The 65,509-nt window shown below is 34.3% G+C and overlaps 5 protein-coding genes and 4 pseudogenes across 9 annotated transcripts; 3 read left to right on the top strand and 6 right to left on the bottom strand.

Annotated features, from left to right (window-relative positions):
- Window positions 1-14,821: 14,821 nt before the first annotated feature.
- On the bottom strand, window positions 14,822-17,559 carry LOC100795479 (disease resistance protein RGA2). The gene has a single exon (XM_003553366.4). The coding sequence runs from the start codon at window positions 17,465-17,467 to the stop codon at window positions 14,825-14,827; it is 2,643 nt and encodes an 880-aa protein (XP_003553414.3). The 5' UTR covers window positions 17,468-17,559; the 3' UTR covers window positions 14,822-14,824.
- A 1,233-nt stretch (window positions 17,560-18,792) lies between these two features.
- LOC113000430 (magnesium-chelatase subunit ChlH, chloroplastic-like) lies at window positions 18,793-20,043 on the bottom strand (annotated as a pseudogene).
- A 3,060-nt stretch (window positions 20,044-23,103) lies between these two features.
- LOC100792851 (putative disease resistance protein RGA3) lies at window positions 23,104-25,145 on the bottom strand (annotated as a pseudogene).
- Window positions 25,146-25,368: 223 nt separating this feature from the next.
- LOC121172709 (disease resistance protein RPP13-like) lies at window positions 25,369-25,708 on the bottom strand. Its single transcript, XM_041012534.1, has one exon. It carries the CDS (start codon window positions 25,685-25,687, stop codon window positions 25,409-25,411), a length of 279 nt encoding a protein of 92 aa, XP_040868468.1. The 5' UTR covers window positions 25,688-25,708; the 3' UTR covers window positions 25,369-25,408.
- A 1,144-nt stretch (window positions 25,709-26,852) lies between these two features.
- LOC100794422 (putative disease resistance protein RGA3) lies at window positions 26,853-31,517 on the bottom strand. Of its 3 annotated transcripts, XM_014771767.2 has the most exons (4): window positions 28,405-31,517; window positions 27,576-28,037; window positions 27,272-27,435; window positions 26,873-27,184 (listed from the first exon to the last, which is right to left on the bottom strand). In XM_014771767.2, the coding sequence occupies exon 1, from the start codon at window positions 31,372-31,374 to the stop codon at window positions 28,729-28,731; it is 2,646 nt and encodes an 881-aa protein (XP_014627253.2). In that variant the 5' UTR covers window positions 31,375-31,517; the 3' UTR covers window positions 26,873-27,184; window positions 27,272-27,435; window positions 27,576-28,037; window positions 28,405-28,728. The 3 variants fall into 3 exon arrangements, with proteins under 3 accessions (XP_040868467.1, XP_014627253.2, XP_014627252.2); XM_041012533.1 differs by having other exon boundaries at window positions 26,853-27,435; XM_014771766.3 differs by having other exon boundaries at window positions 26,873-27,435; window positions 27,576-28,051.
- Window positions 31,518-36,815: 5,298 nt separating this feature from the next.
- Window positions 36,816-43,425, bottom strand: LOC100787735 (magnesium-chelatase subunit ChlH, chloroplastic). Its single transcript, XM_003554125.5, has 5 exons — window positions 41,750-43,425; window positions 41,381-41,463; window positions 38,579-40,381; window positions 37,745-38,221; window positions 36,816-37,353 (listed from the first exon to the last, which is right to left on the bottom strand). The coding sequence occupies exons 1-5, from the start codon at window positions 43,158-43,160 to the stop codon at window positions 36,976-36,978; spliced, it is 4,152 nt and encodes a 1,383-aa protein (XP_003554173.1). The 5' UTR covers window positions 43,161-43,425; the 3' UTR covers window positions 36,816-36,975.
- Window positions 43,426-47,787: 4,362 nt separating this feature from the next.
- On the top strand, window positions 47,788-51,979 carry LOC100791268 (cytoplasmic tRNA 2-thiolation protein 2-like; annotated as a pseudogene).
- An 809-nt stretch (window positions 51,980-52,788) lies between these two features.
- LOC102663358 (protein FAR1-RELATED SEQUENCE 6) lies at window positions 52,789-56,480 on the top strand. 2 transcript variants are annotated; one of them, XM_041012532.1, is made up of 3 exons: window positions 52,789-53,150; window positions 54,211-54,323; window positions 54,415-56,480. In XM_041012532.1, the coding sequence occupies exon 3, from the start codon at window positions 54,418-54,420 to the stop codon at window positions 56,392-56,394; it is 1,977 nt and encodes a 658-aa protein (XP_040868466.1). In that variant the 5' UTR covers window positions 52,789-53,150; window positions 54,211-54,323; window positions 54,415-54,417; the 3' UTR covers window positions 56,395-56,480. The 2 variants fall into 2 exon arrangements, with proteins under 2 accessions (XP_040868466.1, XP_006604361.1); XM_006604298.4 differs by lacking the exon at window positions 52,789-53,150 and adding an exon at window positions 53,173-53,909.
- Window positions 56,481-57,713: 1,233 nt separating this feature from the next.
- Window positions 57,714-58,681, top strand: LOC102661249 (uncharacterized; annotated as a pseudogene). The gene has a single exon (XR_001386495.2). The product of XR_001386495.2 is annotated as an uncharacterized protein (transcript).
- Window positions 58,682-65,509: the final 6,828 nt, after the last annotated feature.

Below are 65,509 nucleotides of genomic sequence, written 5' to 3'. Positions count from 1 at the left end.
TACAATGGACAATGTGTCTTGGATCCCTTTAAGATCTTCATACACATCATAGCTAGGCTTGAGAAGCTTCTTCAGAAACATAAGAAGCAAGCTTCCCCAGCAGTGATTCAGCAATATCAAAGACAAAATATTCGGCCATTTTCTTTTGGAAAGTGGAGAAACGGAGGTTGGATAGAACTTCACGGGTGGTGTGGTGATGGTGCCTCCATCACTCCATGTCCATACTAGTTCATTTAATCTTATGGCAAGTGATAGGGGTGCTGGTATAAGAAGCTGGCTTCGAGGGCCAGGACCTCCAGAGAAAAGAAGAGAAGCTTAAAGAAGACAAGCAGAGATGGAGAAGGATAGTATTTCTTATTGATCTGCTGATTATTTATATATAGTGCTTACTGCTAACAGAATTGTCCTAATCCTTTAGGAATATTTTTATAACAGAATTTGGCTAGGAATTAATGTTCCCTAGCAGCAGACAACATTATCCGGCAAATCCTCACTGATTTTCAGACATAATCTTTGAGGTACGAAGGCCTGGTAATGCTTCTCTTAGTCTTTGTCATTTGCACCCCTGCTTTTGCTGTTGTGGTTCCTGCTTCCATTTCTGGTATTACTTCTGATATGCTATATCATCTTCCTTCGGCCCTTCCTAACAGCAAACCAAACAATTTGTCTGAAATCTCAGTCAATTTTTACTTATTTAATATTATTTTATCCTCTGGTCAGCCTATATAAGACTTGCATACGGCGGGAAATTCTTGAATGAACGAATGTTTCATGAAATACTGAATTACGTGATCTAGAAACATTTTACTATTCAAGACTTAGTACCCGCGTGACGGCCTTTCAAAAAAAAAAAAAGACTTGGTAAGTGACCCACCCATGCGTTTGTATGCAATCAGAGTCTTCTAATCCATGTGCACAGAGTGTCTCACATTGTTTACATGGATAAATTCTAGTGTGCACCAATTAAGATGACAATAGTGCACCTAAAACCAATCTTAATATGACACTGGGAACGGGCAGTAAATGGAAGATAATTTTTGGCATGGTTTTGTTGTATCTAAAATTTATGAATTCTGTAAAAAAAAAAAAAAAAAGTGAAGTTGAATGAATTAACAATATCTTAAAGTGAAGATAAGGATTTGAAAGGTGTAGAAAAATAGTTGCGTCACATTATTTTGTGGTTTAAGGTAGGGCCAATTGTAGGTCAGGTCAGCCTACAAGATTTCAAAGATCAATGCCAGTTCTATTACGGTTACGCCCAATTGCCACCGTCAATCACTCTGGACAACTCTTCCAGAGATATGAGACTTAGAGTTTAACCCCACACCGAACCCCAGGTATCTTCCTTCATTGGGATTTTTCTCAAAATTAGGGAATTTAACTCAATTATCCTAGGATGCACCAAAACGAGAACGGGATAGATAAGGGTATGGGTATGAGAATAAAAAATGATAAATATAAAAATCTCAAGATATGGGTACGACTAGAAAATGGTAATTTTTAAATTTTTATTATTATTTAAAGAAACTAAAAAATAAAAAAACATGAGAAATAAGTAAAAACGGTAGCATATTATAAAATTAAAGATAATAAATTTAATCAATTAAAAATACATAATCCTATGCAGGAAGCATTTGATCTATTCTAAAAGGTTAGTCAACCATGTCATATATATAATAAATTTACTGCAGCTGCAATGAGAGGAATGCTGAATTGAGGATATGCGTGTACAATTACTTAATTTAGTGCAGCTGCAATGATATATTTTTCTAAAAGTTCATCATGGTCGTACCTTTTTTATGTTTTTATTTTTCTAAAATGCTGAATTGGGGATACACATGTACCTTTTTTTTACTTACTTGCAATGAGATATTTACGTGTATACCTTTTTTCTAAAAGGTCGTACCTAAATTGGGGAAAGAAACCTAGAAAGCAATAAACAAGTGTTCCTTTTTTTTCTTTTCTATGTGTTTTATTAAGAGAATAACATATGATCACTCCAAGCGAAGGAAACTATGGGCAAAACGTTCCTTTTTTTCTATTCTATTGCTTGGAGTGATTAAGGTTTGGGGTTTGTTGATTTCGTGTAGTGATTAAGAGAATGGCAGAAGAAAGCGAGGGACCGATAGAGGAAAGGGAGATCATACCTGTTTGGCTCTCTGGTTCGTTGGTGGTGACTACCCAATGAGGACTCGAGGAGACAAAGTAAAAGAGAGGAGCAAGGAATCCATAAATTTTCTGTTGGTTCTTTTCTTTCCTCTTTTATATGTTTTCTTTTTTAATTTTGGATGTTGGGGACGTGCATGTAGTCGTCCCCAATACGTCCCCCCGACGGCCAGCTGTACCCAAGAAATTGACGTCATTCCCGGGACGTTCCCTTGCCACCCTGTTCCGTCCCCATCCTCATGCAGTACCGGAAACAGGGGACACCACCTAGCAGGTGTCCCCGTGCTTTATACCTTTCTAGATTTTTTCTTTTCATGACTCAATTTGAGAATTTAACTGAATTCAATTTTAGATATTCTGGACGTTTCTTTTCAATCAAAATTTGTTATTGAAGTTCAAATTTGCGATTGTATTCCATGTATTTTTTGTACTGAAGTCCGAATTTTCCTTTGAAAACAGTAATTGTTTTAGTATGGAACAATAACCAGAAGAGTGAACATTGAAAAATGCAGTTGTGGATTCACTCACAATGTGCTCTTGATGTTGTTTTTATCACACTTGCAATTACAACTCAAGTTTCTTTTTTTGGGCATAATTTAAATCTTTTCTTCGTAGTATGCAATTATGCCATTAATGGTCTACCTTCCTCTTCTTATTCCCATTTTTTTATTCTCTGAATAGAAAGCTTGTTTTGTTTAGTTGCTGGAATTGTTAAATTACTTCTAGTTAGGTTTGTGTTTGCTGAACTAGAGGCACATTCACCCAACGACTTTTTCTACACAAATGCGAATGATAAGGAACTTCGATTGGTTTCTGGTTGTATGCATAGAGGATTTGCACTTTAAGCACAGAGCTTATTGGTTAGAGAATGTGTTGGCTTGTGCTGTTCGAATTAGGTTCTGAGTTACTTAAGTTGAAGAGAGTCAAGAGTTAACTTGAAGAAGATCGACAAGCTTGCTGCTCTGACAATTCAGACACGTTCCTTTTTGCTTGCTTTTAAGTGTTTGATAACTGCAAAAGTTAGGTTTAATTAATAGTCAATTTTGATTAATAATGATTAAAATTCTTCTACTTTACTGTTATTTTTAATATCATTTTAATTTTTAACCAGCGGGATTTAGAAAAGAAAAAGTTGAAGATTAGACCAGCAGAAGGCCCATGAATATGCCCAAAGACACATTTAGTGCGAATCTTGCGCTAAGCGCGTGATCATCGTCGTACTCACTAAGCACAAAAGGTCCGCTTAGCACGAGGTCGCGTGAATTTAAGCTACCTTGACTATAAAAGGAGTAGAAAACAAAAGAGAAAGACACACGGGACTCAGAACTCTCTAATGAATACAATACATCTAAGGCCTGAGCATCTTTAATAGGGGAAATCCTCCTTCTATAGCCATTCTCCCCTTCTCCCATTGTTGGAAGCCTGTCAGGGCAACCTCTTGTAATGTAACTCTTTCTTATTATCTATTTAATGCAATTTTGATTTTTATTATTATTTGATGTGCTTTATTGTTACTGATTGTGGTCTGATCACCCATACTCATGCATTCTTTAGGAAGTAATGCATTGAAAATTGGTTATTTTCTATAGGACTAGGAAATAACATCTAAATGAAATCATTGCTAGGAATAGAGTGATATTTGTTTAGCCTATTTCATGCATCTTTATTCTTAATGCGATTTATTATATCTTATCTTTGCAAAGGAATTTGAGAGAGAAAATAGATAAATTAAGGTCTTTAGGTGAGGAATCAAGGATAGAGTATCATAGCAGATGTGTGTGGAGACTGGGAGATAACATTAGATAGACAAAAATTATTAAAGTTGCATCACAAATAGTTTTCACATGCTAGGCTTCAACATATTTTAAATTCTGAATTTATCTTTAAGCATTCCAAACATATTATCATTATCTTTATCTTTTACTTTTCTTATCTTTTATCTTAAAATATTTTAATTTTTATCTTATACTTTTTATCTTATTTCTTACCTCTCTTTATCTTTTATTTTAAATTTCTTATCCTTCTTATCCCTCTTATCCCTTACATCATCTACAATTCTTTATCTCTTTTACTCTTGTAACATCCCAATTTTTCGTAAATAAATTTAAAAAGCTTTTTAGTAATAAATAAATAAATAAATAAATATAGAGCAAATAATAGGCTGAGTACCCTAGGTATAAATAGTTATGTTAAGTCAGCTGCCTCCTTTTGGCCTCATTTTCGTTTTTCCCCTTCTCCTCTCAAAACCCTTTCTTTTTCCCGCAGCCCACCAAACCAGTCTCAGAAAAACAACGATCTCGAATCCGTTCACCGTTGGATCGTCGTGAAATTTGAGTATCATGTTCGCAACACAATTCCGAGCATTCTCACCGTTGGGAATTTCGATATCATGTCTGAAATGAGAGAAAAACCCTTCGCATTGTAGCCTTTTTCTTTCCCGCAGAAATCCAGAGCTGTCTTGGTAAAACTACGATCCCGGTTTCGTTAACCGTTGGATTATTGTGAAATTTGGATATATTGTTCGAAATTCAATTCCGCACGCTTCCACCGTTGGGATTTGCGAGATAATATTCGTGGAGGGAGAAAAAGGAATCGTATGAAGACAGTACAAGTGGAGGTTTCAATCTCTTCTCCGTCTCTCTGACGTTTGGGAATTCTATCGGAGCAGTCGGATGAATAATTGAAAGAATTTCCGGGAACCGCTAGAGATGTTGCTATCGCTGGCTGAAGACACGTGAGCCCGCTTAGAGGTAAGGGATGAGTTATTCACAGTTGGGGATTAGTGAGAACATGTGTAGGGATCCTTAGAGGATTAAATTGGGATTTTATTTTGGGATGTTTGTTAAATTGCAATTTTTCCTTTATGATTATCAATAAAATATTGATGTCCTGATGAAAATTGCTTGATAAATTGTGCTCTTGATATTTGTATATTTGGACCTATGATTTGGATATAATTGTGTAATATTATTTGAGGGGTTTTAGTCCTCATGTTGTGATAGTCTTTTATATAAATTGTTATATTGAGGATATGAAATGATAATTCAAATTGTGAGTATGTGATGAATTGTAGAATAACATGTTGCTTTGAGATTATAATATTGTTATTGAAATTGAGTATAAGTGTAAAGTTGAACATGTGTTAATTTGTGAGATACGTGTAAACATGTGATGGTGGATTGTGACACTATGAGATGTGAAATTGTGAATGAGTTCTAGTTGTGGATAAGTGTGTAGTTAACACTTGATGTGAAATTACTTGTGTTGTAAGCTATGAATTGTACAATACCCGACCAGCGTTATCTTGAGAAAAGCGTTGATGCGCAGTGTTAAAGAGAAAATGTAGGTTTCCTATTTAGGAACCAGTGTTAAATCGTAGCGCAATGGTGTTGAACGTGTTTAAAACACGAGTGTAAGGTCGTGGGTATTGTATAATTCATGAGCAGTGTCTGCATGTAAAAAAAAATTATTTTAGGGGTTGGACCTGAATCAGGAGGGAGAGGCCCTGACGGACTCTTCGGAGTGTAGGCCTTGGGGGTCACCGGGTTTGAGTGCTCCTTTAAGCCTATGCTGATCTCATATGGTTGGAGCATTCTCGCAAAACATCGTGACCCTGACTGGTCTCCCTATGATCTTACTTAGTGAGAGTGACCTGACAAACCCATTGTGTGGTGTGTCTTGTTATGTACTCCTAAGCGCCCCAGGGTGGTTTTTCACTGACATGGTACCACATTGCATATAAAATTGAGTCTTAGCATAACTATTGCATATGCTTGCTAATTGATGTGTTATTATATCTTGATCGAAGTGTGGGATTCTTGTGTAATGTGATCGATAATTAAAAAGTGAATTTTGAATGACGAAGTGGTGAAGTTACGTGAGCTATGTTTAAGCAAGTGGTATCTCATTTATATAATATGTATATTTAATTGTCTTGTTTCTCTATTAGCTAGGAATGTGATAACTCACTCCCTGTGTGTTGTTGTGTTTGGATCCTGTGATGATCTTGAACTTGTGTTCGGGGGAGCAGATGAATAGGTGGATGACTATGAAGAACCTCATGCTAGAGGACACGGGAACACCACGCTCTGATAGGATGTGACATTAGGATATATGTTCTATATTAATTGTATGAGACTTATATGACTTTCTTTGAGTCGAGATGACTTTATTATTTATTTGGACAAGTTTGAATATGATGTAGAAGAAAGTGAATGTGAGCCTTTTACCCATTTGAAAAGCTTGTATTTAAAAATGTTTTAAAAATACTTTTAATTAATATTTGAATTTTTATTCCTTTATTAATATATATGTGAGGGGTAGAGGGTGTCACATTTAGTGGTATCAGAGCAGGTCGAACCTTTCGGCCAGTGTGTTATGTGCTTACCATATTCTGGTGTGCACTCTGTGTGGTTACTTATGAGTACTTTTGTTAAGCATGCTTGAATTTTTATTTGTATTTTCTCCTACATGATTAAATAAGACTTAATAATAATGCTTGTATGTGCCTTGCATCCTTAATGTCTGTTATACCATAAATCCACTGTTGAGTCATGAGTTATGAGACTGGCCATCTCTATAATTTGTGAAGTGCGGTTCGACATTATGGTAAGCCGTTAGGTGATGCAAGAAGCCTTGATACTGATGGATAATGCTTTAATGAGCCCTTATCTTCTTGCTTGTATGTTGTTAATAAACTTATTTCTATCTTGATGTGTGGATTAGTGTTGTGAAAACCTTTTGAACCATATATATGTCTTGGATGAGTATGTCTTTCTTGATGTGTAAACGCATGACTACTTAACTCACTTTATTTTGTGTGTAGTCGTGAATGTAGTAGTTGAAGTTTGTGATCCTTATTAACTATTAAATTCTTACTTCTTATATGTACGTTGTATACTTATTATAAGAACCTTATAATTCTGGGTATGTTAGTAGTATGGTGTTTTGCCTTAATTGCATAAATAGTATGGTTGTTCGTGATTTCTTGTTCTTAGCAATGTTGATACTCTATAGTTCGAGGACTCGTATCGAGATATATTTTATATAGAATACTCTTTTGACCATACCTTTTTATTCTAGTGTAAACTATTCTTTGTGTTGCGTACTTAAGTCGAGTAATTCGATTTCACTTGCAAGCTTGAGTATAATTCATTGTTTGTGTTATGAGCCTACATCAAATAATTGGATTATTGATGTTTCTGTCACGATCAAGTGATAGTTGATATCTCCATATGTGCGTACACTGTGATTATGTTTTCGTTTCTAGAATTCATTTGGAGTATCTACTGTTGATTCTAGATGAGTGATCCTTCTTGATTTAAAATTATTGTCTCCTAATCAATCGAGTGTTCATCTTATTATTGGCTGCTCATCTTCCAATCATGTCTAGTTAAACTGCTTGATAATCTTTCTTGTTGTTACTTCTAATACGAATAAAGAGAGACTTCGCCTTTGACAATCATGTTAAGATGTTTTGAGAGGAAATACTTGAGTAGACATGATCATTGTTACCTATAGACGAAAGTCAAACTTAGTAAGACGTGTACCTATGTTCCTTGAGGATATGCTTAGTTACCACCTAAGTGCAAGATTGAGAATCTTATAAGTGTAGTACCCATAGAAACTTGTAACCGTAGTTCGTGGGAAATATCTAGTGTAGAGTAGTTGGAGAACATAGTCTAGTTGGAAAAGTTATGAAGTATAGTTAAGAGGTTTAATGTGGAACCTTAAGAAGAGAGTAAGGTAGTTAGTAAGACATTAATTGTTAAGCATAGAAGGATTCAAGAGTGAGTGTTCTTGCGTAAGGTAGGTGACCTAAAAGATTATTGATGATAGTTGTACGATTAGCAAGATAAATATTAGTTCTTTTTACCTTAATATGGAAAAAGTTTGTTGATGCTTTAAGAAATACCTTAGTACCTATTGTGACCTCTATGTGTACCTGGTCATGTCATAATATGATTGATGTCTATGTGTGTTTGTGGAATGCGTGATAGGATCTCTCACCCTGAGTTAGCTCTTGTTGTGGTTTTGATGATTAGTGTTTAGTATGTTTCCAGTTAAGTTGAATTATGATGTGCATTATAAGGTTGCTATAGACCCTTGGACATCATGTTCCGAGCTAAGAGTTTTGTTATGCATTTGAGTTAGATGAAGATGACCCTTAAAGTATGCTACGTCTAGGTGAAAGATAACTACAAATCCTTCTTGGGCAGAAGTTGTTTTGAGATGAGAGGAAACCTAAGATTAAGATGAAATGTTCTTAACTAGTAGTCGAACCAAAAGGTTATTTTAGGACTCATTGGATTAACCTTAATGCTTGTTGGAGATGACTTAAGTAAGTTTAAGTTTTTGAGTGAGATCCTTGTAAGGAGTAAGCCATAAGTTCATAGAGAAGTCGACCACTGTAAATTGTTGAGTGCTATCTTAGTCGCGTAGGTCCTTATTGGAGTAGTAAAATATTTGAAATAATTTTTAAGTTTAGAGGAGTGCTTGTAGGAGGACAAATAGTGATCAATGTTTCTTGACAACTTAAGACTTATGAAAAGATTTATCCTATATGTGAGTTAGAATAGGTAACCATGGGGTTCACCATAATATTTTGGGAGACATTACCGTTAGTTTGATACATTGTGAGGATCTTTGGAGCTGAATCCGAGATAAAAGAGATGTGCAAAATTCTCAAGAATCTTGTTGTGAGTTTAGTTTTAAACGTTAGAACTAGCTTAGTAGTTAGAGTTTGAATAGGAAACCGATGATATGACTAGTGTCCTAGTTATAGAGTTAAATATCGTAAACAACAGTTGAAATCTCAACTTCAAGTGCAAAGTTATAGGGTGACATGAGGAGCATAAATGTGTGAAGATTACCTCAAGGTGAACAAACTTACAGAAGTAGGGAGTAATCTGTATTGCTTATCTAATTAGCACCCAGTTAGTATCAAGTAGACAACCTTAGAGTTGAATCGTTACCATTCTTGAACCTAAGTGAGAGTTATGAGTCAAGTATACGAAAGTGAGAAAGATCATGTTGAAGGAAGAGGCTTAGACTCAAGGGTAGGCAAATCATGTATTCTCGATAGTCATCGTGAACTAGGATTGGTAGAGTGTGAGAGTCTCGAAACTCATTATCTTTCTTGAACCGTCCGATGTTCGAAAAAGAGTCGACCATGTGATCAGTCACGTCTCCTTGTGTTTGTTTGTTCTTTTCAATTTTTCATTAGTGTCTCCTATGATATTATTCTACTCCAAATAGTATGTCATTCACATTCTATTATAGTTGAGATGTCACTCTCGTGAGAAGACTTACTTATATAATACTATCATTGAGTAAACGAGGATCACCGAATTTAATAGTTAAGTGCAGAGGAGTCTTGTGATCAGAGTAACAGAAAAAGAGTTTCAACTAGACACACATCTTGATATTGAGAATCATATGCGTGATATCTTTTTCTCGATCTTTCGGCAAGTTTCGGGGACGAAACTTCTTTTAAGAGGGGTGGAATTGTAACATCCCAATTTTTCGTAAATAAATTTAAAAAGCTTTTTAGTAATAAATAAATAAATAAATAAATATAGAGCAAATAATAGGCTGAGTACCCTAGGTATAAATAGTTATGTTAAGTCAGCTGCCTCCTTTTGGCCTCATTTTCGTTTTTCCCCTTCTCCTCTCAAAACCCTTTCTTTTTCCCGCAGCCCACCAAACCAGTCTCAGAAAAACAACGATCTCGAATCCGTTCACCGTTGGATCGTCGTGAAATTTGAGTATCATGTTCGCAACACAATTCCGAGCATTCTCACCGTTGGGAATTTCGATATCATGTCTGAAATGAGAGAAAAACCCTTCGCATTGTAGCCTTTTTCTTTCCCGCAGAAATCCAGAGCTGTCTTGGTAAAACTACGATCCCGGTTTCGTTAACCGTTGGATTATTGTGAAATTTGGATATGTTGTTCGAAATTCAATTCCGCACGCTTCCACCGTTGGGATTTGCTAGATAATATTCGTGGAGGGAGAAAAAGGAATCGTATGAAGACAGTACAAGTGGAGGTTTCAATCTCTTCTCCGTCTCTCTGACGTTTGGGAATTCTATCGGAGCAGTCGGATGAATAATTGAAAGAATTTCCGGAAACCGCTAGAGATGTTGCTATCGCTGGCTGAAGACACGTGAGCCCGCTTAGAGGTAAGGGATGAGTTATTCACAGTTGGGGATTAGTGAGAACATGTGTAGGGATCCTTAGAGGATTAAATTGGGATTTTATTTTGGGATGTTTGTTAAATTGCAATTTTTCCTTTATGATTATCAATAAAATATTGATGTCCTGATGAAAATTGCTTGATAAATTGTGCTCTTGATATTTGTATATTTGGACCTATGATTTGGATATAATTGTGTAATATTATTTGAGGGGTTTTAGTCCTCATGTTGTGATAGTCTTTTATATAAATTGTTATATTGAGGATATGAAATGATAATTCAAATTGTGAGTATGTGATGAATTGTAGAATAACATGTTGCTTTGAGATTATAATATTGTTATTGAGATTGAGTATAAGTGTAAAGTTGAACATGTGTTAATTTGTGAGATACGTGTAAACATGTGATGGTGGATTGTGACACTATGAGATGTGAAATTGTGAATGAGTTCTAGTTGTGGATAAGTGTGTAGTTAACACTTGATGTGAAATTACTTGTGTTGTAAGCTATGAATTGTACAATACCCGACCAGCGTTATCTTGAGAAAAGCGTTGATGCGCAGTGTTAAAGAGAAAATGTAGGTTTCCTATTTAGGAACCAGTGTTAAATCGTAGCGCAATGGTGTTGAACGTGTTTAAAACACGAGTGTAAGGTCGTGGGTATTGTATAATTCATGAGCAGTGTCTGCATGTAAAAAAAAATTATTTTAGGGGTTGGACCTGAATCAGGAGGGAGAGGCCCTGACGGACTCTTCGGAGTGTAGGCCTTGGGGGTCACCGGGTTTGAGTGCTCCTTTAAGCCTGTGCTGATCTCATATGGTTGGAGCATTCTCGCAAAACATCGTGACCCTGACTGGTCTCCCTATGATCTTACTTAGTGAGAGTGACCTGACAAACCCATTGTGTGGTGTGTCTTGTTATGTACTCCTAAGCGCCCCAGGGTGGTTTTTCACTGACATGGTACCACATTGCATATAAAATTGAGTCTTAGCATAACTATTGCATATGCTTGCTAATTGATGTGTTATTATATCTTGATCGAAGTGTGGGATTCTTGTGTAATGTGATCGATAATTAAAAAGTGAATTTTGAATGACGAAGTGGTGAAGTTACGTGAGCTATGTTTAAGCAAGTGGTATCTCATTTATATAATATGTATATTTAATTGTCTTGTTTCTCTATTAGCTAGGAATGTGATAACTCACTCCCTGTGTGTTGTTGTGTTTGGATCCTGTGATGATCTTGAACTTGTGTTCGGGGGAGCAGATGAATAGGTGGATGACTATGAAGAACCTCATGCTAGAGGACACGGGAACACCACGCTCTGATAGGATGTGACATTAGGATATATGTTCTATATTAATTGTATGAGACTTATATGACTTTCTTTGAGTCGAGATGACTTTATTATTTATTTGGACAAGTTTGAATATGATGTAGAAGAAAGTGAATGTGAGCCTTTTACCCATTTGAAAAGCTTGTATTTAAAAATGTTTTAAAAATACTTTTAATTAATATTTGAATTTTTATTCCTTTATTAATATATATGTGAGGGGTAGAGGGTGTCACAACTCTTCTCTTGCTTAAAAATTGGGATATACACCAATTCAAGTACGATCAAAGTCCAAAGTCCAACAAAGTTCTTATGGATTCGACACTCGAACTTTCGAGTAATTTTATTAGTTGTGACAATTTGGTATATTTGCGAATGAGTTAACAATGTTAATTTTCCTACAAAATCCATGGTTTTATGCTTGCTTAGCCCAAATTCACACACAAAAAGAAACAATAATTTTGAGCAAAAATTGTGATTGGCTACTAGAGTGTTGCTAATTTCTGAGGAACAAACACGACTAAGCAAAGAAGTAACTAGAATAAAATGCACAAGGGGGGAAATGATTCGGGAGCTCAAACATGTGTGTTTTTAATTGCTTGAAGGAGCACAACATAATAGGGAAAGGAGGTGCCGACATTCTGTACAAAGGCGTAATTTTGAATAGAGATCAGGTTGCCATGAAAAGGTTACTTGCTTTGAGCAAAGGATCTTTCCTTATCATGGCTTTAATGCAGAGATTCAGACTTTGGGAAGGATTCAACATGGACACATTGTTAGAGCGTCGGGTTTCTGTTCAAACCGGGAGAGAAATCTCTTGGTACATGAATATGTGCCTTATGGAAGTTTAGGAAAGGTTCTTCATGGTAAGAAAATGTTGCATCTTGTTCGGTAATCAATGCTCTCACAAATAGAATTACTCACACCCACAAAGGATCGTGAGAACACAATAAAAATTATCGTAAAAAAAATAAAAATAAACATAAGAATTTAACGTGGTTCGCCATCTCTTGCCTACGTCCCCGAAACCGTCTCAAAAAAGTATTTCACTATCACAAAAATGATTACAAGATTGTAACTCACCCCAAATAGTGTATCACTTTACAAACTCAAGTACTCCATTCGATGGTTACAAGAAATGATAACATTATCATATAAAGACACTTTTCTCTAAACAAAGTAACTTTGTTTCACAATCTCTCTTCTCACACACTCTCTCTTCATGTGTTGTTTCTCCACTAAATCTCTTCTCTATTTATAGTTATGTTTTCCACTAACTACAATAAATAAGTTCTCTTGAAAGTTAAAATAAAAATAACTTCCAATGCATCTATTCAACTAAGGTTCATCTAGTAAAATGAAATCTTGCATTTTGCATTTAAGCCACTTAAACCTTAGTGATAAAAATTCAATTTCCAATATGCATGCATCTTATCTTTTGACTTAAAACTCTACAATTCATCCAACACATGGTGGGTATTCTAAAAAAGGATAATTACTTCACCGTCTTCATCGCCTTGGAAGCACACAATAACGTCCTTGTGTTCTCTCTATGACTTTCTGTTGGAGTCTAGTGCTCAAGACTTGTGAAACCTTGGTTTTATTACTGACAATTTGAACTTCCAGGTGCAACCAGATTAAAATACAAGAAAAGGGTTCGGTTTTCATGAATTTTTGACCATGTGGGTTGGACTACTTACAAATGCCAGAATAGTGATGAAATCATGCCGAATTTAAAAATTCCAAGAAAGACTGTGTGCAAGGGGTGCATGAATCATAGCATATATAAAAAAAAAAAGTGTGTGTGCTTTTACACAGGATTTTTTAGTTGCTATTTTGGTCTTTAGTGTCCATTAGAGTGTATTGGTAGAAAATCTGAAAATGATTTTAAACCAGACCGATTGAATGATGAATTAGAAAATAATGTGACTGGATCACGTGATTTTTCTATTCAAAACAAATCCAATCCAATTTGTGAACCCCCCTAATTACCACATAGCAAACTTGAATCCCTTGACTCTACCTGCTATAACACTCATAATCATGGGATCAATGGAATAGTGTTAACCAAGGTCTTTGGTCGATTAAGAAAACTAACGCTAATCAATCACAAAGTGATGGACAACAGGCATAAAAAGGATAAATTCTGAAGAAAAAAAATTAATGACAGCAGTTCTGAAGAGAATAAAAATCCAAAATATGTAGTTTAAAAATATAACTCGTTTTAAATTATGTAGTTCTGAATGATCATGATGTTAGCATAATAAAAGCAGCACAAAGGAGATTTCAAGTTACAACTACGTAGACACATAGCAGAAAGACCAATTAAGCAGAATAGAAGATGTCGTGGGGTGAGATTTCAAACTCAAAGGAACATGATTTAGCCCAAACTTAAAAAAATAAGGATGAAAAGGAAATAGACTTTGCTAAAAGTAGTAGATAGCTTACAGTAACGTCCAAAGCTAAAAATGGAGGGTTCTGTTAACTAGTGTTGTGCCCAACTATCAAGAGAAATTAAATTAAATAAAGGTTTAAATATTTTTTGGTCTCTAAAAAATTGTCGAATTTTATATTTGCTCATTAACAAATTTCTTGACTTTTGTGATTAAAAAAAAAATAGTTTGCATTTGATCGTTGTTGTTACATTGGCTCTGTTAACTTGGAATGTCAAAATCTGATGAAAAACATATTAGCCGTTGTGATAAAATAAAATTAGGAACCAAAAGGAATATTTCAGGGATCAAAAGAAAAATCCTGAAGTATTAAGTGACCACTTGATAGAACCAACATAACTACGTGAACAAAGTATAAAATAATATTATTTTTTTCAAGGACCCAAGAAAAAAATTTATTAAGAACAAAATGTAAAATCTAACAATTTTTCAGAGATTAAAAATATATTTATGTTTAAAATAAATATTTTTTCTCCAATTAACAGTTGCAGTATTCAAGACCAAGGATAGAAATGCATGTTCTAATAGAATGGCTTTACAAATAGTGAACCGTTAATTTCTTTGCTCCACACAAACTATTTTTTGAATGACTTGAAATTTTTAGCCACACAATAATATTTCATACATGATACAGTTTTAAATTGTGGTCTCCTTGACTGCACCACATTTTAGTTTCCTAATCACGCAACCTCAATCGCAGCCTAGACAGCATTTGAGAATGAAGTTTCCCTTTTGTTTCTCCAATGCAAACGCATTTGATGTGAGCGATGAAGGACCAACACACACCAGATTGTGGCTGACATTTTCGACACAGTTCAGGACAACCATCTATGATCAAGACTTCAAGGGCAGTGAGGTGATGCATGTCACTTGGAAGAGACAACAGTTGAGGACAGTTAACAATATGGAGCGTCTTAAGACGAGTCATTGTTGTCAGCCATTCAGGAAGCATCTTAAGACTATGACAATTTAAAATTGACAACGTTTGCAAAGTGTCAGCAGCACCTTGAATCCAATGAGGCAATGCCTGTTGCCTTGGAAAATGCTCCAGATACAGAAGTTTTAGCCTCAATCTTTGAATTGGGCTTTCATTGTTCAACGACAGATTTAGCATCTCGCATTGTATTACAAACAGGACCTCTAGTTTAGGGAGAAAATGAAGAGGTAAGGACTCTAGCCTCCCACACGATTGAATGAGCAAAACTTCAAGGGAAGGGATTTGTACCCCTCTGAATAAAAACTTTAAATTGTCACAATATTCAAAACTCAAATATTGAAGATTTCTCAAGCTTGCAAATTCATCCTCTGACAGAATAGATTGTTTTGTAGTTATATACAATTGTTCAAGGCTGATTAACATCCCTAATCCTTTAGGCAATGTTTCAAGCTCCATGCATCCTCTTAGTGATAAAAATTGCAAATTTTGGAGTTTGCATACAGAATGAGGGAGTCTTTTTATTTTGCAATTGTTTGTAACATGGAGAGCTCGCAGATGCTCCAACTTAGATATTGAATCAGGAAGAGTCTCAAAGGTGGAATCACTTAAATCTAAAACCCGTAGGCATTTGTATCTTGCTATCCATGTATCCAAAAGAGCTTCACTGTCAACACCCACTCCATCGACCGGAAACAATATAGTTCTCACTCTTCTGGACTTGGGAAACAATGCATGGCTAAATGAATCAATTTCAACAATTGATAAATGCCTTACTTGCTCAGGTATGTTGTGAGTATGGGAGTTTACCACTAGAAGCTCCCCTTTCGCAACATATAGCGCAAGATCATGTACCAAATCATGTATCTTGAAAAAGTAAAGGTTGCCAAAATCCATAAAATCCTCAAGAAATGATCTAGAATGTAGCTCATCTATATATTGTCTTGCAATGTTCTCTATCTTTTGACTTCCAACTCCGGATTGAAGTAATCCAAGTGCCAGCCAAAGATGAGCAATATGACCACTAATGTGGCCAAAATCCTTGGGAAAGAGGGAAAAATAAGCAAAACACTGCCTCAAATAAGATGGCATTTGATCATAGCTCAACTTAAGGGCAGGTAAAATGTCATCTTTCTTTTGGTTTAAGTTCCAGATCTCATGGTCTCTTACAAATTCCCATCTTTCTAAATCAAAATTCAAGAACAGAGAACTTCCTAAAGTTCGAACAGCTAGTGGAACCCCTTGGCATTTTTTCACCATTTCTTTTCCTATATCCACTAGATTTGGGTATTTTTTTTCTTCACCTTCCTTGAATGCCCATTTAACAAACAGAGACAAACAATTCTCCACAGACAGACCTTCTAAAACATAAGAGGGTACAGTGCCCACCATTGAAGCAATTGAGTCACTCCGTGTTGTCACTAAAATTTTGCTTCCCACTGCACCAACTTTTATTAAATCATTTAATTCTATCCATTTTGCACGATTATCATTCCATATGTCATCCAAGACTAGTAAATACGTCTGACCAGAAAGCTTGTGTCTAAGTTGACTTTGTAGCTGCTCAATATCTAAGTTGTTAATGCTTTCATGGTGAGCAAGAGCAATTGATGGAGCTGAGGTAGAAGCTGAAGCACAGTTGATGATTTTAATAATTATCTGCCTAATGTCAAAGTCATCAGAGACACACACCCACATCTTTAATTGGAAAAGTTCATCAATCCTCTTATCATTGAACACCAACTTTGCAAGTGTAGTCTTCCCCATGCCTCCAAGACCCACTATGGGAATAACACACACACTTTTATCTCCATCACCATCCCCATGAGGGTGAGGTTGCATCAAAAGCTTGATAATTTCTTCCCTATCATTATCCCTTCCAATCACTCCTGAAGCATCAATATGTGAATAAGTCATTTCTCTTCTTTGCACAAGTCTGTGGTCAACAGAAATCCTCTCTAGACCAAACTTGTTCCCATCAGCTGCTATCTTATCCAATCTACACCTAACATGTTTGATTTGACGAGCCATGCTAAGACGGAAAACAAGAGAATTGGACGAAGAAAAGAAGTGGCCTACCTTCATCCTTGTGCTGCCTGATGCTTTGACAACTTGCTTTCTCAAGTTTTGGCACTCAAATCCATCCAATACGTCTTCAGCATCAAAGCAGACGTTTTGAATCTGCATGAGCCATTCGCGCAACCCGTGCTTCTGCTCCTTCTTCTCTTCTGCATCCAACAGCACACCTTTCACAATTGACAAGGTGCCTTTAATCACTTGAAGATCCTCGTACACATCATAGGCTCGAGAAGCTTCTTCAGAAACATAAGAAGCAAGCTTCTGCAACAGTGATTCAGCAATATGGAACACAAATGATTCAGCCATTTTCTTCAGAAAAGAGCAGAATCGGAGTTAGAATAGTGTGTAAACTGACACCTCGCACCTACATTTTATGTGTACTTGAGGGAGAAAATCAAAGTAAGAGAACTGTTATATGGTACGAACTCTAAATGCGCGCAATAAGTATAAATAGCTGACCTGTAGTGTTATCCATTTTTTTAAAACAATTATTAATACAAAATTGGAAAAATATAAAGTGAAGTTTAGTTGAAATCAGTCTTTGCGTATGTTTTATACAACAGAAAAAAATTATGTACCGACAATATTATGATAATTTATTAATTTTACAATAATTGTCTTAGTAAAATTCATATTAACTATAATTTATGATTGGATAAAAGTTATTTTTTTTACATTTACTATAAAATAAAATTTAAAAAATAAAATATGAATAACATGTCAACAACAACAAGTTTATAAGGAAATGTAGGTAATGACATTTTGCAATGTAAATATTTTGTTCCCTTATAAAGAAATCCCAAAAAAATAATTTATAACTTTAAAATATATATATATATATATATATATATATATATATATATATATATATATATATATTCACTTTTTTCTTTTAGAAAAATGAAAGTTTAACCACTTATTATTTACATTTTTCATACAAGCCTAAAAAAAAATTGATAGATATTTTTAGATTTTTTATTTTTATATTTAAAATTTTTTTAATAATTAAAAATTATAACTTTGATATCCTTCAAATCTCCAATCGTATAAAGTATGACTCAATTTCTGAACTGACAGAAATAAATTTTATTGAATATCTAGTTAAAACACATTATGCAAACTTTTTAACCGTAACTCATAAATGTTTGATATAACAAAGTCAACAAATAGATGAGCGACTTCTAGGTGGATAAGCACACCATATGGTCCATGCTCCAATAAATTTATTGGCGTATAGAAGGTAAGTAGCAATTTTAATATGCCAGTTAAATTTCTCTTTTTTTCTCAAAATTGTAATTAAATCTCTAAAAAAAATATAAAAATAGTGTATGCATGCACTGTTTGTGTAAAATTCTTTTACACTTATTTCCATTGAAATTTAGTAGAGATATTGCCTCAGTTTGAATAAATTTCTCAAAATTTAAGCTCTTATAGGAGAAAAATGTAAAAGATAATATGAATTGCACTCTCACATAAGATAAAATCAATTTATACACTTTACTTTTATAGAACTTTTTTTTTCAGGTAGCTTATATAAAAGGTAAGATACATAAGTTGATTGTAGTTTATGGAGAATTTCAATATATTTTACCTTTTCATTTTTTTTTTCTCTTATGAGTACTCATGTAAGAAAATAATCTAAGCAATCCATGTTGAACTAAAACCTTTATTAGTTCTCAGGGGTTGAAATTCAAAACTGCTCAAAGGATATTTGATCTCAAAAAAAGAGAAAAGGAAAAAAAAAATCACATTAGAAGGATGCTCTTCTCTTCTCTATTGTATCTTCTTCTAAGTAATAGCTAATTAGCTATGAACATCAAAGAACAAAGCCTTCAATATTGTCTACCACTTCTTAGTACAACTTCCTGAGCCTCTCAATATTCTGAAGTTTCCCAGTAACCACATCCATTGGCTTCCAAGAATGTCTGCACCAGCTTTTAGAAGGAGTTTGGATTAGAGTTAATGAGCTTGTTCAGCATTTGTTTATCTTGAATGAAAGTTGTGTTAGCTTCTTACTCCCAATTGTGAACTTGGCCTAAAGTTGCACTCCACCCCACTATATTGGTGAGTCTCTTGTTGATCTCAAACACCCTCATAACCACTAGAAAACATCCCTTGATACCACTTTGGTGGGTTCAACAGCTTCATTCCTGCTTCAAGTCTAACTGTCTCAGCAAGTGTTTTTTATGTCACCAAGACATCGGTACAGAGTATTTACCAGTTCAGTTTCGTTGACGACTGATCATTGTCTCAATAAGTGTACCCACATGAAAGAAATATTTCAATATCTATAATACAAGGTCAATGTGATTGGAGGATCTTTTCTAGTTTGGAGAACTATCAAAACAAGGCTGAAAATAGTAGAGTCGCTGCAACAATTTATACCTGAGCATGAGTTGTGGTTGTATTGTATATTTATATAAACAATGTATGGATTACGCTTCTTCCCATCTTCCTTTAGATTTTGAACTAGATTAGTTGGGTCTGAGTCTATGTAATGACTAACATCAGTGAGGGAAATTTCACATGAATCAAGGTTTTGGAATGTGGCATGCTCTGTGCATAGAGCCATCTCAAAGACTTTTCTTTTCTCAGTTATGTATGCACCAGGGGCATCACAATCAAAAGCAAAAGTCTTTCGGCTAAGATACATGCACTGGAGCTGATTCTCAACATTCCATGAAAAATTATCCACAGCCAGGTTTATTTGGAGGAGTAGGATCTAGAGAAGTTGGAGAAGACCCTTTTTGCTGCCTCTTGAACTTCAATTCCATGGGCCGGAGCTTGTTCTAAAGCATGCTTTCTTACATAGTTTTGCTCTGCTGGAGTGCTGGTTCATCTAATTCAGAAACCATCTTCACTGCTCTATCCAGAAGATTCATCTGAGTATTGAATAAATAAACTAATAAGCAACCAAAGCAATTTGCAACCAACAACCTAATAAAATAAGTTGTAAGATAGCTCTTATGCAAAGCTGTTAACTCAATCATTATCAGGGTTTCTTATGTAGCAATCGTTATGGTTTCAATTAAGGATATTAATTATTGAGATGCGAAGAAAAAGGTCGGAACTCAGTATTTCCTATGCCATGACTCTTTTGGTAACAATATTAAAATAGAAAAACATAAAAATTCACAATTTAATTAAATCAATTTTATTCAAATCACTTAAACAAATTCACATAGGTAAAAGAGTCACATTCACTTTACTATTACCAACTAAAATATATTAAAAATATCTCCGACTTAAAACAAGGTTGTCCAAAACTCCAAAGAATAAACTAAAGACTCAACATGTGAAACAAAATAATAAAAATTACATGTCTAGAACTTCATGCAATTAATACAGAACCTCATGTTCCAACGTCACATCCTATCAGAGCATTGTATTCCAACATCTTCTAGCATGAGATTTTCCATAGTCATCCACCTAATCATCTGCTCTCACGAACACAAAGTTCAGATCATCACAGGATCCAAACACAAATAACATAGATAAAGTGAGTTATCACATTTCTAACTAATAGAGAGAAACAAGACAACATAGATATACATATCATATAAATAAAATACAACTTACTTTAACACAATCCGTGTCATTCCATCACTTATCACGTAACATCAAATCTCAACACTACATGTGTCACACATTTTCACATCATTCACGTACTCAAGGATCAGGACACAATATCACTCAACCAATCAATATCAATCAATACACAAGTGTTATACAACAAATATACTAACACTCAATCCTATATGCAATGTGATACCCTAGCAGGGAAAAACCTCATTAGGTGCCCAGGAATACATGACAAGACAGACCACACACTCGTAAGTCAAGTCACTCTCACTAGGTAAAATCATAAGAAGACCAGTCAGAATGACTTTGTTTTGTGAGAACGTTCCAATCATATGGGATCAACATAGACTTCAAGGAGCATTCAAACCAAGTGTATTTACCCCCAAGGTCTACACTCGAAGAATTCGTTAGGGGCTCTCCCTCCTGATTCAAGTCCAACTCAAAAAATTATTTTAGCACACAGACTTTATCTATGAATTGTATAAAACACACGACTCATCAACCGTTCTCAAAATAATTTTAACTCGTCGAGCCTCAAAGTAGTTAAACTCGTCGGGTTCCCATAGTGGATTTCATCACAATACTTGTCTCACATTAACCCGTCGTCCTTAAAGGATCTTACAGTTGTGTGATTGTACGATTCATAACCCACAACTCAATGTTCACAACATCTCAATACACATGTGTGATCTCACAATTTAACACATACTCAACTTGTCACTTACACATAGTTCATCACACTTCCACAATCCCAAGACAACACGTTATCACGCCTCATGCATTATATACATGTCACACAATAATAATATTAATATGTTGTGTTCATATGATTAAACCCCTCAAACAATTTCACATAATCATATCAAAATCATATGTCAAAAACATGAAAACACCAAGAGCACTCAATTTTATCAACCAATTTGCATTAGGGCATCAATTGGTTCGTCAAAGACAACAATTTCATAATTGTAGTCGTACAGGAAGAATTATAATACAATAAACATCCCAAAATAAATCCCAATTTGATCCTCTAAGGATCCCTACACATGTTCATCTTGACTTCAATTGTGATAAAATCATATCTTACCTCTAAGTGGGCTCACGTGTGTAGTTCTAAAGCGATAGCAACATCTCTAACGGTTTCCTAAGATTCCTCAAACTTTTTTTTCTGGTTGCTCTGTTAGGATTTTCAAAGAGACAAGGAGAAGGGATTAGAGCCTCCATTTCATTGTCTCCGTGCGAGGGATATTTTTCTCACCACAAACATTATTTCACAGATTCCAACGATGCAAATCTGTGAAAACAAGCTCCTAATCTGGTGTTCAAATTTTACAAAGATCCAACTGTTAACAAGTTTATGATCATAGTTTTACTGGGACATATTTAGGTATTTGCAGGAAAAAGAAAGTTTCATGCGAGAGACATATTTAGGTATTCACAGATATTAGTTCACAAATCCCAACGGTGAGGTGTGAGAAAATAAGTTTCGAACATCGTATTCAAATTTTATGACAATCCAACGGTTAACAAGTCTGAAATCATAGTTTTATTGAAACAAGTTTTAGTGTATGCGTTAAAAAAGATAAGATTTTGGGTGAGAGAATAGGAAAAACAAATTTAAAAGAAAAAGAGAACTATCGTAAATATAAGAACTGACTATTTATAATTAGGGTACTATTAGACTATTATTTACTTTTTTTTATTTTATATAAAAAAATTTATTTGACTTCCTATCAAATGAATAAATAAAATATTTTTTTCTAAGAACATATATTTATTTTATTTACCTTAAAATTATTATTTTATTTAATAAAAATATTTCTTCTTAATTATTTAATTAGAAAAAATTCATTATTTTTTAAAACTCTAATTATTTTTAAATAATTTTTTTAATTTATTTGAGGGGAAAAAAAAGATGTTACGCAAGTTGCCATCCTAAACCGTAATAGCAATATTCAAATCAATGACGGAACACGATGTCTACGAAATTGGTCCTAGCAGTAATACCTTATCGATGAAAAGGTCTCTGAGCATTTAACAACGGCAATACGACATCAATCCTGGGATTTCCAAGTTCTTCAACACTTACATTGTTCCACCCAGTTTACCCTAACGAAGGTATAAGCCACTGGACTCACACCAATTATCCACAAGAATTGAGCCAGGGATTCACCATATATTTTAATTTTAGCCACCACATAATATTTGAAATTTCAGGGTCAACGATTTCATACATGATAATGTTTTACATTGCAGTCTCCATGCCTGCACAACATTTTTGTGTTATTACGCAATCTCAACCGGATCCATGTCTGCATTTGAAAAACATCAAATTGTCACCATATTCAAAAGTCAAAGTTTCAAGATTGCGTAATCTTGAAAATAGATTGTTTTGTGGTTATGTAGAATTTTCGAAGGCTGATTAACATCCCAAATCCTCTGGGCAATGTTTCAAGCTCCTTGCATCCTCTGAGTGACAAAATTTCCAAATTTTGGAGTTTGCATATAGAATGAGGAAGTCTCTTTATTTTGCAGTTATTGGCAACAGTGAGAGCTCGCAGATGTTCCAGTTTTGCAATTGAATTAGGTAGACTCTCAAATGACGAATCACTTAAATCTAAAACCCGTAAGTTTTTGTAACTTGTTTTCAATGTATCCAAAAGAGCTTCACTGCCAACACCCATTCCCACAATCGGAAATAATATAGTTCTCACATTTCTGGACTTGGGGAACAAAGCATGGCTAAGTGAATCATTCTCAACAACAGATAAATGCCTTACATGCTCAGGTATATTGCAAGTATGGGAGTTTACCACTAGGAAGCTCCTCTCTTGCAACATACACGGAAAGATCATGCACCAAATCATGTACTTTGAAATAGTAAAAGTGGCCAAAGTCCACAAAATCCTCCAGAAATGATCTTGAATGTAACTCTGCTATATATTCCCTAGCTTATGACTTCCAGAGGGAGATCGAAGTAATCCAAGTGATCCCCAAAGACTAACAAAATAAGAACCAGAAAGGCCAAAATCTTTAGGATAAAAAAGGGAAAAGTAAGCAAAACAGAGCCTCAAATAAGATGGCATTTGATCATAGCTGTTACGTCTTGGAATTCGAGGACCAAGACAAGCCTCCAGAGAGTGAGAGAGAGAGAACTAAGAGAGAACTTTTCTGCTATATTTTTCTGATATCCTTCGAAGCGTCATTTCTTACATATATATAGCTGCTATAAAGGAGACAAGTCCCGACAAGCAAAAACGGAAACGTAATCAGAAATATCCTAAAAGCAAATATCCTAACAGCAAATATGCCTTTATCCCCACTACCTACGCATCTTCTAGAAGACACAATGCTATCTTATGATTTGCGCTTTTCCTACGTAGGGTGCATGTATGCATGATGCATGATGCCAATTTCCTCGAGGTATGCTGGTTTCATGACCTTTCTCTTGGGCTTCTCTATTTGCAGCCCTGGTTGCACCTTTGGTTCTTTCTCCTTGAGTATGTCTTCTACTGTCCTTATCACTTCCCTAACAATAGCTCAACTTAAGGGCAGGTAAAATGTCATCTTTCTTTTGTTTTAAGTTCCATATCTCATGATCCCTTACAAATTCCCATCTTTCTAAATCAAAATTTAAATATAGGGAACTTCCTAAAGTTCGCACAGCTAACGGAAGCCCTCGGCATTTTTCCACAATTTCTTTTCCGATATCCACTAGATTTGGATTTTTTTTCTTCACCTTCCTTAAATTCCCATTTTACAAATAGAGATAAATAATGCTCCAGAGAAAGACTTTCTAAAACATATGAGGGAACAGTGTCCAGCATCGAAGCAGTTGAGTTACTTACTTCGTGTTGTCACTAAAACATTGCTTCCCCCTTCACCGACTTCCGACTTTTATTAAATCTTTCAACACTATCCATTTTGCACGATCATCACCCCATATATCATCCAATACTAGTAAATATTTCTGACCAGAAAGCTTGTGTCCAAGATGACTTTGTAACTGCTCAATATCTAAGCTGCTAATATTTTCTTGTTGAGCAAGAGTAATAGATGGAGCTGAGGCAGAAGCAGAATAAAATTAAATATGAATTTTCCATCGATATGATGTAAATTTTTATATATATATAACCTATTAAGCTTTCATAATTTTTCATAACTTTTAAAGCCTCTAAAATAATTAATTAAACTTCGAGATCACATTTTCTAATGTAAATTAAAAATCCCAATGATGGGTGTGTGCTGAATTAAGATTTTAACCTTGTGTTCAAATTTAACAATGATCCAATAATTAATAAATCTAAAATCATTATTTTTAAAACAAGCTTAAGTATATGCAAAAAAAAAAAAAATTTTGAAAAAAAAAAAAATTACAGAGACGAGGTGAAAGAGAGATCATACGTCTCTTATTACATATAAGATACTCTCGACTATTATTTATCCTATTTTTTTATTATATTATTTTATATAATAAAAAATTTATTTTAGTTTCTATCAAATGAATAAATAAAATATATTTTTTTAAAAAAAATATATATATATATATATTATTTATCTAAAATTATTATTTTAGTTAATAAAATTATTTATTTACATATAAAAAATTTATTATTTTTTTAAAATTCTATTTATTTTAAATAAAATTTTTTTTAATTTATTTCATTAAAAATGGGATGTTAGATTGTGGCACTCAAATCCATCCAAAACATCTTCAGCATCTAGGCATACGTTTTGAATCTGCCTGAGCCATTCACGCAACCCATGCTTCTGCTCCTTCTTCTCCTCAGCATCCAACAGCACACCTTTCACAATTGACAAAGTGTCTTTGATGCCTTGCACATCCTCACACAGATCATATGCTCGAGAAGCTTCATCATAAACGTAAGATGCAAGCTTCCCTAACAGTGATTCAGCAATATCAAAGAGAAAATATTCGGCCATGCTCTTCAGGAAAGAGCTAAATCAGAGTTGGGATATAAGTTTGAGGTTGTGGTGACTGCATGCGCCTTCCGGTTCATATAGGATGGTCTCGAATCAGAAAGTCACTGTTCACCGACGCTGCATGAATACCACTATTCCAACATCCAACGTTTATAAACCTTCACACGGCAATAATTCATTTATGTTTATGTGAGGGAGAAAATCAAATAAAATTAAATATGAATAATATGTCAATCGATTTAAATTGAGAATCGAGATATTTTGTATTATATTTAAAGCTATTTTTTAATAATTAAAAATTATAATACCGATATCCTTGAAATGTCCAATCGTATAAAGTAGTAGAATCAATTATTTCTGAACTGATAAAAATATATTTTTTAATTAAGTATCTACGTTAAAACCCGTATTATGCAAATTTTTTAAGAGTTATGTATATTGGATGCGTGTCCCACAGTTCAAAACCCAAACACCGAAAGCAGGAGTAATCGTACTTCATAAATGTGTTCATATAACAAAGTCAACCATTAGATGTTGTGTAGGACATGGCAGAAAGCGAGTTGGGATAGCAGTTTGTGGTTATGGTGATTGTACCTCCGCTAGATAATGCATGTCCCATATAATGACAAGTCAATTTTTACTTCTTTTTTTTAAGTCGGTCAATTTTTACTTTAAGGCTTACATACACTAGGGAAATTCATGAGTGAACCAATGGTTCATGAAGTACTCAATTATATATATGTGATCTAGTCTTGTCTAGAAACATTGGACAATGTTAAATGGAGACCTCATATGCTAATATATAACTAAAAAGAGAAAGAAATAATAGAGGAATGTGATAGATGTAATAGATATTTGATGTGGCAATGAGAGGATGGGTCTCTAGGTTCAAATAAGTGATTTTTAACCTTAGACAACATTTGATATTATCCTTTTATATTAGTTTTATTTTGTTTTTCCTAAAATATTAGATGATGATAAGTGTATGATTGGCATCCATTAGAGTTATTATATGATGTAAGGTTTGTTTACTACTGAGATATCAATGAAGAAAAATGAATTTATGTTTATGTCTTTTAGCTCTTTTAGTTGTTTTCTTAGGAGTAGTGATAGAGTAGAATCAACATTCTAACGGACAAGAAAAAAGAGATAGACACGTACCTAAAGACTTCCTCAAGGCTTCACAGTTCAGTTGTAAATATCATGTAATTATGCTGAATATTATCAAATTCTTTTCATGCAAGAAAATAATCTAAGCAATCAAATTTGAACTGAAACCTATATTTGTTAGCAGGGGTAGCAGATGGGAACTGCACAAAGCAGACTTCATCTCAAAGAATGTGAAAAGGAAAACAAAATCACTTTAATTAGAAGGATGCTCTTTTCAATTTTGACTTCCACTTCTGAATACAAATTCCTGAGCCTCTCAATATTCTCTTCAGAAATTTCCCAATAACCACACGTCCATTGGTTTCCAATAGTGTCTACACTAGCTTCCTGAAAAAGTTTGGATTTGTGTTAATGGGCTTGTTCAACATTTGCATATCATGAATGAAATTTGTGTTGGCTTCTTCATACACCCACTTGTCAACTTGGCCTAAAGTTGCACTACACCTCCACTGTATTTGTTCTCTTCTTAATCTCGTGAGCACCCTCATATCCACTAGACAACATGCCTCTTCATACCACTTTCGGTTCAACAGCATGGTTCTTGCATCAAATCTAACTGTCTGAGCAAGTGTACATACCTTAAAGAAATATTTTTCAAGAAGGTCAAAAGAAATCCATTATCTATCATACAAAGTCAATGTGATTGGAGGCTCTTTTCAAGTAAGGAAAAATATCAGACCAAACTTGAAAATAGGATACTCACTGCCACAATTTATACCTGAGCATTGGCTGTGGTTGTATCAGCAATGTATGGACTATGCTTCTTCCCATCTTTCCTTGGATTTTGAACCAGATTAGACGGGTCTGAGTCTAAATAATGGCTGACATCGGTGAGGGAAATTTCAGATGAATCAGGGTTTTGGAATGTGACATCCACTGTGCCATCTCAAAGACTTTACTTTTCTCAGTCATGCCAGCACCAGGGGCATGATAATCAAAATCCAAAAGACTTTCTGTTAAGATATGTGTCCTGGAGCTGATTCTCATCATTCCATGCAGAATTCTCCAAAGCCAGGTTAATGTTTGAGGAGTAGGATCGGAGGTGTTGGAGAAAACCCTTGTTTCTGCCTCTTGAACTTTAATTCCAAGGGCTTGAGCTTGTTCTAATGCATGCTTTCTTTTGCTCTGCTGGTTCATCTAATTCGTCAACCATCCTCACTGCTCTATCTAGAAGATTCATCTGAGTAATGAAAACTAATGAGCAATCAAAGCAATTAGCAACCAACAGCCTAATAAAATAAAATGTAAGATAGCTATTATGCAAAACTGTAAACTCGAATACTTAATCATTATCAGAGTTTCTGATGCAGCTATCGTTATGCTTTCAATGAAGGATATTAATTATTTAGAAGTGAAGAAGGCTGGAACTCAGAAGTATTTCCTATGCCATGATTCTTTTGTTAACAATATTAAAATATGACAACTGCAAGTTGCAATTCTAAACAATAATGGCAATATTTCAATCAATGATGGAAGACAAGGACTACTAAATTGGTCTTAGCTGCCATTGACAAAAAAAAAAAAAAAAAAACAGCGACAAGTAATACCTGATTGATGAAAAGGTCTCTAAACAATCCTGAGCAATTAAAAATGACAAGAATCCTAGGCCTTCCAAGCTCTTCAAGACTTGTATATTAAGTTTACCCTACCAAAGGAGACTTGAACCAGGGATTCAATCAGGTATTAAGTTTACCCTACCAAAAAAAAACAGCCACTGCTCTCACGCCAATCATCAACAAGACTTGAACCAGGGATTCAACATATGTTTTAATATTAGCCACAAAATAATATTTCAAACTTCAGGGTCGGCACTTCATAATTGATAAGGTTTTAAATTGCAATCTCCATGCCTGTGCAACATTTCAATGTTACTAATCGCGCAACCCCAACCGGATCCATGTTTGAGTTTGAAAAAGCAGTTTCCCTTCTTTTTTTTCACCAAAAGAAACGCGTTTTATGTGAGCAATGGAGGACCAGTACTCACCAGATAGTGGCTGACATTTTCGACACAATTCAGGACAACCATCTATGTCCAAATCTTCTAGGGCACTGAGGCGATTCATGTCACTTGGGAAATACAACAGCCGAGGACAGTTAACAATATGGAGCATCTTAACATGAGTCATTGTTGTCAGCCACTCAGGAAGCATCTCAAGACTATGAAAATTTACAATAAACAATGTCTGTAAAGTGTTTGTGGCTCCTTCAATCCATTGAGGCAATATCTGTTGCCTTGGAAAATGCTCAAGATGCAGCAATTTCATCCTCAATTTTTGGATAGGACTTTCACTGTTGAACGACAAATTTAGCCTCTCGCACCGTTTTACAAACAGAGACTCCAGCTTAGGGAGAATATGAAGAGGTAACGACTCTAGGCTCCCACATGATTGAACGATCAAAACTTCAAGAGAACTGACTTGTGCCACTTTGAACAAAAATTTCAAATTGTCACAATATTCAAAACTCAGAGTATGAAGATTTCTCAATCTTGCAAATTCATCCTCTGACAGAATAGATTGTTTTGTGGTTATATAAAATTTTCGAAGGCTCATTAACATCCCTAATCCTTTAGGCAATGTTTGAAGCTCCATGCATCCTCTCAGTGACAAAACTTGCAAATTTTGGAGTTTGCATATCGAATGAGGAAGTCTTTTTATTTTGCAGTTATTTGCAAGATTGAGAGCTCGCAAGTGCTCCAATTTAGCAATTGAATTGGGTAGAGTCTCAAAAGAGGAATCACTTAAATGTAAAACCCTTAAGTATTTGTATCTTGCTATCCATGTATCCATAAGAGCTTCACTGTCAAGACCCACTCCGAACATGGGAAAATATATAGTTCTTACACTTCTGGACTTGGGGAATAAAGCATGGCTTAGTGAATCATTTTCAACAACCGATAAATGCCTTACTTGCTTGGGTATATTGCGAGTACGGGAGTCTACCACTAGAAACTCCTCTTTGGCAACATATGACGCAAGATCATGTACCAAATCATGTACTTTGAAATAGTAAACATGGCCAAAGTCCACAAAATCCTCGAGAAATGATCTTGAATGTAACTCGGCTATATATTGTCTTGCAATATTCTCCACCTTTTGACTTCCAGAGGGAGATCGAAGTAATCCAAATGATCCCCAAAGACTCACAAAATGAGAACCAATGTGGCCAAAATCCTTGGGAAAGAGGGAAAAATAAGCAAAACACTGCCTCAAATAAGATGGCATTTGATCATAGCTCAACTTAAGGGCAGGTAAAATGTCATCTTTCTTTTGGTTTAAGTTCCAGATCTCATGGTCTCTTACAAATTCCCATCTTTCTAAATCAAAATTCAAGAACAGAGAACTTCCTAAAGTTCGAACAGCTAGTGGAACCCCTTGGCATTTTTTCACCATTTCTTTTCCTATATCCACTAGATTTGGGTATTTTTTTTCTTCACCTTCCTTGAATGCCCATTTAACAAACAGAGACAAACAATTCTCCACAGACAGACCTTCTAAAACATAAGAGGGTACAGTGCCCACCATTGAAGCAATTGAGTCACTCCGTGTTGTCACTAAAATTTTGCTTCCCACTGCACCAACTTTTATTAAATCATTTAATTCTATCCATTTTGCACGATCATCATTCCATATGTCATCCAAGACCAGTAAATACGTCAGACCAGAAAGCTTGTGTCTAAGCTGACTTTGTAGCTGCTCAATATCTAAGTTGTTAATGCTTTCATGGTGAGCAAGAGCAATTGATGGAGCTGAGGTAGAAGCTGAAGCACAGTTGATGATTTTAATAATTATCTGCCTAATGTCAAAGTCATCAGAGACACACACCCACATCTTTAATTGGAAAAGTTCATCAATCCTCTTATCATTGAACACCAACTTTGCAAGTGTAGTCTTCCCCATGCCTCCAAGACCCACTATGGGAATAACACACACACTTTTATCTCCATCACCATCCCCATGAGGGTGAGGTTGCATCAAAAGCTTGATAATTTCTTCCCTATCATTGTCCCTTCCCATCACTCCTGAAGCATCAATATGTGAATAAGTCATTTCTCTCCTTTGCACAAGTCTGTGGTCAACAGAAATCCTCTCTAGACCAAACTTGTTCCCATCAGCTGCTATCTTATCCAATCTACACCTAACATGTTTGATTTGACGAGCCATCCTAAGACGGAAAACAAGAGAATTGGACGAAGAAAAGAAGTGGCCTACCTTCATCCCGGTGCTGCCTGATGCTTTGACAACTTGCTTTCTCAAGTTATGGCACTCAAATCCATCCAATACGTCTTCAGCATCAAAGCAGACATTTTGAATCTGCCTGAGCCATTCGCGCAACCCGTGCTTCTGCTCCTTCTTCTCTTCTGCATCCAACAGCACGCCTTTCACAATTGACAAGGTGTCTTTGATCCCTTGAAGATCCTCGTACACATCATAGGCTCGAGAAGCTTCTTCAGAAACATAAGAAGCAAGCTTCTCTAGCAATGTTTCAGCAATATCAAAGACGAAAAAATCAGCCATGTTCTTCAGGGCAGACCAGAAACGAAGTTGGAATGGAAGTTTGTGATTGTGGTGACCGTGCCTCCATGTCCCCGAAAGATCTCTCAAGTTGTGGAAAAACAGGGTGACATTTTAACCCTGGTGACTTCTTAACCCTTCATTAATTTAACATTTAATACATTTAACGATGAAATGTATAAACTGCATGTGGATACTAGTCCATATAATCATATGACAAGTCAAAATATTGACGAAAAAGTCTAGTCAACTTTATTTAATATTATTTTAATCTCTTGTAAGTCTAGAAGACTTGCATACTAGGGGAAATATTTTTGGTATTATATTTCAAGCTAATTTTTTTAATACACTGATATCCTTGACTTAATGTCCAATGGTATGATGGAGTGAACTAATATTTTTTCAAAAATAAATAAAATATCTACGCTAAAACACAGGCAATTTTTTTAAGGTGTGTGTATGTCGATGAGTGTGCCACACTCCAAAACCCAAACACAAAAGCTAAATGTTCAACAAAGTCAATCAATAGAGATGTTGCATAGGAAAGAGCATAAAGGGAGTTGGTATAGAAGTTTATGGTCATGGTGACTGTGCCTCCAATATACTAGTCCATGTAATATATGACAAGTCAATTTTTGCTTAAACGTGTTCTTTTAAATTTTAATTAACCTCTGGTGTCTCGTGAGCTTACGTGACTTGCATACTAGGGGAAATTCATGAGTGAGCCAATGGTTCATGAAGTACTGAACTACTCCCAAGCGTTCTTAAATAGATTTTTTTTTAATACTTTGCAAAGATGTAGTGATCTCTGACTTTTTATTGTCTTCCTCGATCCTCTTGCTCTTAATGGCCTTCATTTTATCCAATGTAGAAAATAATTATAAAAATAGTAATATAAAGTAGAAAAATAAAAATATGCATTTTCTAGAATAATATGACTAAATTCACTATCAATGAGCAGAAAAAGAATGAAAAATTATGACTAGATGAATATGTATCAAACTCTCCCAAAGTTAGAGTTTTGTTTGTCTTTATAAAAAGAAATAGATAGGGAGTGGAAGAAATCCACTAAATAAGTAGTCTGAGATATAAAACAACTGAAGTGATGAGCATAGGTATTCATATGATAAAGACTATAATGAGCAAATCTATGCTATTCACGGATGAAAGTCCTCTAATATATCCAGATGCAGATTTGTTTGGTTCAATTGTTGGAGAAATTGTGACACCTTCTACCCCACACATATAGGTACTAATAATTAAAGAAATAGGAATGTATAATTAATTAAAAATTTTAAAACACATTTAAATAAAAGCATTTCAAATGGTAAAAGGACTCACATTCACTTTTCTAACATCATAATAGAATTTGTCCAAATAAATAATAAAATCATTTCAACTCAAAACAAAGTCGTCTAAGACTTCATGCAATTAATATAGAAACTTATACCTCAATGTCACATCCTATCAGAGTATTGTGTTCTAGCGTCCTCTAGCATGAGGTTCTCCATAGTCATCCACTTAATCATCTGCTCTCACAAACACAAAGTTTGATATCATCACAGGATCCAAACACAAATAGCATACGGAGAATGAATTATCACATTCCTAACTAATAGAGAGAAACATGACAACATAGATATACATATCATATAAATGAGATACAACTTACTTAAACATAGCTCACGTCATTCCACCACTTTGTCGCGTAACATCGCAACATGTCTCATTCATTTTCACATCATTCATGTACACAAGGATCAAAACACAATATCATTAAATCAATCGATATCGATCAATACGCAAGCGTTATGCAACAGATATACTAAGACTCAATCTTATATGCAATGTGATATCATGTTAGTGAAAAACCTCGTCGAGTGCCTATGAGTACATGACAAGACAAACTACACACTAATAAGTCAGGTCACTTTCACTAGGTAAAAATCATAGGGAGACCACTCAAGGTCATGTTGTTTAGCAAGAATGCTTCAACCATGTGGGATCGAAACAAGCTTAAAGCAGCACTTAAACCAAGTGTATTTACCCCCAGCCTACACTCCGAAGAGTCTGTCAGGGCCTCTCCCTACAAATTCAGGTCTAACCCAAAAAAACATTTTAGCACACAGATTCTATCTATGAATTGTACAAAACATACAACTCCTCAATTGTTCTCAAAATAATTTTATCTCGTCGCACTTGTGATTAAACTCGTTGGGTCCCCACAGTGGTTCCCATCACAATATTCATCGCGCATTAACTCATCGTCTTTAAAAGATCTTATAGTCGTGTGGTTGTACGATTCATAACTCACAACTCAATACACACAACATCTCAATGCACATATATATTACAAGTCAATACATACTCAATTTATCACATACACTTAATCTCAATTACAATGGTATAATCCCAAAGTAGCATGTTATCACACCTCATGAATCATATACACTTTACCTATAAACTATGAAATAACACAACTACTAAATTATTTTCAAAATCATTTTAACTTGTTCCGTCTCAAAGTGATTCAACTCGTCGAGTTCCCACAATGGATCTCATCAAAATACTCGTCGTGTAAAAATTTGTTGCCCTTAAAGGATCTTACAATTGTGTTATTGCACAGTTCATAACTCACAACTCAATACATACAACATCTCAATACACATGTATCTCACCATTCATCACATGTTCAATTTGTCACTTACTCACAATTTGAATCACCATTTTATAATCTCAATATAACAGTTTATACAAAATGTTTGTCACAACATGAAACAATTCCACACAATTATATTAAAATCAATGAATCAAAATCATAAGTCAAAAATATGAAAACATCAAGAGCACTCAAGTTTATCAACCAATTCGCATCAGAATATTAATTGGTTCGTCAAACACAACAATATCGTATTTATAATTGAAAAGGAAAATTATAATTCAATAAACATCTAAAAATAAACTTCAATTTAATCCTCGAAGGATTCCTACACATGTTCATTCTAATTCCCAATTGTGATAAACTCATCCTTTACCTCTTAGTCGATTCACGTGTGTATTCTGACAACGATAACAGCATCTCTAACAGTTTCCTGAGATTTCTCAAGCTTTTTCTTTGGTTTTCCTGCTAGGGTTTCCAAGCGTTAGAAAGAAGAAGAATAAGGGATTGAAGCCTCCACTCCACTGTGTGCGTGCGATGAGTATTTCTTCCTCCACGTAAATTATTTTGAAATCGCAACGGTGAAGAAATGCGGAAATGAATTTTGAACCCGATGTACAAATTTCACGATGATCCAACGGTTAACGAGTATGAAATCATAATTTTACTGGACAGATTAATTTGGGTGTATGCGAGAAAAAAGAAAGCTCAGTGGGATGGACATTTCTTCCACTACAGACATTATCTCAACAATCCCAACAGTGAAAGTGTGTGCAAAAAGTTCCGACAATCCAACGGTTAACAAGTTCGGGATCATTGTTTCACTGAGATAAGTTTGAGTGTATGCGGGAAAAAGAGAGGGATTTTGGGAGGAGAGAAGGGAAAACGAATTTGAATGAAATAGAACGCGTAAAGATATATCATAAGTACCTAGTATGTCTCAATTTATAATTAAGGTACTCCCATGATATTATTTACTCTATTTATTTATTTATTTTAAAAAAATAACTCTATTTTATTTTATATCAAATAAATAAATAAAATATTTTTTTTTATTTTCTTTCAAACTATTATTTTAATTAATAAATCTAATTCTCCTTATTTATTTAATTATAAAAACCTCATTATTTTTCTAAAACTCTATTTATTTATAAAAAATATTTTTAATTTATTTTATAAAAAATAGGGTGTTACAGAAATTCCATCAATGTCAGCTGTTTTCAATGCACTCTTGAACACTGTTTGGGTTGTAATATAATAGAAAGGGTGTTTTAATTATTTCTTTGTTTAAGTTGGTGGTGGTGAGGCATGATTTTTGTAATACCTATTTCAGGTTGGATACCATGTTAAAATTAAAGAAACAAAGGATAATTGAGTGTAAGATGTGTATCAAAGTGCACAGTTGATGCGTATTTATATAGGTTAATTAATTAAATTAGTTATACATAAATACAAGATATTTTATTTCCTCTAATTTAAATATTATGTTTCTATAAATTGCCTATTATTAGAAGCTAAAAAAAAACCGTTATTATTAATGAAGTCAGAATATTAATTCTTATGTTCAACAAGAATCTGTAAATTTTTTTGTTCTTTCATTCCCTTCGTATTCCTTTTTCAAGTAGTCCCATATTAACTTTGTTCATCCCAAGTTCATTATTCTTGCAAAAATGGTATTTATAACTGCAAATAAGCAAGATTTAGCTTTGGCCTTTCTTGTCTTTCTTTCTTTCTAATATTTTATCACAGCAACTGTGGGATTTTCAAGGAACCACTGCATATCATAGTCTTCTTCAGCATCCCAGATGTCTCCACCTTCAAGATATGCTAACATTTTAACAACCCTAGCATGATAATTTTCACCATCAAAGATGGATATTGCAAAGGAAATGTTTGTTTTTGTTTTCATTCTTTATGGTTTTTTTGTATTCACTTGCCTCACAGCTCCCTCAAGAAAAAAGCCATGGTGCCAATTTGTTCAAGCAAACGGGGAAAATATGAAAAGGTAAGAAAATATAATACTTGAATTTATAACTGTAAGCACACATTACAAGCATGTCAATGTTCTTTATAGAGTTAAAGCATAACTGAAATTGTTCAGCAACATAACAATTAATTAGTGTTTTTTAAAATAAAACATAACAGAAAAACATTAAGATCTGTCTGGCATTTAATTATTTAGGGTGTGTTTAAGATAACTGTGAAAAATTAATTATTTCAATAATCGATTATAATTGGAATATTTTTGTTTGGATAAGTTTGCTAAAAGAGATTTTAAGATAAAAAAAATTGTCTGGATGTAAAAAAAAAATCAACTTTAACATAATAAAAGAGTATGAAAATTACAGCTGAAAAAGAAAAAAAAATTGTTGAAAAATAATCATAAGCTACAAATTTTTAGATTAAAAAGGCAAGTGTATTTTTCATAAAAAAAAATATAAAAAACTACAACTTTTTCTAACGTACGTAAAACCAGAATTCAAAAACGAAGAGAGAAGCGTCATGAAAACAGAAAGTTTTTATCAACTTCTATCTTTTCTCCCAAATTCTAGAAACAAAAGCTCACAATGATTTTTTTCACAGTTCAGTATTTTTTCACATGAGTTTCTGATCCCAAACTGAGACTTTCTTAAGGATTCACAAGAAGCACCTAGACCACAGGAAATTTAAGTTTATTTAGTAGATATTATGTGGGAATTTAAGTGTATGTTTTAGATATTAAGTTCAATAAGTTGATATTCATTACCAAATTCTTTTCATTCAAGAAAATAATCTAAGAAATCAATTATGAACTTAAACCTTTATTTGTTCGCAGGGGTTGAAATTCAGAACTGCACAAACGAGACTTGATCTCAAAAAATGAGAAAAGGAAAACAAAATCACATTTGAAGGATGCTGCTCTTCTCTTCACTGTTGTATGTTCTTTTCAAGAATAGCTATTAAATTCAGCGATCAATGCCTTCAATTTTGTCTTCCACTTCTGAATACAACTGCCTGAGCTTTTCAATATTATCTTCTGAAGTTTCCCAATAACCACGTCCATTGGCTTCCAAGAATGTCTGCACTAGTTTCCTGAAGGAGTTTGGATTAGTGTTCATGAGCTTGTTCAGCATTTGCTCATCCTGAATGAAAGTTGTGTTGGCTTCTTCATACACCCAATTGTCAACTTGGCCAGAAGTTGCACTCCATCCCACTGTATTGGTGAGTCTCTTCTCGATCTCGCGTACACCCTCATATCCAGTAGACAACATGCCTTCATACCACTTTGGATTCAACAGCTTGGTTCTAGCATCAAGTCTAACCGTCTCAGAAAGTGTACGTACCTGAAAAGGAATATGGATCCAGATCATAAGAAATTCTTTGACATCTATAATACAAAGGTGCTGTTTTGATAAAATTTTCAATAAACATTTGTAGGAAAAGAAAACAAGGTAAATGAATTAAGCTTCTCTCATAAGTTAAAAATAACTTATAAGTTAAAATCAGCTTTTTGAAGAAAGGAGAAGGCTTCTGTAAAAGTTCTAGTGCATAAGTTGCTTTTAGCTTATGGGAGAAGCTCAATTCATTTTACTTTCTTATTTTCTTCTCCTATAAGTACTTATTGAAAAACTTTTCCCAACAGGGCCGAAGTCAATGTGATTTGAGGATCTTTTCAAATTTGGAGAAATGTTAAACCGAGCTTGAAAATAGGAGATTCACTGGAACAAGTTATACCTGAGCATTGGCAGTGGTTGTATCAGCAATGTATGCACTAGGCTTCTTGCCATCTTTCCTTAGATTTTGAACCAGATTAGTCGGGTCTGAGTCAAAGTAATGACTGACATCAGTGAGGGAAATTTCTGATGAATCAAGGTTTTGGAATGTGGCATCTGCTGTGCTCAGAGCCATCTCAAAGACTTTTCTTTTCTCAGTCATGCCAGCACCAGGAGCATCAGAATCAAAAGCAAAAGACTTTCTGCTAAGATACATGTCCTGGAGCTGCTTCTCGTCATTCCATGAAGAATTCTCCACAGCCAGGTTTATGTTTGAGGAGTAGGAGCCAGAAGCATTGGAGAAGATCCTTGTTGCTGCCTCTCGAACTTCAACTCCAAGGGCTTGAGCTTGTTCTAATGCATGCTTTCTTACATAGTTTTGCTCTGCTGGTTCATCTAATTCAGCAACCATCTTCACTGCTCTATCCAGAAGATTCATCTGAGTAATGAATAAATAAACTAATGAGCAACCAAAGCAATGCAGCAACAAACAGCCTAATAAAATAAAATATAAGATAGCTCTTATGCAAATCTTTTAAGTTTTAACTCAGTCATCATCAGAGTTTCAGATGTAGCAACAGTTATGGCTTTCAATGAAGGATATTAATTATTAAGATGTGAAGAAAAAGGTTGGAACTCAGAATTATTTCCTATGCCATGACTCTTTTAGTAACAATATTAAAATATGAAGAGTGCAAGTTTCAATTCTGAACAGTAATGGCAATATGATGGAACACAAGGAATACTAAATTGGTCTTGGCCTCCATTAATGGAAAAACAGCAATAGAAGTAATACCTGATTGATGAAAAGGTCTCTAAACACTCCTGAGCAATTAACAACTACATCAATCCTAGGCCTTCCAAGCTCTTCAAGACTTACAGGTTCCACCCGGTTTACCCTACCAAAGGTATCAGCCACTGGTTCCACACCAATCATCCACAACACTTGAGCCAGGGATTCACCATATGTTTTAATATTATCAGTACCCCACAATACAAGTGCAATTGTCTCAGGATATTTTCCCCCATTCTCAGCTTTCTGCCTCTCAATCAACCTATCTACCACTATTTTGGCACTCTGCATCGCTGCAGTTGTAGGAATAGCTTGTGGGTCCAGGGCATGAATATTCTTTCCTGTTGGCAAGACTTTTGGATTTCTTATTGGGTCACCACCAGGCCCTGGCTCCACATATTTACCTTCCAAGGCTTGTTTTAAACTTCCCACTTCATTATCAGCCACAACCAACTTCAAACATTCTCCCAGGAACACAAACAAGGTTCTAAGTTTTTCCCTATCAGCTCGGTAAAATTTGGTGTTTGACAAGTACTGTATCCATGGCTCGTTTATGCCAAATCCAAGGATTGAGCTAAGCTTATCAGCTACATCAACAACTTGGCCCATATTATTGGTAGTACGCTCCACAAAGGCAGTGATTGCTCCACGTGATGCCTCGGTTATTTGCCTAAGAAGCTCCACATCCTTCAATATTCCTTTGTTACTTCCTCTATACACATCTTCTATATCTCTTCCTACAGTGTCAGCTAATATTGATGGAAGAGAAGAAATACCATCTTCAGGACGATCAAGAGCAGCAATGTTGACCAGTGTAGCAACAGCTTCCAAGGCTGAGGGAGGCTCACCAATGACATGAAGCCCACAAGGTAACAGACGAGACTCAATCTCCATGATCTTGGAATACACCTTTCCAACCACAAGGTCACGCTCTTTAAGAGGGATCTCCTCACCCTCATTTGGGAGTGTCACATCCTTGTCAAGATTACATTGTTTAGCCGTGCTGATAATTGAACTCACAATTTGTGCCCCACGGCCTGTGTCTTTGAGGGACTGATAAGAGGAGATGAGCTCACTTAACTGCTTAAGACCTTTGTATAGCCCAGCATTTTCTGCTGGAGGAGTCAGATAGCTAATGGTGTTTGCATAACTCCTGCGCTTGGCGATGGTGGCCTCAGAAGGGTTGTTTGCAGCATAGTAATATACATTTGGAATATTCCCAATCAGACTGTCAGGGTAACAGACATCACTCATCCCCACCTGTTTTCCAGGCATGAATTCAAGGGAACCATGTGTCCCAAAATGAAGTACAGCATCAGCTTTGAAGATTTTCTCAACAAAGGAATAATATGCTGCAAATCCATGATGAGGGCTGGCAGATTTGGAGAAAAGCAGCCTCATTGGATCCCCTTCATAGCCAAATGTAGGCTGAACACCTATAAAGACATTACCATACTGTTTCCCATATACCAAAAGATTCTCTCCATCTGCATTCAGATTGCCAGGGGGTTTTCCCCAATTCTCCTCCAGTGCTGTGGCATAGGGAGTCAAATTTTGGTACTCGCGGACACTCATTTTGTAAGCAATATTCAGATTTGGGCTGCTGAATTGAGCTTCTTTGTCATGAATTACATCTTCAATCAAAGCTTCTGGAGTCTCTGGAAGGCCGTCAACATTATAACCATCTTTTTTTAGTTCTTTCATAACTGAGTATATGGAGGCGAAGACATTGAGATAGGCAGCAGTTCCCACGTTTCCTTTGTCTGGAGGGAAACTGAAGACAGTAATTGCTAGTTTCTTCTCTTCCTGCATGGATACAAATATTTATTATGTGAATTTCAATGATCAGAGTCAACAGCTCAAAGAGGATCGATAAGAAAATTATGCAAATACAAAATGCTGATGAATGTAAGAAATTTATACTTCAGTGCAGTGTAGTGCAGTTCATACAAACAGATTACTGTACAACCAAGATGAAAGACAATAGGATGGGTAAATTTTTGGACACTAAATAAATAAATGCATATATGAATAACATTAAAATTGTTCCACAACATAATGTTGGGAAGAAAAAACTTTTGTTCATTCCTACCATTAATTTTCTTCTATTCAAAAAGGAAAAAAGAAAAGAGAGAGAGAGAGAGAGAGAGAGAGAGAGAGAGCTCTTTCAGGTTGAAACTTGCAACATGTGACTAGTCAAATACAAGAGTGCAATATACGGCATAGCTGAAATTTCCTTTCATTAATAGGAAACCTTGTTTCCCTGCCTATTCTCTACCGTTTGAGACTTCTCTGTTTCTCTAGATATTTGGTCGGTAAATAATGAGGGTTAAGACAAGACTTCAAAAATACACATATCCCGATCAAAATAAACATAATCTTAATAGAATTTACATATTGCATTTTACTGTAAATGATAATATGAATTATGCTTTGAAACAACATAATTCTCCATCAGACATTACTTGCAAGTCATTTCTCCTTTGAGTAAATGTCAAATGAAAAACTCATTTTAAGAAATTATCTTCTAATTCATTGAAATTGACTTCATAATAGATACAGAGAAAGTAAAAAGAAAGGTCATATTTGAGTATCAGCTTCAATCTTCATTATATTGTTTCCATATTGAATATTTATCCCAACAGAGGGAAAAAAATGAATGTGTATGTGAACAGGATGCTTGTCATTAGAACTTTAATGGTACCATTTTATGATTTTTGCTTTCAACATTGCAAAATATCTAGCAGGCTTGGTTAAAGTTTAACTGGATATGTATATTCAGAGGTTCCAAACATGGCAAAATACCTTTGATTTTCTTTTCAATTCAGCCCATCTGATTGCCCTGATGCAGAGCTGTTCCACTCTCTTATGAAGAGCATGTGATTTTCCTGAAAACATACCAATTAATCAATAAACAGAGAAAGTACACAAAAGGATCAAATTCAACATCTTTAATGATTCCCATATTCATGCAATTATGGCAATGTTAATTGAGGAGGGATCAAGTTACTACAAGAATAACTCTAAAATTAATTTATTAGTTTTGAAAAGAAAATTCTCCTTGATTCCTCCCTTAAATAAATGCTTAAAAGATAAACTTAAGACATCTGCATCATAATAGTCATTTCAAAAAGTTGTTAATAACAGGCTGTAAAGAAAAGAGGTCACAGTTACCTGTTTTGGGATCTCGACCAGCGAAAACAATAGGCTCCATGCCTCCATCTAGCTCTGGCAGAGCAACTTGAAGAGCAACCTGAATTGGATGCAGACCAAGAGTACTGTTGAGCCATTCTTCTGTTGTCTGAAACACCAACGGCAAGGCAACAATGTAAGGAACATCAAGTTTCATCAACGCCTCGACCGCCCTTGGATGGTCCTGCCTTGCAGGGCCTCCAACAAGAGCAAAGCCAGTGAGGGAAACCACAGAATTTACAAACGGTTTTTTCGTAATTGGATCGATGAAGAACTTCTCCACTGGCCCTGAAAAGTCAAGTCCACCGGCAAAAATGGGAATGACCTTAGCCCCTCTAGCCTCCAGCTCCATGATCACAGCCACATAGTGTCCATCATCACCAGTCACAATGTGACTCCTCTGCAAAACCAAACCAATGACAGGCGCACTCGGACTCTTCAGCTTCTCATTTGCATCCCTTCTGGTTCCATACCAATTCAAATACTCCTTCACATCATCATACATACAAGGAGCCAGAGGGTGCCAAATCCCGACATCCAAGTACAAAACCGGCTCCGAATACTCGATCTTCGTCCCTTTCAGCGCCGGAATATACGATCCAGAAATCATTTTCAGGAAATTCTGCAAGTTATCAGGAGACCCCCCAAGCCAAAACTGCAGACTCAGTATGTAGAGCCTGGCATCCTGAGCTTTATCACTTGGCAAATACTTCAAAACCTTTGGCAATGTCCTCACAAGCTTCAACATGCTATCAGCAAAGCCAGCAGACTGAGGCTTCTTTCTCTTGAACAGCTGGAAAAAGGGGCTCTTAGACTGCCCAAGCTGTGACATGCTGAAAGAACCCAACTTGTTGAGCCTCATCACTTCAGGCATTGATGGGAACACCAAAACTGCATCAAGCCTGTCCCTTTCTTTCTCCACTGCAGCCTTGATCTTGAGGGCGAGCTCCTCCACAAAAATCAAGGAACCAATGAAGATGTTAGCATCCTCCAAGTCCTTGCAGAAGGTCTTGTACGTCGCCGCGTCACGAAGCTCCTCAACCAAGTAACCCACAACCTCAAAGGAAGCATGCTTCCTTTTGCTGTTGAGAGCTATCACTGCAGCAGTGATGGATGATTGGTACTGAGCCTCAAGGACCACATACACAATTTTAACTGTTGGCAAGTTTTGGTCATTCTCTGGAACTATTCTACGAACTTCTTGGGTGGTTTGGGTGAATAGGCCATTGCCAATGACAGCACATTTCACTCTCAGAGAGGATTTTGAGCTACCATTGTAATTGGCTTTCTTGGGAAGGAAAGAATGAAGAAAAAGATGCTTCTGGGCAAGAGAATGAAGCTGGTCAGGTTTAGAGCTTGGAAGAGTAAATGGTGAAGATACCAAAGAAGCCATTGATAAATAATCAAGCTAAGTAGGAAACAACAAATTCCTCTTGCTACAAATTGAAGTGTAGGGAAGGAAAAGGAAGACAATCAAAGCAAAGCACAAAATTGCTTTGAAAGGAAAACTTGGGGGGCACTGAGGAGCTTTGTGCAGTTTTTGCTCCCAAAGCTATGGACCCATTTCAAGTTTCAAATGGGTGTTCTTTTTCTTCTTCTTATGTTGGTTTTTTTGGAATGATGAGCGGTTGTTGAATTTTAATTGGTTTGTGTGGATGAAACTGAGTAGAAAAAAAAGAGCTTGAATTGAAAAATATTCGGTATTTACGGTTAGTGGTGAGAATTAAGACCACGTGACCAAATGGGTTTTTTTATTAACTAATTGACTAATTAAAAAAAAAAACTGAGGTTTTGTTTTCTTAGTGTCACAGTGTATATGTGAGAGAGTGGCAAGGTGGATGACATGTCCTAGTTTGCACTATCTGTTAGTACTATTTGCTATATCTTTCTATCTGTTGCGCTCTTATGCGATGGTGTCTCCTGAAATCTGATTGGTGGAAGTGGATTTCCCCGAAAGTAGTTGTAGAGGAGAGAGAGGAGGGATGAATATCTCATTGATGAGGATGAGAGAGAAAGTGTGAGATTTTTTGTTTTTTAGATATAGATTCCTTGCTTTTAGATTTTGTGTTCCAAATTGAAAAGCGTTGCTAAGATATCTTTTGTGACCCCAATGGGACCAAGTAGTGTACTTGGTCATACGTTTCTAGTAAACTTACCACATGTTAACACCAATCCACTGTGGTATTGTAAATTGCTTGTATTTGTGTTCTTTTCTTGTAGTTGAAATTACGAATTTAATGTTAAAATTGTAGTGGTGTTTTAACTGCGTGCCTAATGAGTTTGGAGTCAGAAAAGTTGTTTCTAGTTTGGAAATTGGATGGTCTGGTTAATTTATTTTTTCCATAATCAAAAACCACTGCGTGCCTTTACAAAACAAAGGGTAGGTCAAGCTAACTATCTACAAGAGAAGAATTAAGATTAACACAGGATTTCCAAATAATGCTTGATATAATTCATATCAAGATAACAAGGTAATTCAGATGAAAGTAATGTTACACATTAAATATCTCAGAGTTTAATTTATTTTTATTTTTAATTTTCATTAGTCGTTTGTGTCAAGTCAGTGACAATCATTTTCTCCTAGAGAGACAATTGTTACAGAATATACAAGTCTCCCATTAACTAAAACAAAAAACTAAAAGTGTATATAATATAAGTTCATATACATTTTAGTGCTCTTTTTTTTAGTCAATATAGACTAGTTTTATACTCTTCTATCACAATCTCCATTAGTTATTGGTTATTTTCTAAACATGATCCAAGAGGTTCTTAGAGCATGTTTACTCTGTGGTTTCAAATGCGATAGCATGAAGTCCAATAAACTTTTACTATAAAACTAAAAAAGAGAATATTTTCTAGAAACAAAAGTTAAATGTAAACGGAGGTTGAAACCCACAATCTAAACGCACATCTAATTCATCTACTTTTTTTTATCTCTATCTTGTCATTGTCAATTGCCACATTCTTAAAATCAAAAGTTCAAAACAATCATTATTAACTTCTTCCTATACAATTTCATTCATCATATACGTACAATTAACGCCTTTCAATATAAAAGGCACGATAATTAAATTCTCCTCCTTTTGGATTAATGATCAATGTGCAAGAAGTTTCACTAAAATCTCTAGGGAGTTACTTTTGCAATTGTCTCTTTCCCCGTCGGCATTTTTTGTAATTTTACTAAAAAATATTTCGTTTTGAAAACTAGAGTCCAAAATGTATTTTTGATAATATACAGATGTTTTGGACTTTAATTTCTGGAAAAAAATATTCAATACATTCTAGAAACCAAATTTTGAAAGTATTAAAATGTTAAAACTTTCAGGATTTAGTTTCTAAATTAATATTATTTTGTTGGATAAATAATTATATAATTAAAATTACTTGATAAATAAGATGAGAGCCTCAAATATTACTCAATTAAAACAAGAGTCAAATAATAATATAATATAAAATGCAAACATAATTCAAATACAAGACAAATAATGAAATATACATCAAGTGCAAAAACAATATAAATTATGGGTTTATCTACACGTTATTGATCGAGTCAAATTGATTAATCTTTTAAATAATATTTTTAATTTGAAGTTTGTAAATAAAAAATATGATTAAAAAAATTCATTAAATATAACTAGCTAGATTTATTAGCAAGAATAGTAAAAGTAAAATCAAAACTTATTTCATGTAAACCCTTCCTCTTTCTCTGGAATGTACAACCCTCCTCGGCATTAATTCGCGAGATTTTCAATGCCTCCCGCGTGATTTTCAAGTGCCAGACTTGTCTGTAATTATCTGAAGATCAAGGATCGACTGAAGTAGCTTAAAAATCCTCTTCAAACATGACTACAAAAAGAATATAACATATTTAAGGGATAGAATAATGTGAATGTCATAAAATACATAGTAAAAGTAAATAAATATACACTTCCCATACAAAGATGAGGCTCGCTCAAAGTAAACATTGTTGTCATGCTGGTAAGAAGCTGCATATATTAGACCTTTAGAGGGTCTCCTTTACATGAGGGCACTAGGTAGGATTAGTACTATTTTTTTTGAGTAAATAATTATTAAATTAACATTATTTAAGTTTTTGTGTAGAAAATATTAAAAATAATAAATTTATTGGTGATTAAAATAAAGAAAAAAAAATAGGATAATTCATGAAAGACATGAATAATTAAGAAAAAATATAGCTAATTAAGGAAAACAGACTAATAAAGAAAAGTAGGCTAATTTAGGAAAGTAAAGACATATTTAGTACAAGAAGTATGTTAACCTACACCTATAAAAAAAGACACAAATTTCAAGAGAACACGTGATTTCTTTCATCCATTCCCTTTCTTATTTTTTTCCTTTACTAAATATTCTTATCTTGCAAGTATAAAGTGTTCCTGACATTTGAGAGACGACTAAACCCCCTTTATTGGAAACTCGATAGCTAATTATTTAATTTCTCTTTCTATTTATTTATGAATATTATATTTGTATTATATTTTCTTGTATTTAATTTTATTTTTTGTGGCTTAATCATCCACTTGTATGGTAAGTTCTAGCGATAGTATTGGAAAACATTATTTTCTATATTTTCTAGTAGAACTGAAAAATGATATTTAAATAAAGTCATCTATGGAGATAAGTTGATATTTGTTTAGTTTGTTATACATGTTTATTTTTAATGCAATTTACTATTTTAACTTTGCAAAAAGAAGAAAAAATAGATAAATTAGGTTCTTTCATGCAAAGCATCAAAGTTAGAATATATCAGTAGATTTATGTATAAATTGAAATAATTATAAATAAAGAAAAATCATTAACATTACATCAAGGTGTGAACTAAGTTCTCAACATTCTCATTTATGAATTTAAATTCTATAATAATTAACTTTTTTTCCTTTTTATTTTTAATTAATTAATTTAAATTCTTGTCTAATTTCTTCTTTTGTTTAATTTAATTTTCTATCAATTTAAATTATTATTTTCTCATAATATTTTCAAATCAATTTTCATTAACTTCTTTTACTAACAAAATATTTATCTATCTAAATACAGATAAAGTTATTATGTGAAACATTCGAACTTTCGTTTTAACTTTACTATTTAGGATGAATTGGTGTACTTTCCAATTCATCAACAAGTAGTCATTGATGCATTATGTTGGATTTGTCATTTAAGTTCTTCTAGAGGCGTAGTCAACAATTCAGTCATCATTATAGTTAAATCATCTTTGATCATGGTCTTTTACAAATAAAATATTTATCTATATAAATACAAATAAAGTTCCTTTGTTAAACATTAAGACTTCTATTTTAACATTACTATTTATGATGAATTGGTGTACTTTTCAATTCATAACAAATAATCATTTATACATTATATTCGATTTGTCATTTAAGTTCTTCTAAAGACATAATCAACAATTCAATCATTATTATAGTTATACCATCTTTGATCATGGTCTTCATAGCATATGATGGATGACCAAAAATCACGTGTGATGAGTGAGGAACACCCTACACATGTTCAACTATCATAACACCCTTTTTGGTAGATGGACATGTGACATTGAATCATATTTGATGTAGCCAAAGAGCATTGAGACGTCCTAAAAAAGAGGTCTCTGATCTATGTCGGTTACATATGGCACCCACCAAACATCGCTTGTTTGTAGTATATCCAACACAATGCAAATTAGGGACATGTCACCTGCATATTGATACGTACCCATCAACAAACACAAGAAGCGTTTTCGGTATATTCAAATTTCAAATGTCGATTGACAAAGTCAATAGTAAAAAAATACCAAACTATAACAATAATTTTTAGCTATTTCTAAATCGAATAAATTTTTTTATATAGAATTATCATTAGTTAAAATTAATCTTATATCAAAATTTAAATAATTTATTATTAATTTTAAATATAACTTATATATTAAAAAATATATATTTATTAAAAATAAACATTTTTTAAAGCTAAAAAAATAAAAACAAACATTTATACCTTGTAACACGCGATAAATTACTGGAATCGACGACGGTCGCTTCTGCGCCGATTGCTTCAAAACCAACTTGTTCGGCAAGTTTCGTTCCGCCGTCACTTCAAACGCCATGATAAGTCCCACCGACAAAGTCCTCGTTGCCTTCTCTGGTGGCCCTTCTTCCAGGTCAACACAAACCCAATCCCCTTTTTGTTGCTAAATTTGTTTGATTTAATTTAATTCGTGATTTGAAATGTTGGGTTAATTCAATTTTGGTTATTCCATTTTTATAGAGGGTGAAAAAGTGTGCTTTATTTTGTTTAGGGTAGCTTTGCAATTTGTGCATGACATGCAAGAGAGGGCTCAGAGGAACTTTGATGCGAGTAGGGATCGGTCGTTGCCGGTTTTTGGTGTTGGAGTTGTGTTTATTAATGAGAGTACCGTGCTGCCGATTCCTTCTAATGAAATGGAGGAAGCGGTTGGAGTTGTTAGTGAGGTTGTGTCGAGTTTGGCCACACCGAGGAAGGAGTTGCGTATTGTTCCTATTGACACGGCTTACTCATCGGATTCTGATGATGGGAAGGAGAGGATAGCCAAGGTAGTGATCCGACGGGAAGGGAGGATGTGTTGCTCTGTCTGCGAATGTTGGCACTGCAAAAGGTTTGTTTCTGGATGTCGATGTCGTATTGTTGTGAATTATATCTGTTTGAAGCTTGTTAACCCATGTTTGCTTGAGAGTGAGTTTGTTTGAAATTCTTTTTGGTTGTATAGGTTGCTTCTGAATTTGGGTATAACAGGATCATTCTGGGGTCATGCATTTCGAGGATTGCTTGCCATGTCATTTCAGCCACTGTGAAGGTTTGTTATTGGATTTGACTGAGTGACAGTCATTACTGTTATTAGGAGAGAATTAAGAATTTTCTGTCATGACTTGCGAATCAGCTTGCCAAATTGAATGTTCTCCACTCCACAACATTGCTTGCTTTTTGGATTTTCTCATGTGGTTTGTCTAGTTTATCTTAAAGCATAATATTACAAGAGTTAGTTGTTGAATTTATAAGCATACTTTTATTTGCATCTCATTTGTTGCATTAACTACCCATATAAACATTTTGTGAAGTGGATAAGAGACATTTTAGACTGTTAGAAATTTTGTTTTAAGGGGTAAAAGTATCCAGTTGCTGTGTCTACTGATCAGGAGTATCACTGAATGAACTTTTGCGTTTGGTTAGTACAATTCAATTGCTAGATTTCATTTATTTGAAGAATATAATATATGCCTGAGCTGCTATCAAGAAGCTTTCTCTTGAGTCTTGACTGATTCTCAATATAATGGGAGTGAAAATGCATGTTAAGTGTTAACTATGACAATTTGAAGTTTTGAACTGAGTAATCTTTGAGTTCAAGGTGACACATGAAATCGGCAAATCTTATAGCTTCCTCATACTTTTTCAAGTTAAGTTTTCTATAAGTATGTGGATTTTAGGATTTGTGTCTACATTGCTCTTGTCTCTCGATAAAATCAAATTGTGTTGCTTATACTGTGTAGTATTCCTTATGACCTTATCTATCTATCTTGCTCCTCTCTCTTTCATTCTGCTTAAGGAATGACCTTGTGTAATCGATTTTCATGTCCTTGTTTTAACAGGGTCAAGGATACTCATTACCTGCAGATATACAGTATGTTGATGCTAGATGGGAAGTTCCTGTTGTGCTTCCTCTGCGTGATTGTTTTGCCCAAGAGATCAACATGCTATGCCGCCTTGATGGGTTTGTAGTCCTCTAGATATGTCATAAACATGGAAGAGAATAAAAATTGGCATTTTTGTTTGTTCTGTTTTATGTTTTGTAAATTTCACATTATTTTTCATGTATGATCTTCTATGTTTATCTGACTGAATTATATAAATCTTGCGGAATGAATGCGTATCGTCTCTTTTTGGAGAGCAGTCTAAAGACTGTAAAGTTGTCTACAGATCTGTGCTCTAGCATTAATGGCCTGGTATCATCTTTTGTGGCTTTGTTGCAGGTATAATTTTTTGTGCTTCAACCATTTGATATATAGTGGAGACATTTAATGATATGTAAGGAAAGTCAGTTCTGACCTGTGGCTGTGGGTGTTTTAATTTGAGTCATTGGCTTTTTATGACTCCTCTCTCTGTCTTTTGCATCAAGTTCTCTCACTGAATATATCCCACATACTCAGTGATTATGTGTATGTGTATGTCTTTAAATACAATCAAAGGACAAATCTTGCATACTTATTGTGGTTCAGAATTTGCATTTGCAATGTAATTGTAGAGCACACTATTCTTTTACAAGGTCAAGAGGTTTCTTGATAGGCTATGATTTTGCACATTATGTGGCCTAATGCCTGCTTCTTTAATGGAATGGATTTTTCCAGTGTGCATACTCAATATAAAATTATAAGAGCTCACCCTTACGTGTTGAGATATAGGGCCAATTTGTTTAAACTTATTTGTCGAAATAAGTGTTTATTTTAATAAAATAAGCAACTTTTTGTTTTTTTGGTGTGTTTGTCTAAAATGTTTTTGCTTAAAAAAAACAGTTTTGTTCTGCTTATTCTAAGAAGCAAAATCTTATCTACTTAAAAAAGCGCTTATATAAAAGCACTTATTTTAAAGTTGCTTTTTTTAAGTTTAAACAAACTCACCCATAGAAGAAAACCCATCTCCAGAGAGCACAATTGAATAGAAACCTAAATTTAATCAGAAACCTAAATTTAAGCAGAAAGTCACTAGTTGAATACCTGTTTTGCAGGAAGAAAACCCATCTCGAGAGAGCTCAATTGTAAGAACAGCTGGTAAACTTACTCCCTTCCAATTCAACAGGATTCCAGAGATCATTGATAGTAATGTTCCTTTGACAACTCGAAGATGCCAGAAGAGATATAATCTCAAATCCAATGAATCTGTTTCCTCAGAATCCTTCTGTCCTCTCTGCAACAGCCCACTCGACAAGAGTGAGATTGTTGATTGGAGTAATATTGATAGCCACAGAAGTAGTGATATTTTTTATAATACCTGCTGTTCAAGTTGTCGGTTTCAGATACTTCCAAGTGATTCCACAACAATGGAACAATTTTATATGGATTTTCCTCAGTCAGTGGTCAGCCGACCAAAGCAAGCCAACAATGGTAATTTGAGTCTGCTAAGGTGAGTATCTGATTTGCTATCAACATCAGTTGATTGTATTTCAAATTTTGCAATAACTCATTAAGCCACTTGGACCTTGGCCACTGGCCTTGTTGAAAACACCAACTTTACTATCATATCAATGTAATCTGTTTTCTTATAGTTAATTTTGCTAGTATATGTTGTTAAATGGAAGCATGGTAAAGGAAATTACATGAATATCAAAATTTTGGATTATCTGTTTCTTTGCCTTTGCTTGTATAGTCAAATAAAATGGATCCTTTTGGAAGCTTTGAGTCCATGACTGATAGTAAATTTTGAGGAAATGAAATTCCTGAATCAAATTGTTAGAAATCAAATTCTTTGACTATAATCGTGGAAATGACGTACTTTAATTTAGGTCACATAGTCCAGTTTTTGGGGTTTCTTTTACTGGTAAGGGGTTCTTTCACTTGTTCAGGCTTTGGTTACACTACAATTATGGAAATGACATACTTTAATGTAATGTTGCTTTTCTTCAGTGGAATTGCTTGGGTTATGTTCAATTTTTGTAATTGTGACTATGGTTTTCTTTTAAGTATCAAGTATGCTTGAAATTTTATGGTAGGAACTTTATGTGTCGACCTTTCTTCAAGACATGACATCAAAGGTTATGTGGCAATATACTTGTTTTGAGGGAACAAATACAAGATTGCCTGCTTTCAGACGGTGAAGATAAAACATAGGGCTCCTTTTGTACATTGAGGCTCTCTGTTGAAGGGATAAATACTGCTTGTGGTAATTTTAGTTTACAGTTAGTGACTGTGAGAGGTTTCTTTTGGCCTTTGGCTATACAAAAAGTGTTATAGAGCACTGAGATTCACTATTTTTTTAGAGCATAAGCATATTTAAGCAGGGATAGATGAGATAACTATTTTTTGTTTTGTATCCTTGGCAATTCTAAGAGAGATAAAGTTGAGTCCGGATACTCGTTGGGGGTATCAAGGTTATTTAGATATTGCTTTAGCATTTATTTGCGTCTATTGTATTTTATGGGAAGTGTTGGACCAAAACAACAGTAAAGAAATTATTTTGCAACTTGTGACTAGTATATATGATATTGTTTTACCCCATGTAGATGTTTCATGTCCGCAGGTGTAGTATTTGATATGTTCTAGATTGTCAATTTATCTCCTAGTGTATGTTTGGATTATAGCTTATTTTCGGAAAAGTGATAGTATATTGTCAATTTATATTTGCTTGGTGAGAGTTTTAGAAAAACCATTATTTCTTAATAATTAAGCTATACTAAACATGCTATTAGTCATTTGAATAGTTTTAAACAGAAGCCGTTGTCGGATTGTGCTAATCGTAAAAGGGGTAACCGTGAGTTAGAAGTTTGTGGTAATATATTAGCTTTACTTCAATAAAACTATTTTTTTCAACGAAATTGGCAGGCTTATCGTTGATGGGATCAAATAGTAAACTATAAATATTTTTTTGTCTAATTTTAATTCAATAAATCAATAGGGACGGCTATGACATTTACAACCAAAACAAGTACTGCAAATTTTTAATTTTGTTGCCGATGCTTAAATAAATTATTGTCTTTTTAATGACCACAAACTCCTTTACATAGCAACAAGAGGAAAAATAGGCACTGAGCCTGTTTTTCAATTTTTTTTATATATTTTTTAATAAATAGAAAATACTGAGGAATGTAAATAATTGTCGTGATTGAAAAGTTATTCTTATAATAACTGTTGTAAGTGTTTCTAGGATTTGTTTAAAGATAAAATAGTCTATAAAATTGCGTAAACCAAATAGTTGTATCTCTTTTATTATTATTATATATGTGTATTATATTATATAAAACTATTGAATATAATATTATGAAAGAGTATATGTTGGGAGAAGTTGAAAGAAATCCGTGTTTTAAATAGATTATTATTTTGAAATATTAGCGTCTTGTTCTGATTAGTTTGGGTTAGAATAACTAATTGCTTTGTCTGATAAGAGGAAAAGGAATAGGTGAGAAATAAAAAAATGAAAATGAAGAAGTTAAAAATAGGCAAATGGAAATAAATGAAAAATAAAGTGAATTTAGAGGTATTTGGTTCTAGAAAAATAAGAATACATAGAAATAGAACAAACTCAAATAGTGAGACAACTAATGAGGTAGGTGAGTGGATGTGATTTCAAGAAATGATGAAATGTGAAAATATAATCAAACACAGGATGTGGGTGGGTTCACCCAACATTATGAACTGTAAGTATGTGTAGAATTATGATGTAGTGCATAATTGATAATGTCATCATGAAAAATTCAATTATAGAACCATTCTTTATTTCTTCACCATTTCCTAGTCATTTATGTGTGGAAATAAATTTGAGTGGGATCCAACACTTTTCTTTTATTTCTTTTTACCTTGTTTCATGTACCTCATACTCTCACTTTTGTTGCTCCCTCCTACTTTCACACTTCCTCCCCAATGGATGCGTTTGTTTTAAGAGAATAGTAGAAATTGGATAGAAATAAGAGACGAATTATGGATTCATCTGACAATGCGAGATGCAAGTGAGAGTCAATCAGTAACATAATATTGTGCAAAATTGATTATATCATCATTTAAGATTAGATTTTAGAGTCGCTATGGTTTTCTTAATCATTTCTCGCCACTTTTGCGTGAAAATGAATTTGAGTGAGATCCAACTTTTTTTCCACCCTAATTCTATATATTAAACTCAAGTTTGCTGCTACTTCCTTTTTTCACGTCTCCTCGTCAAATTTTTTTTCATCTCTTCCCCACCAAATACAGTGTATACAAAAAAAATAAAAAAAAAATTGAACAAGACTGAATAATTGAAAACCCAAAATGTCCCCAAACCTATAGTGAAACGGTGCGTTAAGTCTTCTCCTCCTCCCCGAACAAAAAACACTGCTTATAGGAGGACTGGGATCGCACTTCAGAGGAAGTCAAGAGTAACATTAATTAGGGCACAGAACAAGCAGCATTTTGAGCTTTGGGTATTTATGAACTTCTCTCTTTTTTTACTCCTTGTGAAAAAGAATTTTCAGTTTTGCTATGATTGACACTTCAAGAATTTTGCATGTCTTGGTAGGGCAAATTCTGCAAGTTTTGTAGATTTTTTTTAACTAATTTGATGATGTATTTGGCTCTTGCTCTATAGAATTGTTAGTTTATATTTCTAATCTAGCTTCAGCAGCACCATACTTATATACTGTAACCCTCAACCTTCATTCCTGAGCTAAGAAGTTATTTTGAAGTTCTGAGTATAATTCAAGTAAACAAGGTTTTAAATTGCAGTTGCAGTTTCATCATGATCCTTGATATTGTGGGAAATTGTGAACAAATGCAGCCGAATCATCCGTAGTTGCAGTTGCGGTGACCCTAAATCGTAGATAGTTTTTTAGATTCTTGTAAGTAAATAATACTGAATTGTTGAAATTGCATGCTTACATTTCTAAATTCCTGGTTTTTAGATTTTTGACACGGTTGCTTTTCCTACAGGAAATGGGTGAACTATGTCATTCACGTGCTCCATTAGACATTAATTCCAGTGGGAGTGAGGAAAACTTGGTCTCTATTTCACCAGAAGAAATTAAGCTTGAACCCATTAGCTTTGATGGGAATGATGCTTGTCCTGTGCCACGGCCTGGAATGGTATTTAGTTCAGAGGCTGAGGCCAGATTGTACTACACAAAATATGCCAACCAAATGGGCTTTGGCATCATGACTAGAACCTCAAAAAAGGGACGTGATGGCAAAGTTAAATATTTAATACTTGTATGCTCTGGAATAACAAGAAGTGATGCTGCAAGGAAACAGTATTGTGCAGCTAGGATCAATTTGACTTTACGTAAAGATGGAACCTACCGAATTAATTCAGCTACTCTTGGTCATAGTCATGAATTGGGTTCACATCATCTACTCTCAAGTGATATTGACACGAGGGGTAAAAGGACATTGGATCAAGAAGTTGTTGACATGGGTGTTAAGAGGATATCAGACAAAAATGAATGCAGATACTACCTTCAGAAAGAAAGACATTTGATTGGGGAGAATGGAGATGGTGAAGCCCTTCAGAAGTATTTGGTGAGGATGCAAGAACAAGATAGAAACTTCTTCTATGTGATTGACTTGGATGATTTCTTCTGTGTGAGGAATGTTTTTTGGGCAGATGGAAAGAGCAGAGCTGCATATGAATCGTTTGGTGATGTGGTGATAGTTGATACTACATGTCTTTCTAATCGCTACAAAGTTCCGCTTGTAACTTTTGTTGGAGTTAACCATCATGGGCAATCTGTACTGTTTGGTTGTGGGCTGTTATCGTATGAAGACTCAGAGTCATTTGCTTGGTTGTTTCAATCATTGTTGCATTGCATGTCTGATGTTCCCCCTCAAGGAATCATAACAGATCATTGCTGCAAGACCATGCAGAAAGCAGTTGAAACTGTATATCCCTCCACTCGACATCGGTGGTGTTTATCAAATATAATGGAAAAACTTCCCCAACTAATCCATGGATATGCTAATTACAAGTCCTTAAGAGATCATTTGCAGAATGTTGTATATGACACACCTACAATAAGTGAATTTGAGCAGAAATGGAAGAAGATTGTGGAGGATTTTGACCTCAAGGACAATAAATGGTTGAAAGAGTTGTTCCTTGAGAGACATCGCTGGGCTCCTTCCTTTGTAAGAGGTGAGTTCTGGGCTGGAATGTCTATTAATCCACACAATGAAAGCATGCATGCATTTTTTGATGGATATGTAAGCCGGCTAACAACTCTGAAGCAATTTGTTGATCAGTATGATAATGCTTTGCAATATAAGGCTGAGAAAGAATATGTAGCTGACATACATTCATCAAGTAACAGTCAAGCTTGTGTTACCAAATCTCCAATTGAGAGGCAGTTTCAAGCTGCATACACTCATGCCAAGTTTCTGGAGGTTCAACATGAATTTGTTGGAAAGGCAGATTGTAATGTGTCTGTTGCCTCTGATGATGGTTCTATTTTTCACTACAATGTCATTGAGGATGGGATAATAGATGATAAGCCTAAGGAATCCGTGGTTGAAGTCATATATAACAGGGTTGATTGTGATGTAAAATGTAGTTGTCACTTGTTTGAGTTCAGAGGCATACTTTGTAGGCACTCGCTTGCAGTACTATCACAAGAGAGAGTGAAGGAGGTCCCCTGTAAATATATTTTGGATAGGTGGAGGAAAAATATTCGAAGGAAGTATGCTTATATCAAAACCAGCTATGGTGTTCAGCATTTTGAACCTCATGTGCAGAGGCTTGAACTATTATGCAATCAATTCAACAGTATTGCTGCTGTTGCTGCAGAATTTGAGGATACAAGTTCTTTTGTAAAGGATAACCTATGTAACTTAAAGGAGAAGCTTGAAGCATGGACAACCTTATTGAGGAACTCATCTCAGGTGGATGTAGAGAAATGTAATTATATGATGGATTGGGAATGAATTTTTGTAGGATAAAATAATATTTTAACTCATGTAATTATGATAAAATTTGATTTTAATCTGTAAAAAAATTCTGTAAAAAATTATCTTGGTTCCAGTTCTCATAAACTTCAGAATTTTGAAATGTATTTAATGAAGTAATATGTATTTAAACGTGCGAGGTACATTGTTTCGGATACATTGTATGTTATTTTAGAATGGTGATTAACATAACTTGATTGTATGTAATGCTGTTATAAAAGTTATGATAGAGATTATTTCTTAAAAAATAAAATTTATTAAAGCTATCATTGATCAGACATGTTACTAGCACTAGATTATTTTAATTTAACTATTAATTTTGAGTTTAAATTTTAAATATATAATTATGTTAAATATTTGAAAAAGAAATTGTAGCTTACTTGCTCAAACTGATTTGTCTTCCATGAAAAGGAATGCTTATAATTTTTATAAAAAAATAATTTATCAAAATTAAAATTACATTTAATCTAGTTTTTATGTACATACCACGAGTAATCTTATTAATTCTAGACTAATTATAATTAAAAGTAAAAACTGTGAGTCGCTATTATAAGAGTTTTAGAAATTAGAAAAATAACAATTAAAATTTTTAAAATAAAAAGTATTGTTATTTTAATTCCTAACATATACAGCTTACAATCGTTATATTCCTTAGTATGATTAAAATATTTCAATTTTAGAGATTTTGAGGTATAAAATTTTATGACAGCGCTTTCTTAAAAAGTTGAAAGCATAATTTAAAAAATTAAACTGATCATTCGCCTAGTTGAGATACTGAATTCATGAGATAGTTGAATCACTAAGAGGGCAAAGCAAAAAAAATAAAATAATAAATAAGCTACATATTTAACCATAGAATTAGACAGACCAAATTGAATCAACAACTGGATTTAATTAAAAGTATTACTAATCTTATTTTTTATATTCTTAATTAAAAATATTATTTAGAAAACATTCAATATTATTTCCTAAAAAAAAAATTAAAGCTATATATTTATACGTCACCTTTGGTGTACTATATTTTTAAGTTGTATCATGACTTTTGTAACCTTCACCCTATGCCTGTAAGATGAGGGTTTGGGATTGTTAGTGGGTCTAGTTTATAATTTTCAAAATATTATTACATATAATGATAATTTATAACTCTTTATTTTAAATTAATTATTTTTAAATTTAAATATTGACAAACTTAAAACCAATTGAAAGGATCAAAATCAAAATTTTAAAATTTAATATATCAAAATAAGTCATATTAAAACATAATAAATCATTAGTAACGATTAAGCTAAATTTTATAAACATACACACTCGACTGCTTTTATACAACTTGGATCGCCGTTAGCAACTGTTATCTCTTCCCCTCCTCCTCCTCCTCCTCCTCCCCCGCCCTCCACATCCCCTTCCTCCGACCCTCCTCCGGCCTCGTCCTCATCGCCTTCGACGCCACGTGGAAGCACGCAAGGGAAATGGTGAGCGCCAGCGAGGAGTTCCTTAATGAGTTCGCAACTAGGGTTTGTTTGAGCGTGGATGAGAGTGCGAGTGGCGGGAGCATTTACGATTCCGAGTTGATTTATTGGAAGGAGCCTTTTTCTGGGTGCGTGAGTACCATGGAGGCGGTGGCGAGGGCACTATGCGTGCTCGAGCCCAATGGGCTCGAGACTGAAGAGATGTTGATTGGGGTTTTGAGGGAAATGGTGAGGTTGCAGGCCGGGTTTTTGAAGCCTGTGAAGTCCAGGGCCCAAGTTGTTGAAGAAGAAGGCTGAGGGGAAGGAGAAGAGTGAGGATTCTGATCAAGGTTAAGTTTTTAAAAACGGTCAGCGACCGTTATTTCAAAGTTTTTTTTAACTGTCTGCGACCGTACTTGTGACCACATCGGCCACATTTGTCCGTGATATCAACAAATCTACTTAAAACCTTATTGGTCATCTCCCAGGTTACTTCTACTTGTAATGTAATATTAGCATTTGGATTTGTGGTTTTATGTGGTGACTGGTGACTCCATTTTTTTACTTTTGGAAATAAGTAATAACTCTAGATGTCAATAGCCTAACTAAGTGTTTCGATGCTTTTCCATATGGATGTTTGATTAAAGATGTATTCTAATGCATTGAGAGATTTGGTACTGTGGGCTGAATATATTTCATAACACTGCATTACAAGATAGTTGAGGCCTATATGCGTCATTGTGAAGGTCTCAAACAATTTGCTGGTTTCTTGTGTTCTCCTGAATTTCAAATGAAGTCTGTATATCGATCGTTTGAACTCAGATATATGTGTGTATTATTTAAATTTAAAAGTCACAGTGTCTTCTGTAATATCTGGAAAGTGGTGGAATATAAAAAGGGAAGAAAGGAGGAAAGTTTGTTGATTCTATCTTCATTAGTGAGTGCATGCTTTGTAATGAGGTAATTTGATTTTAATTTTCTTGTCTGTTGTTGATGTGTTGATAGAAGCCTATAATTTTACACAATAGTTTTGAAGTTCCATATTACTCTTAGAGACTAAAGTCATCAATTTCTTGATGAGGAACATTTTTAAAACACAAGAAATGCTGTTCAAAACTATGGTATGTGTTGAAAATCATAGAAGACAGAAGCTTACAAAGGTTACAGAAAGCTATAATTTAATTACAACAGAATACACAAGGTCCAATATCTTGTACAAACATCAAATACCATTTATTGTTAATTACAACAGAATACACAAGGTCCATGATTTGCTAATTAAGCCTCACCTTCGTGTTTTTACACCCAGAAGAAATAATATTAATAATCATGAACAGTTCCACTTCTGTTATCAGCCAATGCTGTGGATTGTACTTAGAAAATGCATTACCATTTTTTGCAAAAGAAGCCATACATCTTACTACTCATCATAACAAATAAACAATTTACATTCCCATTTGCAGCAATAAGCTATCAAAAGGCAGAGTGGATTCACTGGCCATGCATACTAATGTTGTAGTTCATCTCATTTTGAAGTGATACATATGTTTATGACATGAATAAGATTCATGTTCAAGTTATATATGTACTGAAACTCAAGAATCTTCATTGTTTTTCAGTTTCTTCATGAAGCTGGGATTTCACTTGCAAGAATTGATACAGTGAGAATATGGGCTTCTGGGACTAAAGTTGATTTGACTAACATAGTGTTCCAACCATTTGTTCTCTTTTGTGTGCTTTCCTTCAACACTTATGAATGCATATGACTTCATTACAATTCAAGAATAGGAAAGGAAAAAAAAAACAAATTTTGCTGATCAGAATTAATAAGAATGTGAAGAGTAGGTTAAGACATGAGAGTTGACTACTGACCGCCGACCATTTTTGACATGCAAGACATCCACAGGTATTGTCTTTAACTTTCTACTCATTATAATTGTACATTCCTTCTGTATATATTTCCATAATACCAAAGACTGATGGGGTGCTGGGCAACCTTCCTAACTTATGCCTTGTTTCACTCTTCAATCTTCATATATCAATTTAGGCATGCAAAACTTGTTCTTTTGCTTCTTGTTGTCGAACAAGGGATGAAGTCATCGCATTTATAGATAGTTTCAAACTAGTTTTGAAGTAAAGAAAATTGGAGAGAACTGATCACAACGATCTATCTATCTAATATATATATATATATATATATATATATATATATATATAGAGAGAGAGAGAGAGAGAGAGTTTTATATATAACTTGTAATATTGTAGGTTAATTACTCTGTAAGTTAATATTTTTCCAACAAAAAGATACAAGGAAACCAATTTGCACTGTATAAGTCAAAATCAACTTAGTCCCAAATGCCCAGATTCTTCTCATCACTAATCTACCACATAAGATGCCAGCCATATTCATCATTTGTCAAAAAGAAAAAAAAAATATATTAACTTCATGAAGTAGCAAGGGAACTGGTTTCTTAAGTATCACACCTGGTACACTCTTGATGGGATGAGGATCTCTCATTCATAACAAACTGGGGACTAAAAATGAGAACTAACTGATAGAAAACTATAAAATGATACCATAGTTGATCAAAGATGGGTCACCGGTGTTTGCTATCTGCACCATCATAGAAACATGTCACGAACGCTGCTTGTTACAATCACCAGCGGATGATTGATATTTAAAGCTTGGTTTCCATGAAGGCTCCAGAATAGCACAGCAAACTATAGAAGAACTAAATTATACGCATTGGGGTCATCTGAGGATGACTCAAGCTTTAGTTCCATTGACATCAGAACTATTTTAATGGTAAACAAATTGCCAAATCCACCCATTCCTAAACACTTGAGCTCCTCCCGTATACTGAAAAGTTGGATCATTACTAATATGATAATGGGTTTAGTTGGATTCATTTGGATTTGTTACCAATGTGTATGGCTTAGGTTTAGGAAGTTATGATGTATGTGGAATGATGACTCTATTGTGGGTTTTTATAATGGTTCTAGAGCAACCGGCATCCTCTTGTGTAAACCTAACCAGGAAGCGAGGTATAATCTAAATCAACCTTTGAAGGAAAGGAATCAAGGATACTTGTCCAAAAGGAGGTGCTTTTGTCTTCATTTTTTAAGCTTTGTAAGGATTCATAGCTCAAAGATTTAGCAAAGTCTAAAATGTGATAAATTTTTCCAATGCTATTTTTCTTAAGGACATACCCCACTCGTGTAGAATCGGGTATGTCGTGACATACATGGCTACATCTTTTTTTTTTTTTTTTAATGTAATTAGTGCTTGGGTTCACGTGATGCACGATATAAGTTACAGATCTGTAATTATAATTTACGTCTATCTATCTGGTTAAAGTTGTCACATCAACTTTTGAAAATTTTATCTTTTTAAAATTCTTTTATTTATTTATTTTATTTGTAGGAATTGACTTCATGGAAATTCCTCAACTATTTGAGTTTCACCCCTCCGTAAAATTCTTTTAATTTATTCTTTCGTTGAATTTTCTTTCATTAACTTTTCATTTATCTTATGCATATGTACTTTGACTTTTTGTATTTTTAGCCTTTCAGTTTTTTTTATTAATTTACTAACTTCAATTTTTTTCTTATCATGAAAAATCAAAACAGAAATTTATAGGCTAATAGAATTTAAAAATAAATGACAATAGTAATTAATAAACACTTAATGAATGCACACACACATAGGAATATTAAGAGTGTGCTTGGAAGGAAATATGGAAATAATATTGGAGAGAATTTTTTTTTTTTTTTAATAGAATTCACATTTTTTATACTTTACTTTAATTCAAGAAAATTTCTTATATTTTCATCCTTTCTTTTTCTGTCCTCTAAACCAAATATATTATAAGTATCACTGAAACTAGAAAAGGCCCCTTGTTCTCTCATTGAATATATACCACCTTACTTATACTTTTAGTGATGTCTCTCACCTTAACAATACTTTAATGTTATAGTTAAGGACTTAAGTAGAAATACAAAGCTTAAAACAAAATGTTGAACACTTAAGAGTTTCTACATAAGTTAGTGTTTTGTGCTTAATATTTTGGTTGTATCATGTAATTGATATTAATGATGCCTTACATATAAATATAATTAATAATTATGGTTTTATTTTTCCATGTACAAATTTCAGATAGTAAAGAGATTATTTGATGTTAAGGTGCAACGTAGCACCTAATAAATATATAAACGAGTCAAAGTGTTTTGTTTTTCCCACACGGGTAGGTTTGGCTGTCTGGAAGAGAAATAAAAAAAATGTTTAAATTAAAATAGAGAGAAAGTGGTCTGAGACCCACATTATTTTTAAAATTTTCCCCTTAAATAGTGACTTCTCCTCCACAACCAAACTATCCCTAAGAGTTCCCGTCTAAAGAAAAGGAGATACAAAGTATACAAATGTATAATTCTAATTTTTCACACCTTAATTTTTACGTCTCCATTGTATCACTCTTTATCTCTTTAATTTTCCATTACTTATCATTTTTTATTAATTTTTTTCCCGTCTTTTCCTTTCAAATGTGTTGTATACACCTTGCAAGGCTGTTTTGGTTGTTGTAACACAATTTCATATTACAAATATGACAATTGTTTTTTACTGCACAGATATGAGAAGTTTTAGTAACACTGATTAGTTTTTTTTTTTTTTTTACAAAATTACGAATACAGTCCATTAAACAAAGAGTGAAATATATTTAATTTTGTGATTTTTAATAAATTTTAACCAATAATAAAATATGTATTACAAAGAGTGTATTGCTAGCATCTCAATATACATATTGTCAAGGACACAACTTACAAGAGAAATGCTCATCTACATACAATACTATAACTGTTACTGTTATTTTCTAACCAAACTAAACATTTCAATTCAGCAACTGTAATATCAATTTCAATTGGACAATATCACACTGAAGACAAATTATCAGTTTGATGTGAATCAAACCACACAAGTTGAAGTTGCTCATTATCTCTTCCATGCATATGGCCAATGTGGTGCCAAAGAAAATTCTTGATAACCATGATCACGAAAACAAAAGCATCGGCAGTGAAGGCATAGATTCCCTCTCCCTCCAAGCCCAAGTGCAATGTTAAAGTCAAAGTGGCATCAAGCAGAGAGTAGTGATGGCCAGGCTTCAATAAAATGATTATGCAAAGGGAATCAATAGTCAGAAAAGCACAAGTTAACCATGCAGCTACCTCAGAAGATCCATCTTGATGATGCTTCTGTTCAATTCCTGAAATGAGAAGGGACATGATCCTCATAACTACAAATTCTCCAAGAGACTTCAAGAAGAAATGGTTCTTGAACTTCTCGTATGCAGATGTGAAGAAGCTGAAGAAGAGAAGGAAAATCACAAATAGAAAGTGCACAACAGCCACAGAGAAAACCAGAAAAAGTGCATAATTATGGCCATCACTACTAACATATGTTTTGTAAAGCTCGGTTTCCATGAAGAAGCAACATGCTAACATGAAGCTTATTAGACTCACTATGAAACAAATTATACGCATTGGTGTCATCTGAGGATAGACATTTTGTGCTAACCATATTTGGGGTGGGGATGGAAAAGCAATATTATGATTAATAATAGCCCTCCAATAGTACTGTAATACTTGCCTAAAAGTGATAAGTGTTTGGTTTAAATTATGATTTTGTGGCATGGGAATGGTATGACTATTTGATGATACACTTGAAGCTGTTATATGGCTTTGAAAAGTGTTTCCAGTGTCAGGTGGAATGTTTATTGTAGAGTTGAGTTGTAGTGATGAACTTGACATGTATGAGAAAAAAGGGACAATAACAGGATTGGTTATGTATAATATTTAGAGATTTAGTGAAAAGGTTGTGGGGGTAATCGATGAAGGAAAACACAAGAGTATTATTGTGGAGGTTTCATCTAGACTCGTGCTAAGGGTCTTATAGTTGAATACTTTCATGCTTTCCAAAGCAAGGCATAAAAGAAGTTAAAAGAATAAAGTTTTCCCTGGTTTGCTTAATTTATTGATAAAGAAATGCATAAGGATGAAAGCAGCTGAAGAAAGTAATCTCTCTTTCTTGATATATGCTCTATGTCAGTGTTCACATTGGAACAAGTATCACTAGGTATCTAACTTACTGAGATAGTAGTAATACGAAGCAAGTGCAAAACCTTGCATTGATGCTAACACTACTAAAAAAAACAGTTTCTACAACACTTCATCAACATCGGTTTAAAAAAATTGTTATCAAAATTAACACAGGGACATTTTTGAAATTAAATCCAAATTGTCCACATTGGTTATCAAAAAACCGTCGTGGAAAGAACTTTTCAACATCGACTTGTTGTATAACCGATGTTGAAATGAGATGGTCAACATCAATTTATTTAAAACCGTCATTGAATGGGCTTAGATCCTATTTACTCTCTCAAGCCCTAACTTGCAGTGTTTATCTCTCTCATAGAGGTTGAGAGGAGCGACACCACCAAGCATCCTCGTGAGGAGCCCGCAACGCTCACTTGCTATGTGCGTCGCCGCCATGGCATCTCCAATGACGACAATTACAAGGGTGAGGGAGTGTAAGGTGAAACCGCGGGAACCTGACGGATCTCACGAAGTGGATCTTTTTGGAGCGAGAGGCAAGGATGTGGAACAATCCTGACCATTGGAGGCCTTGCATGATGTCGAGGACAATGATGTGGACGTGATCCTCACCATCCAAGCTTGGAAGATTGTAACATCCCATTCTTCATAAAATAAAATAAAAAGAGTTTTATTTAAAAATTAAATAAATGAGAGAAAAATGTTTTTGTTAATTAAAATAAGGATTTCATAGTGTTAGAAAATAAATAGAGTAAAATAATATTTTAGAAAATAAACAAATATTTTAATTGGTTATTTATTTAATGAAAGAGTAAAATAAAGTTCATTTTTATAAAATAAAAAAATAAAAAAATAGAGTAAATAATAGGCTCAAAGTATCCTAGTTATAAATAGAGACATATTAGGTCAGTTTTTACATTTATGATATGTTTGGCTTTCTCTTCCTCCCAAATTCATTCTCCCTCATTCCTCTCTTTCTCACACACACCCAAATTTATTTTAGTAAAACTACAAATCTAGACTCGTTAACTGTCGGATCGTCCTAAAATTTGGACACCACCTTCGAAACTCATTTTTGCACATTCTCACCGTTGGGATTTACAAAACAATGTCTGTAGAGAGAGATATTCCCCTCGCACAGAGACTATGAAATTAAGGCTCCAATCCATTCTCTGTCTCTCTAACGCTTGAAAATCCTAGCAGAGCAACCAAAGGAAAAGCTTGAGGAATCTTAGAGAACCGCTAGAGACGTCGCTATCGCTGTCGGACTACACACGTGATCGCACTTAAAGGTAAGAGATGAGTTTATCGCAATGAGATTAGAATAAATATGTGTAGGGATTCTTAGAGTATCAAATTGGAGTTTATTTTGGGATGTTTACTATATGATAATTTTTCCTTTATGATTATAATCACGAGATTGTTATGTTTGACAAGCCAATTGATGCCCTAATATGAATTGGTTGATAAAATTGAGTGCTCTTGGTGTTTTCGTGTTTTTGAACCTATAATTTTGATATGATTATGTGAAATTGTTTGAGGGA

This window comes from Glycine max, chromosome 19 (assembly GCF_000004515.6).
Source record: "Glycine max cultivar Williams 82 chromosome 19, Glycine_max_v4.0, whole genome shotgun sequence".
NCBI classification, from domain to species: domain Eukaryota; kingdom Viridiplantae; phylum Streptophyta; class Magnoliopsida; order Fabales; family Fabaceae; genus Glycine; species Glycine max.
The sequence above is the reverse complement of the archived record's forward strand: the minus strand, read 5'-3'. Positions and strand labels throughout refer to the sequence as shown.

What these genes read in the sequence shown, in the direction of transcription:
- LOC100794422 (XM_041012533.1), bottom strand. Translation starts at nt 31,374, where the DNA reads ATGGCTGATTTTTTCGTCTTTGATATTGCTGAAACATTGCTAGAGAAG.
- LOC100787735 (XM_003554125.5), bottom strand. Translation starts at nt 43,160, where the DNA reads ATGGCTTCTTTGGTATCTTCACCATTTACTCTTCCAAGCTCTAAACCT. An exon ending in TGGTCGAGATCCCAAAACAG is followed by an intron (nt 41,464 to 41,749) that starts GTAACTGTGACC and finishes GTATGTTTTCAG; the next exon opens with GAAAATCACATGCTCTTCAT. An exon ending in CAACCACTGCCAATGCTCAG is followed by an intron (nt 37,354 to 37,744) that starts GTATAACTTGTT and finishes ATTCCTTTTCAG; the next exon opens with GTACGTACACTTTCTGAGAC.
- LOC102663358 (XM_041012532.1), top strand. Translation starts at nt 54,418, where the DNA reads ATGGGTGAACTATGTCATTCACGTGCTCCATTAGACATTAATTCCAGT.
- LOC121172709 (XM_041012534.1), bottom strand. Translation starts at nt 25,687, where the DNA reads ATGGCCGAATATTTTCTCTTTGATATTGCTGAATCACTGTTAGGGAAG.
- LOC100795479 (XM_003553366.4), bottom strand. Translation starts at nt 17,467, where the DNA reads ATGGCTGAATCATTTGTGTTCCATATTGCTGAATCACTGTTGCAGAAG.